Source organism: Cryptomeria japonica, chromosome 11 (assembly GCF_030272615.1).
Source record: "Cryptomeria japonica chromosome 11, Sugi_1.0, whole genome shotgun sequence".
In the NCBI taxonomy this organism is placed as follows: Eukaryota; Viridiplantae; Streptophyta; class Pinopsida; order Cupressales; family Cupressaceae; genus Cryptomeria; species Cryptomeria japonica.
In genome coordinates, this window is record NC_081415.1 from 386,177,209 (window position 1) to 386,248,212 (window position 71,004).

The following is a 71,004-nucleotide window of genomic DNA, read 5'->3' on the forward strand; positions in this document are numbered from 1 at the left end:
GATATTACATTTCAAACCTCCTGCAATCACCGATAGAGTAAGAAAATTTCTCTTTCAGAAAGATCAAATCGCAAGATGAAGTTTGGTGCTTTGAAAAAGGAAAATCGTTTTTGTCCAAGGACAAAAAATGTGATTTTCACATCGCCCCTCTATATTTGCCGAGAAAACCCTAATATTGGTGAGGCTTAGGCGTCAAAAGAGGGCTTTCTCGCACCCTATGCAGTCTTCCATCGTTGAATATGTTGGAAACCAATAACACTGAGAGGGGGGGGTGAATCAGTGTTATACCGAAATAGTAGATTTTAGCCTTATTAAAACATGCATACACCAACCAGTATACCGATACATACAAAATAGAAATAAGTAAAGCAACCAATAAACTAAACACATAAATGAGAATCATAACATAGAGATTTATACGTGGAAAACCTCAAAGAGGAAAAACCACGGTGGGATTTGTGACCCACAATATCAATCCATTGGCCATATGAAGAGATATTACAAAATACGAGGGGCCTGCACTTGTAGGAAGGCTTACAACCTAGAGCACACTGCTCAATCACAATAGGAGCCTCACTAACTACATAAAATTCTAGACAATAATCCAGAGAAGTGGGGAACTGCTAAGATAGCATCTTCTATGCTAGAATAGAATTCTAGTTTAAGCTCTGTTTGTTACGGTCTGAAACCCTAAACCCTTTTACCAGAATAACCCTTACAATAAATTCCTCAAATACATAATCTCTCTGAATATTTTTTTAGCATATTACATTCACATATCCATAATCTCCTATCCATGTCTATATCTATATAAAAAATGATTTAATCTTAATTGACCTATATACCCTATACAACTTTTAGGGCTTATGTCGGCTTACAAAGATATATACAATATCAGATTACATGTCAGCCAAATAACATAAATGTGTGAACATTAAAACAAATTGTTGATGGCGGATCTAAGATATGTCAGCTTCCAATACCAATAACCATGTTGGCCTGCATTGCCGGTGACCAAATAAATCTTCTGACTTGCCGATGTCGGTGTAGAATCTGTGAAGTACCTGTCGATATACCATAGAATCAAAACATGAAGCTAAAACACAAAATCATGTTGCCATCAATGACAACATAGTGAAACCAACCAATAGAGTGGGCTTTCCCAGTCGGTTTTGAATGTGTCGAAAATAGATACAAGTCCACTCAATAAATGTGCAAAAGATTATTTCTCATTTACCTATGTCGGTGTGGGCTTTCCCACCATATCCATGCATTCTTTCTTATGTACACAAAGTGAATCCAATCTTGGACTCACCAGGCCTCTCAGACTTCTTGCTCTTCAAATTATTTTGTCTCTTTCTTTCTCAAGAGCATAAATTTGGTTCTCCAAAATCAAAATTTGACCTTCAATTGATGTAGTCAATGAAATTAATCCATCAAAAGAGTTAGCAATACTTGCAATTTTCTCCTGAATCTCTTTTATCTTTTTATCTACATTTGTTGTAAGTATTTTAGTATTACAACATACCCTATATATATTTGTGCATTGTTTCAAAGAATTTTCTATTAAGATCAGCTTCTCCTTAATCTTTTTCTTCTCTATTTCAATTACTTGATCAAAAGTGGCTCTCTTAGCCTGAGTAAATATTTCTAGTGCTTGCTAGTTTGAGATTTGTTGTAAGGATTGAAAGTCTTTTGATATGTGCTTAGTGATTACCTTAAGCTTACCGAATGGGCTCGCTTCATTTTTAATCTTACATTCTGGGACCAATCTGTGTAGAACAGTGATTGATTGATCTATAATCCCCTTGTTTGTGGATCCCTCCTTCATCAATTTTTGAGCAGCCATCATCATCAATTAAGTAGGACTCATCTCTATGATGGTTTTCTTTTCTACCTGAGAAGTGTCAATTGACAATAATGATGGGCCAACAACTAGTTCCCTGTCGGATTCCCTTGTTTACTCCTCTAATGTTTTATCCTTTATAACCTCCTCACTTGCACCGGTGGCTTCGCCACTTGGTGCAGTCTGTGTAACTGTTGGTTCCTCTATAGGAACACTATCCTCAACCTATACATTTGTATCTGGAGGAAAATTGTCCTTAATATTAGTATCTTGTACAATGTTAGCTTGTCGATTCTCAGTATTAACTAGTATCTCAGTATTTGTCGGTGGCTCAATTTACACTATCTTAATATTTTTCAAAACTAATGGTAAATTTCTCGTAATCCCCTTTCCTTTTCCTTCAACCGGGGTATCTACAGTGTCTGTCTTGGTTTCCGGTGAAGTAAAGAATCCTTTGTTTTCTCCAAAAAAATTAATCCATGCTTTTTGAGTTTCCTTTATTATTTCATTCACTCTCCCTAGCACCAGACTAGTTATCCTATGTTTGCTATTGAAAACTTTTCTATCTGTCACCTCAAGTGTCTTTTCCATTTCATCTGAAGCTATAGTTGTAATACCCTAAAATTGGTCACCTAAACCATGGGCCCCTAATTTTGACAACATCACCAAGGTCCTAACCAAAGCCAATTAAATCAACTTTGAGCACACAATTAATTAATTCTTCAATCTTCAAATATTACATGGCAAGTGAATTATTCTATATTAATTAAATATTTATTTAATTAATTAAATCATTCCAAGAAAATTATTTTTGATCAATTATCCTATTTAATTTATCAAATATCCTAGTATATTTAATTAATTAATAAATTTGTCATTTAAACATAAAAAAAGGAATTAATTTATTACAAAAGAGGAATTAATTGCAAAGCAAGAGTTAAATTGAAAATAGAATAAAAGAATTGAATTGAGAGAGAAATCAAGCTTGAGATATTATTTCTTTCTTCTAAATTGAGAACTTGAAATCTGAAAAGCAATTAAATTGAATTATTAATCATTCTCTAAAATTGGAACTCAAAGCTTTTGAGAAAAGAAGTTCAGATGCATTGAAAAGACTCTTTTCTTGAATAAATCAAAGAATTGCCTAATTTTATCTCAAGTGCATGGAATTAATTGAATTATATCTCTAATGTAAACTCAAACTTATAATCTCAATGCATTTCAATTAAACTATAATTGGAATCTATCTCAAGGTTAATTGAATCCGATATCTCAGTTATTTCAATTATCCTAAATTGTGCTTTTTTTTTAATCTCTCTTGTGATTCTCTATAAATTCAGCCTTCATCTCTCATTCAAAACACCCTAGAGATTTATTGTTATTATACAGTTTTTGCTTTGGAGTCATTGAAGATATTGTGTTTGTTTTTTGAGATTATTGCATCTTAGTTTAATTTCTTTTTGCATATTTTTATGATTGCTTGAATTCATATATCTTACTATTCATCCATCTAGCATAATCTTGCATCCATTTATCTTAATCTCATGCTCATATAAATTAAATCCTTCATCTTGGTGCAGTCTAGTCACTGGTATTGCTTATACAAATCCGAGAGCAATTTTATACTCACATCTTTTAGAAGGCAATTAGTCGATTTGTTATGGTTTTCATATTCATGCTTATATCTGTCTAACCATACATGTAATAACTTAATTGAAGTGTTGTGTCTTGCAACTTACAGGCTTATTTCACTTTTTTACACACACAATAGTAACATAGATAGATAATAGTTCTTGAAATTTAATGTGTTTATCTTCTTGCATAGTTGATAATCTTCTAGCATCTAACATGTTATATAACTCAGCCGATATTTGATTTTTTATCTCTATTAAGGATTTCTTATAGATATCCAAGTATAATAGGACTACTTCTTCTACCTCTCTTGTTCATCATCCTCTAAGTTTTCATAATAAAATTTAACATTCTTCAACATGCCATCTTTAGTGATTTCATCTACAATTTCTGCACAAGTTTTAGGTGGTATGATAGTTACATTACCAGTTTCAATTGCTAGGTCAATGTCACTCTTCTTCTTCCTCTTGGCAGTACCGGATGCAGTTGTTGGTGTAGCTTTAGGTTCTTGCTTTTGTGTCAATAGTTTGATTGTGACTTTCCTAACCAGTTGCTTCTTTTCTTCCACCTGTGTTTCCTCCGGTTTCTTCCAAACAACCCTCTTAAATGCTAACAGTATGTCATCCTCTGATTCAGATTCTGCAGTAACATGTTCAATATGAACTTTTGGATCCTTCCTTTTTCCGCCTTTCTCCAGGACAACATCAATTAGTGCCTTGATGTCCTTTGAGACCTTCACCACAAATTTACTTGTTTTTCCTTCTTATTTCTCCCTTTTCTTCTAGTTGAACTCTGTTTCAACCTCTTGAGTCTTCTATTGTGCAATACCACAAGGCTTCTCTGCCTCATCAATTGGTGCATCAATTAGCATTTTTGCGTAGGCATCAAGAATCTGTGCATCTACCTCATAGCCCATTTCTTCAATCCAAATCTTACGGGGCTTAACTGCTTCCATGAGATTCTCATCCTTCTTTACGATGAAGCATATGTTGGTAGAATATTTTTCTACTATATGCTCAAGTACCCTTACCCTAGACCTCATAGATTTTTGAAATGCCTTAACATAACCCCGTATCTTATCATCTCTTTGGCTTCCTAATGTAGGAATTGATTGTTTCAACTGTCTTCCTATCAGAATGTCAAAATCCCATTGCCTCTTACCAGAACCAGGTGAATCATTCAGAAAATATAATATTAGGCAAACTAACAAGTTCCCTTCTTCTCACCCTTAATATTTCCTAAGTTGATTAACAACTTATCAAGCATCCAACCGCATAGATCTAACTTTACATTATCTCTCATCATTTTGTATGCAGCCAAAATGCATGAACTGGAAACAGAATTCAATCGGTTTGATTGAGTTACCTTATATCCGATAATCATGCTACCAAATTTGATTTATGTGTCGGTGATAGTACTCACTTTCATGGATCTTTTGTCAGATGTAGCATTGGTGATCTTCCTCACGAAGTCATTTGAAACTTTCTTGTCTAGATGTTTCCCTACCGATGGCAAACCATTGATTGCCCGGATGGCTTCCTTGGTGATTTTGTAAGGTTTGTCCAGCCATATGAGTTCCCCATGTACTCTACTCAGTACATATCTGTTTATCTCATCTTCAAACTCCGGAATATCTAGAATGTTTGTAAACCCTAGTTCTTCAATATGCTTATATGTTGGTTTGATCTTTCCAGATTCTCCCATTAGCTCACTCATATACATTCCCTTGATTTATGAAGTTCCCAAGTCCTTGATATGACAGTGAATATAAGCCCTAACATCCTATATATACACAACTCCCTTTGAAACTCGAGAAAACACTCCAATCGAATCTTCCAAGGTAGCCACATGTCGATACCGCTTAAAATTTGGCATGGGCAGTCCTTGACCTCTATAACAACTGGGTTTGCAACAAAAATAGGAATAGAAGATGATCCCACCTCCATGTTTAAAGAAAAATACCTTTTGATTTCTCTCGGTGAAAACCTTTAACAAATTCTTCTAGACACCGGTGAAATCACTCAAGAAGAAATATGATTGCCTTTGAATAGCCTTTGATCGCACTGAATCACTCTGAAATTGCTCTAATTGCAGGGTGATTAATAATGAAGTGTATTCGACCTTTTAACCTTCGAGAAAAACCCTAATCTTCCATTGACATTAATGATTGTCGATGAAATATACCAGATCTCATTCAGAACATATCCATGCCAAATAATCCTCTCTAATATCTGGAACATCTTCCAAAACCTCTTCCCGGGGCATATGCAGCATCTTCATGAATTTTGCCTACCCCTAAGGCATTTGCCTTAGTTACCAAATGAGCTCACTACTAGTGCAGGAGCAACCTCTTTTGTTGGATAAGTAACTGGGACATTCCCATCTGATGATTGTTCTCCAGTCTTCCTAACCCATCTCTGAGTATGATCTTGTCGGATTTCACTAACCTTCTCTTTTCCTCTTTCATTTGATCCTCCATTACTAACCGGTGGATTTATGCTTCTACAAAACTTAGCAATATGTCCAACTTCATTACATGCATAACATGTAACATTGTTCTTCTGAATTGCTTTGCTAAAACCGATGAAATTGCTTGACCTAAATTGATTAGCCATATGTCTAAATTTTTCACAAGCATAGCATTTTACATTCATTCTGCAATATTTTGTCTTATGACCAAACTTATTGCATTTAGAACATTTACCGGGAGAAGAATCAGGGTTGTGATTTGCTCTGTTTCTACATTGCCTAGCCATGTGACCAAATCTATTGCAAACAAAACATCTACCATTGAATTTATAAGCATTGAATTGTCTTAGTGATGCCTTATGGTTTTGATCTTCATTAGCAATACTGGAACTCTGTGCTTGCTCAAATCCAAGTCCATTGGAATCTCCAATCTGCCTTTGTCTCTTCAATAACTCATCAAGTTGTGTTGAGCTGATCTTGAATTTTTCTTTGTACTCACTTGCAGCAATTAAATCTTCTCTTAGTATTATCATTTGTCTCTCAAGCTCTTGTTCATTACTCTGGGATTGTACCAAATCAGTTCGCAACATATGATTTTCATGAACCAACCTACCACATTCTTCAAATTTGTTCTTCAGGGATACAACAATATTTTCTTCCTTTTTCTTTCTGTCCTCAATCTCCTTAGACATCCTCATAGTTATAACTTGTATTTCATTCTTCATAACCATGTTCTCCTGACTCAATTTCTGACTTTGCTCCTTAAGTGCATTTTTCTCTTCATCATCCTGATTTTGCAAAAGTTCCTTCCTTCTAGCTTGAACAGATGATAGCCTCTCTTATAGGACAAGAATGAATTTCTTAGCAGAATTCAATTCATCTTGTAGCTTTAAGTTCTTCAACCTTTCAGTATCATAATCTTCAAGTGTCATCTCAAGCTTCTTCCCCAAAGCCATATTCATGGATTCTAGTTTCAGGATCTTCCTCAAGTTGTTAAACTTCCTCCAAGGCACAAGGCTCTGATACCAATTGTTGGAAACCAATAACACTGAGAGGGGAGGGGGGGTGAATTAGTGTTATACTAGAATAGTAGATTTTAGCCTTATTAAAACATGCATACACCAACTGATATACTGATACATACAGAATAGAAAGAAGTAAAGTAACCAATAAGCCAAACACATAAATGAGAATCATAACACATAGATTTATATGTGGAAAACCTCAAAGAGGAAAAACCACAATGGGATTTGTGACCCACAATATCAATCCACTGGCCATATGAAGAGATATTACAAAATATGAGGGGCCTACACTTGCAGGAAGGCTTATAGCCTAGAGAACACTGCTCAATCACAATAGGATCCTCACTGACTACATAAAATTCCAAACAACAATCCAAAGAAGTGTGAACTACTAAGATAGCATCTTCTATGCCAGAATACAGTTCTGGTTTAAGCTTTGTATGTTCCAGTCTGAAACCCTAAACCCTTTTACCAGAATAACCCTTATAATAAATTCCTCACATACATAATCTCTCTGAATAATTTTGCATCATATTACATTCGCATATCCATAATCTCCTATCTCATGTCTATATCTATATCAAAAATGATATAATCTTAACTGGCCTATATACCCTATACAACTTTTATGCCTTATGTCGGCTTACAAAGATATATACAATATCAAATTACATGTCGGCTAGATAACATAAATGTATAAACATTAAAACAAATTGCCGATGCCGGATCTAAGATATGTCGGCCTACGTTGTCAGTGACCAAAGAAATCTTTTGACCTGCCGGTGCCGAAGTCGATGCCGGTGTAGAATCTGTGAAGTGCCTGTCGGTATACCATAGAATCAAAACATGAAGCCGGAACACAAAATCATGTTGCCATCAATGACAACATAGTGAAACCAACCAATAGAGTGTCAATTTCCAACAGAATAATCCCCTTCACAAATGTCAACCTCATTAAATACTTATAACTGATTTGAGAAGAATTCTAATTGGGTTCCCCTTGATCAAAATTTAATATAATTTATTCTAATTAGATAAAGAGGGAGAGAGCCTGAACCCTTACATAACATCCAAACAACAGACAAAGGGGATCTCATAATGTGTGAGAAAATCCAGCATTAAGACCAACAACCATTGAAAAATATTGAACCAGACTAAAACAAAATACAAAATAACACATGACTAAAACTAATCAGAACTGTAAAATAACCCCCAAGAGACACAAACAAATGATCTACAAATTGTTTTTTTTTTTTAATTCCTATCACTCCTGGCTAAGTTCCTTTAGTTTCTCTCAAAAATGGGGTCTTTTGATCTTATCCTTAGCAAGAGTAATATTAGGAGACTCAAAATTAGCCTTAATAGTATTACTAGATGGCTCCAAAGTAGTACCAACAACCTCCATGGACCTTTTCCTCTTGGCATGTCTTCATTGAAGCTTGTCTTGGAGGACCTACATGGAAGCCAACATTTTGTTTTCCATGACCCTTCTCTAAGCCACAATATTTTCCAAATTTATTATTAGTGCCTCTTAAATATCCTAGATAATAAAGATCGGCCTCACCATTTCCTTTCGTTCTTCCTCTGAGGCCACCTAAGCACTCAAGGCCTTAACCTTTGCATCTAGATTATCCGATCTCATGAGTTCCTCCACTAGAACATTAGTAGTAATCCAAACTCTATCATCCTTATCCTCCAAAGGCTAATCACCAATCGTCTCCTCCAGTCTATTTATTTTCCTTTTAGCAGTGTGAAGTTGGGCCAAGAGCCATCTAATAATTTTATTTTGCTTGTTGTAGGCTATAAATAATTCATACTTTGTCTTCTACCTCTACCAAACCCAAATCATCAAGGGATAAAATAGGGGAGTGGGGAGGGGAACCTAGGGTCAATGAAGAAGGATTAGGGGAAAGCATAGACGTATTAGGGAGGGAGTCATTTGGGGTCCATTCAAATCCAGTAGTCCAAGAAGAAGAGGATTCATTGGAAACAACCTCCCGGTTCGCAAGATGAATCACAATATTCTCTTTGTGGGGTTGAACATGAGACTCAACATGTGTGTGTGTGTGTGCGTAGATCAATTTTTTTGGGGTTAATCATGAAAAGAAAAGCATGAAATTGATCTAAGTTAATTACAAAAAAACTCAATCAATCGTGCTAATTTATCCTAATCTAACCAACAAAATAATTGAAACAAAACTTAATGATGCAAACCATCCTTAAATGCTTCTTCAATTAAAATTTGTTGCTTCTCCTTTCATCTCTAAATTTGATATATTGCTCTCATCATGCATGTGTAAATATTAAATGAAGGCAAAGATGTGATGTTCGAGATTTACTAGGAATGTAATTTGTTGACAAAATGATGATGCTAATTACTAGATGAATAAATGAATCTAAATGATTTCTAGATTATTGGACATAATAACAATACTTGAAAGGTAGATTGCTAATCTATTTCAATAAAATGATGACAAGAAAATTAGATTGCTAAAATGACTAGACAAAGTAACAATACATAGAGTTAGATTCTCCCCTCCATGGCATGGGCACACCAAATCTCTTTTCCCTGAAGATCCGAAGATCTTACATATGAACCAAGGAAAATTTTGTCTCTACAATGAATAGTACTTAAGGGGTGGCTTCAGAGGTCTGACCTCCTACACCAGCAAGTAAAGGGTTTTTGGGATACTAAAACATTGTTCCGTGCACATTTTGGAGATAGGAATTTTTGTATGAGGTTTCTTTTTAATCAGGCCATCTTGGTGATTGTACCTATTTGTATGAAGAGAAACTAACAATTCCAATTACCTTCTCTAAAATTGTCTGATAATTGTGTCAAGATCAAATGATTTGTTTTTTGTAGCCAAAACAAGAACATGCTCTCCATTTTTAGACATCAATCCATCTCAATGAAACATGTAAACTCATTCTTTATTTTTCTCATGGCTTCAAGCTCTCCAACTCATGTTATAGTTTCCACTGCCTTGATTGAATTATATGTAAAATGTGGTCTTATGACCTATTTGATAAAATGCCTTAAAAGATGTGGTCTTATGGCTTGCAATGATTGTGAGATATGCACAAATCAGATTTGTTGAAAAAGCTTTAGAAACTTTCAATAAAATGCAATTGGAAGGTGTAAAGCTAGATTCAACAACCTTAGCCAACATCCCCCTACCTTTAAAAAAATGGGAGCTTTGGAACATGGTATGGACATCTATCGATGAATAATGATGGTGTCTTAGAATTGTGAAGGCTGAGAAAGAGAACATGAGGAAAGATCCAACATTTCTTGGTTTATTTAAAAATGAACAAAATAAAGTAGTCAAGATCAGAGAATGTGTTGGATAATGTAGATCAAGTAATGGCTCTTGAGGAAGAGAGAACTACAATTCACAAATATCTTAGTGTGCTTGTGAGGCCTTGTGTTATGCTTAGGAGTGAAGAGTCAAAAGAAGTATTCCAAGGTGTTGAAGAAATTGATAGTCTACAAACCAAGAGGAAAAAGATCTCAAAGGAAAACAAAACGTGGGTCCTTGTATCCTCTACCTTGTTCCTTTTGGAACAAAGACTTGTTGATATTCCTTAAAGTATATATGCCATCCAAGCAGTCCTCCTATTTGAGAAGTTCAATGTTAAGTGTATAGAGACCTCTTTTTTGATAGTTATTGTTATATCCAATGGATTTAAAAATAATTTTTGCCTCTATGGGGTAGTTATCATAAATTTCTCTCAACTCTACTTGGACACAATAGTGCTAATGTCATTGTCAAAACAAAAGGAGCCCTTTTGGACATTGAATCATAGAAGGATAATTTGCAAACTAAAACGTAATGCATCCCTACATAAAAAAGTGGACCTTATGATTACCAATCAAGGGTAGACACTATTATAGGTATTGTACATACAATTCACAAGTAGAAGAGATCTACGCCACCAATCCTCTTAAAATACCAGCCACTGATAAGCTCTTGTAAATCATCATGCACAATAACTGTATGCTTTCTTTATAGCCATTAATATAAGGGTAGTTTGAATGATGTGCATAATTACACCCACAATACTAGGGCACTAGGAAGGCCTTTTTCCACATCACTATTCTAACTACTTGTTACTTATTGAATTAAATGCAAAATTTTCATTTTGCAAGCTAGGGTGTTGTACAAAAAAAAATCTAATTCATTAAATATAACATCAAATTGATATCTATCCCATGCATTCATTGCATTAGGACAACATAGGAATTTACATGGCCACTTGAAATCTCCAAGATAATTGTTTGGCTCAATAGTTTTCTTGAGAAGAAAAAGAGCAAGTTGCTACCCAAACTAAGCACAACAAACTCTTCCAACATCTCTTAATACTACTAAGCCCAGATAACAAAGGTGAGAAAATTCCTAAAGATCAAAAGTGCAAAGGTCATTTCCATAGTAAAAGATAGAAACAATATAGCAAGATCAAAATTACAAGTGCGAGGATCACTTTCATAGCTATGGGATTTAATACAGCTATTTGTAGGTCATAGATGTTATTACAATGTATACTTAACCCAAGAAGACAACAAAACAGTGAGCACAATCATGTCACTACTCATTAGTAATTGTTCTTGTGTTTATGTTCAACTGTTAGAGAGGTCTTTGGACATTCAAAATGTTATATCAATCACAAGATGGAAAATGAAAAGAGTCAAAGGTGCAAATATAGTAAGGTTGCAATCACTTAGGAATCACATAAGATAGTCATATTAATATTGCATGACCATTACCATGGAAAAGAACATAAATATATAGTAAAGGACAAAGAAAAATGATTGTCCTAATAGTCAAGGAGTTCACAAGTCAGTTGTAAGAGCATGCCATAGTCCAAAAGGGAATAAATGATTGTTCTAACAATAAAAAAGAGTCTTAGATGACCAAAAGACATGAGAGTGGACCAATGGTTGGAGCATTTCATAGAATTATCATAGTCAATTGGTGCAGGAGCACCTAATTGGCCTTCAACTATAAGGCAAAATATGAAAGTTTTATTTTTTGAAGTTTCAAATATGTAAATAAGGTCAAATATGACCATTTGTGTTGTAGGTGTAGCAAAGGATAACCTAGACTACTACATGGAAAGAGAAGCATATAGAAAAAAATGCATCCAATGAACATGCAATTGTAGAAGAGAGTGAGTAGAATGAAGAATTAAAGAAGGTAGAGGGATGCCTACGACAATTTCCTTATTCAACAAGAGTATGTGGTCCATTGTATAGTTCTTGGTCCTCAACATATTCCTCAACTTCTCATTATGATCTATCCATGCAATTGAAGTGTATCATCTCACTCAAAAAATTTGCCTCCTTAAGTATTTTTTTAGGCGCCATGATGAGAGCAGTTTTGTTGATGCCATTTAGCATCTGCACTCAACATCTTTTGCTGGGAGGGAGAGAAAGAGGGAGGGAGGAAGAGTTGGTGGGAGAGGAAAAAGAATTTATGTTGAAGATCTAATGATTGAACATCTATCTCAAAGAATTTATGACCACTAGCTACATTAAATATGTTCTCTATTAAGTTCAATGTTTTAAGATGAAAAAGAAGAGTTAAATGGTTTTGGTTCGATTTGCAATTTTTCTATGTTTAAGTATTTTAATTTGGTATATTATACTGAAACATCATTTCATAACTAACATTTCAATTTCTATATAACTAGTTCTAAGAAGACTTCTATTCTTGCGATATCCTTTTGCATAGTTTGTGAAGGTTATGCACCGAAGTTTCCATAGCCTGATTTTTTTGCTTGTGAAGAAAGACCATGTCAGATATTATCAGCAAAGAACAAAATAAGGAGACAATTGCTAGATTGTGGTCTAACTTGAAAATAAAAGGTGATGGAAAATGTTATTGTCCCTTTAAAATTTGTAAGGACTTAAAGACTAGAAGACTTCTAATCAAAATAGCTAAGAAACATTGTAGGCAACATGGTCACATTGAAAGGGGACATGATTATCATCCATTGGTAAGTTGTTCATTATATCGTTTTAACAATTTATATACATAATAAATCACTTTATTATGAGATCATGATCATGGTTTATTTATGTTGATCATTTTTATATAGGTCGAGCACCTTGGGGCACATGATATAGACCAACACAACCTGGAGAATATGGTTTTTTGAAGTGGAGGAACATGGAGGTGTGAATATCGAAGCTGAAGATAATGATCCCATGGAAGATGACAATCATGCGCCAAAAAACACAATTGAAGATGATGGTACAAATACATTGATCCATGACACATTTAGTACTGGCACAACTGATCATGATGATCAAGATGACCTTGATGTTGTTCATGATTTACCTCTACTTGAGAAGGCATATGAGGCCCTTTACGAAGGCTCCCAAATAACTCTTCTCTCTGTTGTATTGTTGTTGGTAAACTTGAAGGTTATGAATGGTTTATCCAACATAACAATCTCACGTATGTTAAGGTAGGTCATATATGTCATTATAATTAATAAATGGTGAATCATGTACCATTAATATTATTTATATTACAAATTATATTTTTTGTTGTAGATTGATAGGTGAGTTTTTGTTACCACCATCAAATATTCTACCTCGCATATACCGAGAATTATCTGCCATTATGAAAGATATTGGAATGGAGTATCAAGCAATAGATGCTTGTCCCAATGATCATATTATATATCATAAACAACATGAATTTGGAACAAAATGCCCTGAATGTCATATGAATAGATATCAAATAGATCAAATAACAAAAAAGGTGTCTCGCAAGGTTCTTCGTTATATTCCCATTATTCCGCATATGCAACGATTATTTAGGTGCACTAGCTTGGCACAATTTATGGATTACCATACATGCAATAGAAGTCGAGATGACATTATTCGAATGCCTGTGGATGGTTCAACATTTATGGACATAGAGGAAAAGTGGCCACACTTTAAAGAAGAACCTCGTAATCTCAGGCTTTCATTGGCAGCGAACTGTGTCAATCCATTTGAAGAGTTGAGATTTGTTTACTCGGTGTGGCTTGTTTTTGTTATCAACAATAACATTCCTCCATGGATGTCAATAAAGAGGGAGCACATAATGTTGGCAGTGATTGTTCTAGGTATTTTATCATTTAATAGTCATCTACATTTAATTATAAATATTGCAGTAAAATGGTCATAATAATTATGTAATGTTTTTGTTCATTCAACTAGGCAAGTACCAAGTTAAAGATATGAATGTATATATTGAGCCTCTTATTGATGAGTTGTTCGAGTTATGGAATGGTGTCACCATGTATGACGTCTCTAGACCAATAGGACAAAGACAATTTCAATTCCATGCAATGCTTTTATGGACAATACATGATGCCCCAGGGCTAAAACATTTGTGTGGTATGTTATAGTGTTCAAGTTGCGCATGATAATTATAATAATAAAAATTTACATATTTAATCAAATTATACATTATTTTGTAGGTCTTCAAACAAAGGGAAAATTTGCATGTCCAGTTTGTGGTCCAAAGATGAAATCTCGTCATTCAAAAAGTTTAGGAAAGCAGGTGTTTGATGAGTATAGGCACTTCCTCCACAAACATCATAAGTATCAGAATACTAAAAAACATCTTTTCAATGGGAAAGAAGAGACTCCATAAAAGCCACAAAGAATGACACCTCACCTATTGAAGTTGGAATATAGTAGAATTAATCGTCAAGGTAATGTCATTCCATCTAATGGTTTATGTTTAGAATTTGTATTTTTCTATCATGTTTTGTTTACTGATGATGTAATTGATGATTGTGAAGATCGTCAAGGCATGGATGACCACCTTCCAAAGGGACTTGACAATTTAGTAGGTTGCCCTACTATGAGCAGCTACAAATTGTGCATTTGTTTGATACTATGCATATTGGAAAGAATATAATAGAGACATTATGGAAAATATTGGATGGAAGGCGTGAGAAAGAAAAAAATTGTCAAAATTTGTAGTGACATTCAGGAATCCAATCATGCAATGAAAAATGTCATTCAATCAAATAGCAATAGAGACCAGATTAATATAAGTGCCCTTCCTTGGTTATTAACAGAGCAAAATAAGTCATACGAAAAATTTGATTTCCCACAAGATTTGTTGCGAACATAAACAATCTCATATCAAAGAACAATGAATTTGGGCCAGGGATGAAAACGCATGATTGACATACCTTCATTAAGTTAATTCATGTTATTGTGTATTTACTATATATTTGTATACTGCACATGTACTTTTCATTGTATTAAGTTAGAAAATAATGAAAATGTCATTTTATAATTGTTGCAGTACGTTCTACCTCTATCTCTCCCGGACCACTTCAACAATAATGTCAAGAAAGTCATATATGATCTTGGAAAATACATGAGGTAAGTAGTGATGTTTGTTCAATTTGTTGTATAGATATTATATTTGCGATTTGTTTTACTTGTTATGTAATAGATTATATATTATTTTGTAAAGTCTCGTTTATATATTTTTGCGTCTTGAATCTCTTGTAGGTGGTTGTCATCTAAACAAATCCATAAAGAAGATATTAAATATTGGAAGAGAAAAATTCCTCATCTAATGTGTGAAATGCAAAAGTGTCTACCTTCAACTTTTTTCAATGCACAAGAACACTACCTCATACACCAAGTTGAGATTGAATTGTGTGGATTTGTACACACTAGATCAATGTGGATGGTTGAGAGGCACTTGAAATTTTTTAAGGCTTTGGTTCAACAAAGAGCACATCTCGAGGGTTCTATGGTGGAGGGATATGTTGGAACCCTAAATTTTGGCAAAATTTTAAGGTCTCCTAAATGAGATAATTTAGTGAACACCCCAAAAAATGCACCCATGAATCCTAATCCCGATGGGCAATTTGACCTTGCAATTATTTTTACCACCCATAAATAAGTATGATCATCCATATTGAGGTTCCCAGAATCAAATTTGATACCTCTATCAAATAGCGAAATTTAGGTGCATACTAGTCTGAGTCACAAAACTATTCCAAGTAGCCACTTTTGAGAGTTAATAACTTGGTCCCTGTAAGTACTCAATCTAATCCAATTGTTCCACTTAATTTTCTATATGAAAATGAACTCCCGTGTCAGTTTTAGAGACCTATGACCTCATTTGCTATTTTTCCCAGGTCAATTCCATTTGTGATTTATTCATTTTATTACTTACATATTGCAAAATCTACCAAAGTGGCTTTCTATTGAAATTATTATTTCAGACTTGGATTACAATTAGACTGAACCAATTGATCCACATAATTGTTTGTATCACAACAGACCACAGTGCAAGGTTCTGGAACCCTACCAATCCATTTGATAATTTTCTTGAGCTTAAATCAAATACAATTTATGCATATTTGGAACTTGCATAAGGGAAATCGATTGTGGAGCCTACTTTGGAAATTAATATCTTTCACCTCAGAAGAAATTTATCAGAGTTGGCACTTGCATTGCAATCTCTGGTTAAATGTCTACATGATTGCCAACTTTCGTGACCTCATGGTATGATTTGGATGGTTTTCAACATTGATTCTGGATGCAAAAATCATGATTGGACACTTTTTACAAAATATTAGAGTGCACAATTTGATAATGTTTAATCATTTCATGACCACAAATTTACTCTGAATTGTTCCTATCCCCTGTTCAAATGAATTATTTGGAAAAATAAGTCAGAGCAAGGTATGGAGTGTTAATTCAAGAAGAATGGCTTATTTGATCATCAGATAAGGTTAGTACTATTGCAAGTTCATTAATGAAAGACATCTTCTTTATGAAATTTGATAATTCAATATATTTGAATTATTGAAACCAAATGTTTACTATATGTGGGGATAAATGCGGCTCCCATAAGGGTAGAGCCCAGCATATAGTTTTAAAATGGGATCGACTTTCATCTGTGCAAACCCATAATAGCTTGTTATTATAATTCCAATAATAATATTTGAAATGGCCACATTATATGTTTGAAGAGGAATAACACTCAAGAGAAATCAAAATTTAAATCAATCAAAAATGATTTAAATTAATCATTATGGAGCATTATAAGAAATGATCTTATATATAAACTATATATGTGATGATAAAACGAAAACCATTAAGTTGGTTAATATGAGCCAAAGTGGTGGACCTTGCAAAGAGAAGAGTTTGCTCAATTGTGTTATCGGCAAAACAAAGCTAATCTGCATAACAAAAAATAGCTTCTTCGAAATAGTGTTGCAGATTTTGATTAACACAATCAAAAAAATTGGTGGGCCCCCAAGTGAATTTCATGAAGAAGATATATTAGTGAAAGATGAATATACTTTCATAAAGAGATTTTGATAAGTAAAAAAAACATAGCAGCCAAGTAAAAGTGTTTCATTTAAAGAAGGTAAAAGTGTGAAGATTAAGTGGGTGTGAAGTTACAAATAAAATTATATGAGAGAACAATCAACCAAGAGTAATTAATGAAAACCATCCAGAAAACGTTTTCACATTTAAAAGGTAATTGTTTATCCATTTGCATATTGAAGAGGAATTGATATATGCTAAGTTGAAGTATTATTACACCAATGGAGTAATGAATTTTACAAAGGCAAAAATGCAGTTAGATGTATCTTTTATGAATTATTTCATTAAAAGGTAAAACAGACACGGTATGACAGGCTATAACCTCATAAGATCCCATCATATTGTGATCAAATCTGCTCATTAACGAAGATGAATTTGTCAAAATGGTTTTCTCAGTTAGTTGCTCGTTGGCACTAGCTTTCCAGAACATTTTGAAATTCTTAATTTCGTTAAGAAATGAAGAAGTTATGGACATTCTATCAAAACTAGTTTTCAGCAAAAATAAATTATCATATGATAATTTGATAAAACCTCTCAATTGAAGTTGGACAAAAATATTAAATATGGATGAGGTAATAGTTTTCAAAAAGTTGAGAAGGATAGAATTATTCTATCCAAAGTATTTACTTCAACATTTTACAAGACTTGAAGGGAAATGATAATGAATCGTATGAAAGAATGAATGAAGTGGGAATAATAACTTAACTGGTGAAAAGATGGGTGAAGTATTTTCACTTGATTATGAAAGGGAAGAATTATTTTGAGAAAAATAAAATCATTTCAAAGAGTTTTACATGGTGAATGTTACAAAGTGCATTATGATACTTTGTTAGCATCCACATAAAATGAGGTCAGAAAAGATTATTTCACTGTGAGGTGAAAAATAAGTAAAACATTTTTACTTGATTGATGAGAAGTGGGTAAAGTGTTCAATCAAGGAAATATTTTAAATATTTTTTTTCATACGAAATGCATTATGGTATTTTCTCATTTTTAATACCTGCAGTTTGTGCAAGGAAGGATTATTTTTCAAGTGAAAATTATTATGAGAAGTTGCCAGTGAAGGAGAGTTATCATAACTATCTTCAAGAAATACAAAGGGACTAAAATTAAAATATTTTTAACCTATTGAAAATGGTTAATCAAATGAAAGATTGCATCACTCAAAGTGAAGGGTCATAACCCTAAAATTGTAGTGTAAATTAACAAAGGTGGTAATTAATATATATTTAGGGCAACATGTTATTAAGCATTGTAACGGTTTGAAAAAACTCCTTGAATATTATAAAAGGAGAAATCAGAACGGAAGATAAGAATAAGTTTTTAAGAACAAGAAGTAGATTATAGCCTCAGGCTTACCACTGTACTATTTTGGCGAATATATATAATATAATCAGTTGTTTTTCCTTTGCATATGTGTTGCGGATTACTGCATTTTTTTGCAGGCAGTTGCTTATGATATTATCTAAAGGAGATAAGGTTATTTGTGTTCTTCTAGTAAAATTTTGTGTTTCATATTATAGATTTGAATCAAAAAGATTTACTTGCGAATTGTAATTGTTCCTTGTATTTCTTCCTTGGATGGTCTCTTAAGGTTAGAGTTAAATTCATTCAAGCGGTTTACAATATAGACATTGAAGTAGAGCTCATAAGAAACAGTAACTGACAAACTCATCGAGAGGGGGTGGGTTTAAAAACTGTCTCATAAGTTTACACAATAAGTCCTAAAGAGATATAAAGACTTTGTAGCCCAAACAACAAAGAAAGGCACTAGTCATCTATAAAATACAACTCATCAATTCATACTTTCACATTAAAAGTAATAGGAGTAGCTTAGTGGGAATTCTAGAATAAATTAGCAATAGTGTATATATATATATTTCAAGCACAAAGATCAAATAGCTTCTACAAGAACAATCTTGAACTCATCTACTATATCTCCATCCTAGGAGCTTATGCCATTCTGAGATAGGAGGAAGTCAAATCAAGACACTAAATCTGCTATAAAAAAATATTAGTTGAAGGAACAACTAGTGAGTAGGTATACCCACCTAGGTCCTGCAGAGCCTAAAGTGAAAGAGTTAGTAACCAAATATGTTCACTCTATAAGTTGGCCAAGTCAATTGGAGGGTTTGAGCATAGGAGTTGGCATTTCCTTAGAACCTATCCAATTTGTTGATTTGAGACCCAACAGGATATATGGTATACCAGACTATCGTGTACATTACTGAATATCTTCCTAAGTTTGCAGTAAAGATTCACATAGATTGCATTTGGGATCCCAATTCCATTAATAAATTTGAAGGGGAGTACTTGATGGGGAAAGGTAGATTGAGGAAAGTGAGACGTAATTATAATATGTTATTGTAGTTAATTAATTTTTAATCTTCAAAATAAATTGATTGTAAGTCGTCTATTTATTTTTTGTACAGTTGGTCGAGAGTGGGATGCACTACATTTGTATATTGCAAACAATCTTGATTGGATGACGGTATGGATTGAACGATGTCAACATTTTGGTCGCACATTAACATGGGAAGGTGTGGGTTCATTGGTTAAAAAAGTTCATCGTAATGGAGATTCCAATACTACACAAAGGGAAATTGATTTAGCATATGGTTTAAGAGATAAATGGGTACGTATAAATTTTTTAATCACCAATATGTTTATCAACTCACGATGCAATAATTTTTACATGTTTGACATATTGCAGGTCAAACACCACAACACTATGTGCTTCAATGGTCATAAATTTTGCATCAAAAAGTTGGATGACACGAAGAAAACTTGTGATTCTAGGATAACTGCAATCTTTGAGGTGACCAATATTTCATCTAGAAATGACATACATCCTCAAGAGTTTCAAAATCGATACTATGACATTTTGGATGATATACTTGAGTGTGACTTTAATTCCTTCAAATTAATTCTATTCGTCGTCAAATGGTACAGGCTACGACTAAATAAAAATGATCCTGATAGAACTGTTATTGAACATGATAATGGATTTGCAATGGTTAATACAAGGTCATTTGACCTAGTTGGGGATGAGCCATATGTTCTTCCAAGTCAATGTGAGCAGGTATTTTACTAAGAGGTTCCACATAAATCAGGTTGGTCATTTGTTGTTAGATATGATCCAAGAGGAAGGCCGATAAAGTATAATGTGATGGAAGAAGAAGATACCGAAGAAGTAAAAGATGATGTAGATGATGATCATGATCGACAGTTAGTCGATGATGTTCCTAATGGAAATGTTCATGAAGAAGAAGAAGTTGATGATGATGATGATGATGATGATGATGATGATGATGATGATGATGATGTTGTTGTTGTTGATGATGGTGATGGTGACGATGATGATGGCGATGGCAATGGCGATGGAGATGGCGATGGCGATGGCGATGACGATGGCGATGATGATGACGATGACGATGACGATGACGATGATGATGACGATGACGATGACGATGACGATGATGATGACGATGACAATGACGATGACGATGACGATAACGATGACGATGACGATAACGATGACGATGACGATAACGATGACGATGACGATGACGATGACGATGACGATGACGATGACGATGATCATGATCATGATGATGAGTTGGATAAAGAAGAAGATCAATGACATGAATGAAATGTATGAGGTATGCGATTAGTATATTATCTATTTAATATTGATTTCTTGATAGAAATTTATTTGACTTATATGGTTACATAATTAATTCATTATGTTTTGAATTCTAATGCCATTACATAATTAATTCATGATGCACCTCTAGCTATGTGATGGATGGTGATTTAAAATACATATGTGATGGATTACATGTTTATGATGATACATGTGACATTTTTTGAATTTTTTGTTTATTTATGGAATGTGGATTGTTTATTAGCTATGTGATGGATGGTGATTTATGATACATATGTGATGGATTACATGTTTATAATGATACATATGTGATGCTTATGATGCTCAATTACATATATGATGATACATATGTGATGCTTATGATGCTTATGATACATATGTATTTATTGTTTATCAAATTATAAATGTAATGCTTATGATGCTCAATTGTTGGTGCTGATTTCATGTATATATTTTGTGTGATGCTGCCACCCTTGGTGGAAACGGGTAATTGACTACAGACATCATCAACCCTTTAGTTGAGGATCTTGCATAGTCTACATAAAGTAAAGGTAAGGAATAAAAAATATACAATGATTATGATGATTGCATATTGTTCATGTTGTGTACTATGTAATTTTTAGTGTACGTATAATGTAATTTTTAGCTAACATAAGATAATTGAATTACATATGCCAGAACCTGAACCCCTTTGAGGAGGATCCTGCACAATCTCATGGATCGATAGGTATAAGTCAATACACCCTATTGAAACAGTTTATTTTTTAAAAATTACTAGGAAAACAAACTTCCTCAGTTTTTCAAACCTCAACATTAGCAGCAAATCTAATATAGTTATCAACACTTGAGGCCCCAGTTGGACTTATTCAAATTTTAATCTCAACATCAACTTTAGGGTCAACTTCTTCATCAACATTACCCTTATTTACAAAATATCTCTCTCATTACCAACTAACTCTCTCATTTGATGGAGTGCAGGTATCATCAAATAGGTATTTGTTAGATGTGTCTTTCTCAAGTGAGGGAAATGCAAGAATAGAAGACGAAAGTGAGACATGTAGTAGATCTAAAATAGGGAGATCAACTAGAGGTCAAAAGATTAGAAGAAAATTCAATAAACACATGGAATTTTTCCTTTCTCAAGGGGGGTCGTGCTCTTATGATGATGATACCAAAGGTGACATTGAGGTACCCTTGAGGTACAAACATCTATAGAAACAATGGGTACCCAAGGACCTTCCTCCAATAAACATTGATTTTTGTGCTAACGAGAGGATATATCTCATAACACCTTCGTCGTTACATGGTTTGGGCCTATTTTCCATGGATGACATAAAGGTTTGTTACAACAAAGTTGTTGAATTGATGGAGTATGTTGTACCTTGTTACAATTACAAAAATTGGATGCAGATTGTTCGATATAAAAAAAGTATGCGTAGGTATGCACTGTCAGCAAATTATATACAACAGAAAGATAATGATCAAAGTAAACAAGTGGCTATATACATTGATGGAAGGCTAAAAGCAACAGGGAATATTGCAGGTATTATAAATAGTACGTGACCTGGGTAAACTAATAAGCAACCCAATCGCATATTTGAGGCGCGTGAGGGAAATCGTGTATTCATATGTGCAATAAAGTCAATAAGTGCAGGGGAAGAGTTGCTAATCGATTATAATTTGAATCATATAGATACAAACAAAGTTACTATCATGGGGGTGGTACATACTACATACCATTTAAACCAACCTCCAATTAATGACTCCAATATACCATTTTATTATTAAGTTTTTTTGCTAAGTCTATTGGTTTCATTTCACTAACGTTTTTATATTTTTTTTTTGTCGCAGGGTGACATGGATCTGTCACATAGCACAAACAAGGATGTAGGTCCCGACACTTCTACCGAGCAGGTGAACCTCATTGTAATTGTCCAAATTAGATAGAAGCAAACTATTACATTATTATGTTCTTTTCTTGAGTGTTTTGGAGTAATTTTGATAATGTTAATAATATTCTTGTCATAGACGGATGTTCGAGGAAAGGGAAAGGGACCTGCAATACCTTCACACCTCTATAGGGATGTGGACTCAACATTATTATGCAATGATGACATCGCATTTACCAAAAACCCTATAGAAATGATGAAAAGTCTGTTAGAAAAATTCATAGAGAGATTCTTGCTTTGGCATCCATGAGCCCTTAGACCGATGAAATAAAAGAGAGGGTGCAACAATTGATGCGGACAACACAAAACTTGCAAGTAAGCAATAATGAAAGCTTTAATTATAACAAAAGTTCAATAATGGTTTATATTTTATTCTCTTTTACATCATTAACTAAAATATGTACGTGTTGTTTTTATAGGATTTTATGCGTCCTCGTCAACCTAGTGGCCATGATCAAGGTATTGCAGGTAGTTCAGGTGATGACCGTATTCTATACATTAAAACTACTCCTTCTTTGGACTTGTGAACTTACTTTTTAATGCTAGTGTTATTGATCATATATTTATTATGTAGTTGATGTAAAGGGATCTAGTTGATGCTCTTCATGACTAGTCATTCATACCTTAGGGAAACAAACCCACTTACACATCCCTTCACTTGTTCTCAACAAACCCCAAACACATCCTTTTTCTAGATCCTTGACTTGGATCAACCTCTCACTTCATCAATTATGATTTTTGAGAGCTTCATACTGTGATTTGTTTTTCACTGTCAACTCACCTCTCACTATATGATATTCTTTCCTTTTAAAGCTCATCACATTCTACTTGAGCTCAACTTCCAATAAGACAAGTTACATGTTCAAGCAACTCCATGTTAGCCTTAACATTGTGAAAATACCAAGTATTTCAACCATCATACCTTAACATATACTTACCCCTGTCCTCCAACAGTGTTCTTTCACTGTCCTCATCTCATTAATGTCTGCTCCAACTGCCCCAAGTACTCATATAATCCTTACAAATTCCAAAACTGCAAAATAAGGAACCCAAACTACCATTCATTGTGACTATCATGATCAAACAAGTAGATTGAAACTTTCTTGGCTTATCACTTTGAGCACCCAAAACACATCATACTTGATATTGTCTCAGACATATTAGATCTTCAAACATAGTTTGCAACCCATAAACACTGTACTCATGCCATTTTTAGTGCCTCAACACCTTAGGATAAATGTCCATCATACTAGGGAAGGTTATTTAGAGTTGTTCCAACCTTATTTAATCAACACGGTCCTATTTCAACCCATTGGACATCACTCAACAAAACAATATGGTTTGTTGTCCCAAAACAGGGAAAACTATGTCTCAGTATGCTAGGGCACTAGTTTTCTTGACATTTGTAAAACCATTCAACATAAGACCAATTCAATATGAAAGATACTTGAGTTGACAATAGGAATCCAAAATTTGAGAAGTTTTCAATGACTACATCAATGGATATTAACAAACCCTTGTGACTGACCCAGAACTGAGGGTTTTGGACAGTTTAGAGAAAAATAATTCAAACTCTCCTCATTCTTCACAGTCATTGCTCTAACTTGGCACAAAAAAAAATTAATTCATTACACTTCACCCTCCAATCCTTTATTAGACATTTTTAATCTATTTGCTTGATAAGAAGAAACTTGAAACAGTGCATGAAACATGACTGTCATGGAAATTTGCAATTAACAAGTTCCAAAACACAAAATTTTATTGATTTTATCAAACCATAATACATTACAGTGTTCTTCAAGGTGTCTCATTCCTTCTTCCTTTACACTGTCCTCTTGTCACAAATTTCCCTACCTTTTTCCTCCTTCATATTGTTGTATCATTAAGATTAGCATCGAACACTTAATAAAGGTTCATCTTTCTTTACAATTCTTAGTAAAGGTTCATCATTATTTACAATTCTTGCAGTTTTCATATATTTAATGTATTATTCTTCAGGTGTTGTCAATGTTCCTGTGCAAACGCCTCCTCATCTGAGGTTAGCCCCACCTGTATTGTCAACTGCAATTTCCGCAACACGCAACATGCAGACATCGTCTACTGCACGTCATGTTGACCAACCCACTGTTGGTAGATCCCTCTTTTGCTCTCTCTTTCGTTATGTGTTTATTTCTCTTGAAGTGTTATTTATTGGGAGCATTTCATAGTGGATTCATTTTTGCAGCAGGAGATGCACATGAGGATGCACCAGAGGCGACTACTGGTGATAACATACCATCATTTCCTAGATCTTTCTGTATTGCTAGTATGAGAACGTTGCAGGCCACATTGGTGGTGAGCAACGAATAATTGATTCCCTTAAAGATACAGAAGGTTCTAGGTACTTTAAAATTATTATTATATATAGTCTAATTGTAATTTACTTACTGATCACTCGTTTTGGACTAATGATCCCATGATATTTTTTTTGATGATTTTTTATAAAAAATCTTAATGGCATTGCATTGCAGATATTTGGGCCCACCATACGTAAAAGGTGGAACATCATATGTGAACTAACCCTAAGCCACTATTTTGATTTCATATCATTGCTAAAATAGTTTTCCTTTGATCCATTTCTTGAATTATATCAAAGGTAGCTTCAGTTAATTTTTGAATCTAATAGGTTTGTTTTTGCTTTAAAGGTGGAATGACCAAGAAAAAAAGTAAAAAGATGAACTCACAAACCGTATGGTTGGGTTGTTTGGAAATGACACATTCAACAAAACCAAGCTCCTTGAAAAAGCTGACACATATCTAAAGTATGTGAGGGACCAATACATGACACATTTAGAGAAGAACGTAAAGTATGAGTATCCCCCATGATTCTAGAGAGGGAGTGGAAGGACTTGATTTTGGATGCGAAGGAGATAATTGAAAGGAAAAAAGGAAATACACCACCAGACGCCAGAAGAAGGTATGTGATACTATTAAGAATGTAATTATGTACTAATTACTCTTTATATTTATATAATCTAACATATTTCAAACTTTTCATAGACTAAGTGACACGTCACAGGCAACCAAAATACAAGCAAAATTCATAAATTGCAAACAATTTATTTTTTATCAAAAAATACAAGCAAAATTCATGATACTAAGGAAAAATACCAGTAAGGCTATACAGTCGTGGTTGAATAGCTACGATTATTGAGTGGGCAAACACGAGATTCTGATGCATCTGTCACAAAGGTAAATAAGCTAAATGAAAATTATTTCAAATTGAATACTTTACCAATAATCTATTTGATGTTAAGTTCCAACATAAAGTGACTATATTTTTTTTAAATAAGCAAGCAGTGATAACAATGCACATGACATTGGAATGCAACCTGTTAATCATAGAACACAACCTGTACATGAAGGTCCGGATGTGCATCCCTGTAGTGGAGGTATTCATTTTCTATTCAATTTTTTTTATGTAATTATTAAAATAATTAAACATCTTAATTAAATTGTAATTAGTGTAGTAATTAATGTAACCTTTTTTGTTAATATTTTAGAGCATGTAGTCGGTGGTGACCAAGTGGAGCATGATCCGGGTAGACAACATCAGGAACGTGATGTTCCCCAGTCAGGTAAAGAGGACCATTGTTATTCCTTTAAACAAATATAATTGCAATTGGTGTAATGATTAATGTAACCTTTCGTATTTCAACTCTAGAGGATCTAGAGGGTGTTCAACATGTTGAGGTTAAGGCTAGACAAAATGATGTGGCCCCATCAGGTAAAGAATGCCATGGTTATGTTCTTTAAATTAATGAAATACTTGTAACAATAATAAAAAAATGTTTTGAATAATGATCTTACGCCTTGAAATTCACACTCCATGTTTGATATTTACTATTTAGTAATTGCTCATTATTCAGCTTTAAGAGTGCGAGTCCTGTTTTGGAATGCTAAGTTTCTTCCTGCTAAGCAACAATGGATACGACGCTCAGACTTTTGGGGTTGAAACGTCAGATGGCCTTCGTCAGTGAGATTAAGGATGAAAGGCTGAGAGGTATTCTTGTCCAATAGAACCCTTTGATTTATGGAATGGTAATGAAATTTCTTGGGAGGGATTTCATTATGAACGAGGATCGAACTAGAGCCAACTCAGATATTGCTGCAATGTTTCTAGCCCTGGCAATGCATTTTGAGAGGGATAGGGATTCGGTGGCAATTATGTAAAAAGGTCTTCATTAAAGACATTCTTGGTGAATTGGAACGGGTTATGGTTAATATAGATGAAGAACTCACGGCTCCCGAGCCATGGGACTATGATGTCCTAATCAGGAAAAATAACCCGGTTCCTTGCTTCCCTATTTTGGTTATTGAAGACCCAGTGGCTTTCAAAGCTCTGTGCTCTGTCAGAAGTAGGAATTTCCTATTTCTCTCTTGGATTCTCCAAGTCAAGAAACCCCCATGGGAGAAGTGGTTGCAGAATTATCTGGAGGCGGAAAATATCACGGTCGTCCCTGATCACATGCCTCTCCCTCGTTCCCCTGTTGCCCTCTCAGCAGATGCACCAGAGGGCTCTGAGCCTCATCCTCCCCACAAGCCGAGCAAGAAAGGATGAAGGCCCCTGGAATGGCATTCTTCAAGGATGAGGTCACATTATCAGATATAATCTTTTTTGTTTTAAGAAGTTAAAGAATACTTAGAGACATTACGCGTAACAGCCTTTTTATCCTTTTTTGAAAAGGAATGCTGCATAGATGATCTTTCAAACTTTTCCATTTAGACTTGAGATGGTTTTTTTACTTTGGTTGTTTTTTGATTTACGAAGACATGAAGCTACATAAGAAATATAAACTAGGTGTTTATATAAAGGCAAAATATGGATCTTTCAATCTCTGTTTTTTCTGAAAGAAATCTACTTTCCGAAGTCTTTCTTATGTTTCTAGGCTAAAAGGGGGCAAGTGTCAATTTTGCTTTGAGGCTGCATTTATAAGGGTTTTTGTGCTTTGATACAGGTACTGGTAGTCTCAGTTTCCAGTAGTCATCCTAAGGCCCTCATTAGCACAATCTCATTCTACAAATATTTATATATATACACATAGGTATACATATAAACATATGTATACGTATTTATATATATATATAAATATATATATTCTTATATATTTATACTCATATACTAATATAGATATACATATAGTCATACACACACACACACACACACATATATATATATATATACTCTCGGTTATCTTTCAAGATTATTCTTAAGCATCAACCTATATAGCTATATTTACATTAAGTGAGGAAAATTTGTTGTTCTTGCCTTCTCTTAGTATGAAGCCTTCGCATTCTTGCATTCTTATCTTCAGTCTTAATAGGGTATCACTCTGGATAATAGATCAGGGTCACTTTGGCAGGAGATAATTTCTCCACTAAAATGTTTGATTATACTGGTTTTTTAAAGTTGTTTACCAAATCTAGTAAAATAGGATTTTACCTATAGTTAACATTGAATGAGGCAATATAGTAGTGTGCATTGATTCTTTAAGACAAATGTATATATAGTCATATTGTAGCATTTTGCTCTGCATACCCAGTAAATTGTATATTTACTTCAGACATTAGCAAAGCACTTGATCGTATGCATTTACTGGTATTTACTAACTCTGATGATATATATTTTAGAAGGCGTATCTATGTGAGTATTTCTAGCACCACTAGCTTGTCATATCTTAAGATTATGGTTTAAGGGAAGCTAACATGCAGAACTCGGGGTCTGGACAGAGATTTATATCCTACAGGGTATAATCATACTCCGTCATCCTCTAAGCTAGAAATAATGGGGATAGGGAAGGGAGACTGACTGAATCCCACTTGCCTACTGTTGTTATTGTAGCCTAGATCTCATCCTTCTCAAGGAGCACATCCAGGAGCATTAACAAGAGTTGGTAAGCTGGAGATCCCTTATCTGATGAAGTCTTGGCTAATCACTCAGTTTCAAGTTTTACATCTCTTATGCATATTCTGTGAGGATAGGTTTCATAGAATAATTTACTAAAGAATCTCTCTAGATGGACAGTTAAAATTTCATTTATGATAAAGGATTGATCGATACTAACATATTTGCCTAGTGTTTTAATTACTAACCATGCAGGCCAAATAGGTATTTTTTGAGCTATTAAAGGATAGTATTTACAATCGAAGAATATCTTCAGAGCCATGCAGGAGGAGACGAAGGGACAAATGATTTCTGAAATTCAAAACCTGAAATCTGAAAACTAGGGCTTGTAAGGGAGGGGTAAAATAGAAACTCCCCTCCTAATCACCCTGGCCCGGGGTGGTGTTGTATCAAAATTTGGAATTTTTTGTATTAAGTTAGGACTAGCTGGACTATGGTCCCGGGCAAGGCCGGAGGTTTTCTTGCCTCCACTCTTTCCTACCGGTGCCTGCACGAGTGGAGCAATGTAAATTTCAAAATAATTAATAAAATTTTTGGCCTCGATCTCTTATCGATCAAAAAAAATAAAATGTTTTGAATCTAACCCATTTCTTTGTTATTGCAAAGGACCCCCATTTGGTTTAGTGTCCTCATCCTCTGTATAGGACTAGGCATACATCTAGATCATGTGAAGAGGGCAAAACAACTGAAGATGGGGGAAATGATGAAGAAAATGATGCTCCGCTTAGTATTTACATAGCTTCAATAAAAATAAAATAAAATAAATTATTATAATCTACCTTATTTGATAATGACTGATTTTTAGTGTTAATGAATGTAATTATGTGCTAATGAATGTTCATGATGATATGTGTTAATGAATATTGATGAATGTTGTGTGTTAATGAATGTTAATGAATGTTATGTTTTAATTAATGTTATGTGATAATGAATGAATGCTATATTTTAATAATGGATGAAAGAATGAATGAATGTTAGATGGTAACGGGGAATTTAGAGTGATGTTATGGGGGGGGAGGGGCTAAATGAGCTTCCACCTTCACGTGGTTGGCCCTGTTAAGTAGAGAATATTAAACTATTCTTGAAACAGAGCGAAGCTCAATAAGATAACACACTTTTCAATATTTCATTATGTTGCACAGTTAATCTTATTGAATAATGTATATTGAGTCTTAATTGCAGGGTCCAACAGAGCCAACACGAACAACAACACCACAAGTTGCTGGGTATAATGAACTCACATATTGTCTTGTATGTACACTAATACTATGAGTTGCTTCTAGTGATGATATCCATGGCACAACTGCAAAATTTGTGAATATGCCTCATCCTTATAAAAAAAATTATTAGTTGACATTTTCTTTAGCATTTTTTAATTTTCCTTATCATTTTAAGTCTAACCACTTTTATATAGAATTTATTGTTCTATTTTTTTACTATATGCCAGACATTATTGATACAAGGACTTGCATTGCATCCATTTTTTCAATTAGGTATTATAAAGGGTAGGTTGTATTTGTAAATGTCTCTTTGATTTCATCCAAATTTTACTTTGTAACAATCACAAGATAGCCATTAATGGTATACCCTATCTTTTGTTGTAGACTTATGACTTTGTATTTCTTCTTCTAACAGTCAAAATAACTTTCCTTGAGCTATTATTTTGTGCCCATGTGCCTTCACAAGACAATGGAGATTTTTGTAAGCTCTATATTGTATCATCTTTGATCTAATTCTAGGACTACAAACTTGTTGATGACTCTTTATCCATTGTCTGGCTTGTTATGAGATAACATCTTTTCAACATACTCTATCCACTCTATATTGCCTTCTTTTGAAACTTCACATTCATTAAAATTGAAAAGTTCTTTCATGAAGGCTACTTTCTTTGATTTTGAATGAAACTCTCCATCATATCCCTTGACTTGATTCATTCCAAGGATTGATTGCTAACTGAGATTAGGCCTAGCTTGCATCTCCATTTCATACTATAATTGATTGGATCTACATCTTTGTATTGTCCTTGTCAACATCATAAATGTTACTAGGGCTCTTGCTTTTCATGCAAATCATTCCTAATTTGGGTTGTCTTAAGGTTATAATTACCCTCTATGGCTAAGATTTTTTCATTGGACTATTTTTATACCATTGACGACTGCAATCTTTTGTTCTAAAATGCTTTCTCCACTACCTTCTATTGTCTTGAGGAAGTGTCTTGGAACAAACCTTTTAATTAAAGCATGGCCCCTATCATGATTAAAATAGGCTTTTTATTTTTTGCAGGTTTGAGAATCTTTTGTATTACTGCTCATGGTCATTTGATTGTTGCAACTCTCATGAAGACTGTATCTTTTTACTTCTTTCACCTACTAGCCTTTATGTTTCCCACAAAAAATAAGTAAACACTGTCATTGAGACTCATGGTTGGTATTTCATTGGCCTACCATATTTAACACTAGCATACAATCTTTTTCTATGAGTGATCTACAACCTATATGAGATTGGTGTGCATGCATAGTGTTGCTTTGTCTTTATTGTGATTTGATAGTGATTTTGTTCTTATCCTCTAACCAATCCTTCAATCTCAACCCTTCAATCTAGATCTGTTATCTCTCTTGTTGCACTTTTTCCATCCGGATCATATACATGTAGCTTCTTTATTATTCAACAAATCATTTTGTAAAATCAAATCTTGTTGAAAGAGGATAATATTTTATATTTATATTGAAGAGTTTTCCAAATACAGTCATTATAATTTATAATCGTCGATCTTCTTGGCATTGGTAGTCAGAAATATGAAATGAAACTTTAATTGTTTTGCATGTAATTATGACCTGGACGTGCTTGTTTCTTCTATTGCTTGTCAATTATGAAATATATTCATTTTCAGCTAAATTAGTTACAGTTTATTTCCTTTTACTTATTTGTTGTCCTGTTTGTTTAAACTTAAAATATATATTTAGAATTTGTGCCATGTATGAACAACTTTGCATCTCAACAAGTAATGACATGTACCATATATTTAATTGGATCATGAAAGTTTAATTGTTTTATGCATAATTATGACCTGGACCTGCTCGTTTCCCCTCTTGCTTGGCAATTACAAATTTTCAGCTCAATTAGTTACATCATTTTCCTTATTACTCACTATTTATTGAAAGTAAATACTTAGAATATGCTTCTTGTATCAATCAACGGGTAGTGACATATATGAAATACTATTATTCCATGCAGGATCTGTTTAAATTTAAGCTCAATCATTGGTTGATTGTTGTTAATCAAAAGTGTAATTAGAGGCTTGGGTTTACTTGTTTCCCTTTCCATTGGTTGAACAAGGAATCTACTTAAGCGTCTTTCTTCAAAGCCAAAATAAGTGAAACAAAGAAGCTCATGTCACAGGATTCAACCATGACTACCCCCAGTACCAATGTTATAGACAACAGAACTAAGGATTCACACCCTCCTCATCCACCTTTGAATGAAATAATTCTTTCATCCATGTCTCAGAGGTCTGTTGTTGCACATCCTTAGCATGATCTTGAGATTGGTAAGGTCCATCTGCTTTTGCTCATTTATGTTTATATGAACATCTAATTAATACTCTAGCTGAGATATTTTCACATTAATATGTTTGTATATGCAGTCTTATTTTAGTAGCATTCAATTATAGGGTGATGTTGGATGGTGTGGATAATGTCATAGTTGTGTATGCTAATGATAACTCAATGTTTCCCTGCTATAATTCATATGTATGAATAAGTTGAAGGCTGGGAGTATTTACACTGCATGTGTACCATTATCTTCTAATGGTAAACACTTTGGTTGCCAATAAACAAATTTTTCGTGTAAATTTGTATGAGATTCCTAGAATCTAACTCCCTTCTGTCATCCCCTGATTTCCAATAATTGTCTGGTTTAAAAAAAATATGGGTGTTCTTTGTCTTGTGGTATCTTCACGTATTCTTTTCAGACCAAGAAGGAAGTGCATTTTAATGTTGTTTCTCATGTACCTGTAAGACAAGAATTATTGCTAATTCACAGTTTTGCTTTGTTTTTATATTTGGATACATTATTTTAACCCCTTTATGTTGAACATCTAGATCCAGGACCTGGAGCTCGTGTAGTTTTTAATTGTGTAAGTACATATTGCATTGTGTAACTTCATTCTTTCTTTCTTTACTCTTTGGGGTTATATGCATTGATCCTGTTAAAATCCTTTGACAGATGTTATTCTTGAATAAATGATTGTCTAAATAAATCTACTTGAAAATATGCTCCACAAAACATGTTTTTGGCCAAAGAACCTTCCCATCATTCAATGTTTAAGTTGTTACTTGATCTTGGCGGTAGCCACAGTTATTTGCATACTTCTTGACCTATGAAATGAATCTTGGGATTGAATTAAACAAATGAACTTTAGCACCATACTTTCATTGCAAATATTCATTAAGAAATTAATATTGATATTGATATTCAAAGGTTGATGTTTGGTCACTGGCTAAATGTTTTATGTTCTTTTAATATTTAGGAGACTAAAATGTTTTCTTTGATACTCTAGGTTGTGTAAATTAGTAAGGGAAGTAAAGTGAAGTATGAACTGGACAAAAAGACTGGTCTGATCAAGGTAAGCTTGTTTGCTTTGTGAGTTGAAAAGTTAGGTTCTTCTAGTTGCTCCTTTCTTTACATTATTGCTCTTCTAGTTGATCAAATTGCTTGTGGCAAGAGCATTTTCGAATTGGTTTGAATCGACTGAAGATAAAAATGGGAAAGATATTTACATCGAAAAAATTCCAGAATTTAATTCTTTGGCAGATTTTACCAAGCTTCGTAAAAATGAAATCGGTGGAGAGGATTGGCAGACTGCGATTGTTAGTTATCTCAAGAAATTACCATGGTCAATTCTTCAGCCCAGATTCCAAGTTAAAGAATTATCATTCTTGTGTTTAAAAGAAAATTAGTTTGATTTTCATATTTGAAAATATAATTCGTCTTTTCAACTCATAGTGAAAATATAATTTCTTTTTTATTTTTATATATCTAAAATTTTAATAATTAAAATTTTCTAGCAGCCCTAATATGGTTTTCATTTATCTGCAGGTTGATTTGGTAGCCACTATTCACATTGCTGATAAACAGTAATTCTTGAACTTGATTTTATATCTGGTCTTTTTTTTATGCAATAGAATAGTTATTTTATTTTCGTGTTTATTCCCAATTTTAATTTAATTGTTTGGGAGGCTTTTAAGTCCATGTGGGGTAAGCACGAATGAATGAAAGATTTTTAACGATGTCTACCAGAGATTCAAGGGAGCAAGAGACACAAAATTAATACATTTTTAAATTCTTTTTGGATGTCAGCTTTTTCATTATGAATTTTGATCAAGAAACACATTGTTTTGTGAAGTATTGTCTTATCAAATAGCTAGTTCAAATTGTCCACCTTCAAATTGTTTTTGAACCAAATAAGAATATCCTCTTAAGCAACACACTCAATGATGAAGTGCCATTTGATTTCAACCAACCCTTTGTTACAAAAGGTGTAAGTTCCTTTTCCCAATCTTCCATGGGGACTGTCCATCTACCTATTTCACATCTAATATGATGAGAACTGGTACTCAACTGCATGATTAAAATTTTAACCTTTTCTTTAGTTGCAACCATCAAATAGGCTTTTTTTGTATGCTTCCACCTAGGGTTGAATTCTTGACATAGTGTACCTTTTTGTCCAATCTTCTTTGTCTGCATGACATCACTGAATTTTTCTAACACCAACTTTTTTTTATCTCCTCAATAGTATTAAGATGTTCTTGCAAATTAATGTTGCATTTGTCCATCCATTTGTTGTTTTACTTCTTCCAAGTCTTCTTCCTACAGTTCAATTCCTCCTCCACAACCATTTCGGGCTAGCGATGCTTAGCCATATTTTTTAGCTTTCTTAAGTAGCTTAACAAATGAATTATCACTAATGTTGCCATCAGAAACATACCGGCCTGCGAAAAGGATCTCATAGGGGACTGTTGATATGACTTCGAGATTACTAGTGATTAGATGTGTTTGATTTATTTCTAATTGTCTTCACTTGTGGTTTGACATGCTACTCCCTGAAACCTCAGAACCATGGAGGACAAATGACACAACCAACAAACCAAAAAAGATTTTCTCAGTCTTCCAATCTCATAACTCCACTTTCCTATACTAATCCCAGAGAAAGTAAGAAGCTCTCAATCCTTGAATCCTTTTGGACCATATTATTTTATGTTCTCTTGGGTAAATTTGAGATAACAAAGCTCCTCAAATACTATTTGGGGGTAAGCATGGACTGTATTATATTTCGTTCCCTTGGTTTTTTGCATGGATCACATTCTTATTCCACAATCATAACTACACAAACCTGTTTTCTCTATTCTATTTAAGGTAGTATGATCTGATGGTGATGTTCTATATGCTCTATTGAAACCATGTTGCTTGTTACATAAGTATTCATCCTATTAGATTTGGTGGTAGCTTGTGGATTCAATTTGGCTTTTGACTACTTCAAACCCACGGGGAGGGATGTTGTCACTAGGTCTGATGGGTGGACTTCAGGGTAATAGTAGTATGTGTGATTCTCTTTATGCTATATGAAAACCATGTTGCCCATTCCATCTGTATCCTGGGATCCACCCTGTTAGATTATGTTACATCACCAACCTTGTGGATATTATTTTGTCTCATGGAATACTTTATACCCACAAGGAGGGATGTTGTTGCCAAGTCTGATGGGGTGGACTTTAGGATGATAGTAATATGTGCGAATTAAATGGGACATCATTGACATGTTGTAGTGATGTTATGGGCTGCCTTTACCACTGTGTAGGGTAAGCATTGATCACACTCTTACACCAAAACCATAACTGCACAATCTTACCATATGTTTTCTACTATTATGACCTGCTTTAATCATTGCCATTAAATTATAACCAAAACCCCACAACCTCACCACATGTTAACTTCTTTGGGGTTATATGAAACCCTACTATAGTTAGGAGGATATGAAACTAGATCACACTCTTATATCACCTTTATATCAGAGACCTTTAGACATATACATAAGTTTTTGTTATGTTTACTTTATGGTTCATATTAAACTAGTACAAAACCTTAGCAAGAAATTGTCCCCAATGGATATTGAGAATGGAAAAAATATTCAAATTCAAGGAAATCCCATTTTTTCCCCTTGTTTGGAATCTTGGATGTATATGGGAAAATCTTTTTTTTTTTGGAGATAATGCTAAAAGTTGGCACATTTTTTGTTTAACATTCATTATATGATGAAAGTGTTCTTTGGGATATTGCCCGAATAGAATTCTAAGTCATGTTTCCCCTAAATATTTTGCTTAGGTGTATTTTGCATTTTTGAATTTCGTATAATTATAATTTCTGTTATTTGTGAGTGTAAGCGAAAAAATCGAACCCTAGTCGTTCTCCCCTCCCCAACTCCAAGGAGAGAGAAGGGAGAGTCACTAGGGTTGATGGTTTTCACTTAGGAGGGACTTTACATTCAAAAGAGGGGTTGAAACCCACAAGATCCAATCCCACGCAATGCAAGATTGGATTCTATATGAGTTTCAAGGGTTAGGACATCAAGGATACCCTCTTTTGTAAAGAAATGTAGATAGAATGATTGAACTAGGAAAGATTCGCTTATAAATAGAGATAGGAATATAGGATGAAGCTGCGGACCTGGAATTAGCAATAAAATGTCGAGACGGTGCTGTTCTGCAAATTTGAGCGAAAGTTGACGGGACGATGGCGCTCAGCGTGCACACGGTCCTCCAAAAAATCCGCGAAACGAAGGGGGATCTGTTCGTCTCTGCACAAGGATTCCAGATCTTCAATTACAACCGCGTACCTGCAACCTACACACAGAAAAGAGAGGACGATTGGGGGGTTAGGGATGAGGGGTTTGCCTTTAGGTCAAACCCCGGTTTTGGAATTAACCAAGAAATGCGAATGTTGTAAATGTAAATGTTTGTAATGTAAACAAGTACTGATACCTTGTTGTAAGAATGTTTGTATTCTTACATGCGAAGGTGTAATGTATGTTGTATGTAATGTGTTGTAAGTGATCTCCTCTTCAATGGTTGAATCCTTGTCTTGAATGCAACACTTGGCCTTGAATGGAGACTTAGAATGCTCAATTGCTTGAAAGAATGTTTGAATGCTTGAATGCTTGAATGCTTGAATGTTTGAATATCGTTTCCGCCCTTTTCCATCTTACCAAAATGGGAGAGGAAATGTAGTTTATATACTTGTCAATTAGGGCTGATAGACTGATTTTCCCGACCTTAGGCCAACCAGGAAACATTATTTTCCAATTTGCAAACATAAAGACCCGAGACCCAAAAGAGACCGGGCCCAAAAAATAGGGCCAGGGACCAGGGCGCTGGGCGCCATGGTCCTGGGGGACCAGGGCACTGGGCGCCCTAGTCCAGAAGGACCAGGGCACTGGGCGCCATGGTCCCACCTCCAGGGACAGCAGGGTGCAAGGAGGATCAGGCCAGGGTGCTGAGAAATGCAGTTTTTGATGTCATGAACAAGTTTCGGGGTCTCCATTCAGGTTTCGTGTTGCATCGCCATTGTGAAGACCCAAATGCGGTTGAAATTGCAAGTGTCGCAATTTTAGGATGCTACATTTAGCCCCCACTTTAGCGGGAGTATAAGCGTACGCTCATACTTCCGATAAAGTACAAGGAAACGACATTGAAAGACTCTCACCATGTCAAGGAGGCAAGATACACCAAGCCCCCAGTGGACTAAGGATCTTACGAATTCAATTGACAAAGTAAAAGGGAAGATCATGAGGAAGAACCATGACTGTCATTAGTAAGGTTCCCTCACTATGCGTCATGCAAGAAAGATATCAAAAATTTTCAAGGCAAAGCTAAATTTGTCAAGAAATTTTCAATTATCTTGAAAAGATATGAACGGGATGTATGCCCCCCTACGTTAAAGCGATCGCACACGCCTCACCGGGGGTGATTGCTTTAAGGTAGTGATACATATAAGAAATGAGAAGGGAAAGGAGCACATTATCACAAGGATTTAGCCCCCAAGTGTGAGATAAGCCCAAGGATAATAGACACAAAACACAAAGCACAAGGTGACTTCGCTTTCCTCGGGGTCAGTATGTTGTATGATAATTCATGTATATCATATGTATGTATGCATAATTGTTCTTCATTCCCCAATCAAGGAAGGTCACCTAGAAGAAGGGAACACATGTGTCTTTTGAGTCAACATGAGAGAGACCAAAAGAAATCTCCATGCTTTACATCATCCTCAAGTAGACAACATTAAGGACAACAAATAGAAGAATGGGAGTAACACATAGAAGAAGTAACAAAAAATCAAGAGAGGAGGAGAGAATCTGCTATGCTAATGAACTAGTCTAGCACGTCATCTACCCCCCGATCTTGCTGATCAATATTTCGGGAAGGTAGGAAACACGCTAGAGGAGGAACATCCAACACAGCAGATGGAGCTATCACAAGATCCAAACAAGGGCTATGTTCATACCCCAAGCCACGGTGTTCTTGTCTAGGAGCTAGGATAAGTGCTTTAGAAAATTCGTTGGATAAATGGTTATCAACATCAACATATTCATATTCACTATCAGAATGAACAGGAGTAACATTTTCATCTATATCATCATCAAGATTTATAAAAATAGGATATTTAACTCGCACAGGATCAAGGCCATCATGCATCTTATGTTTAGGAGATTTCGGCTCAATCATCGGCTGAGGAGAAAATGGAATAATATTAGTTGAAGGTGTTTTTGGGGATTGCAAAGTTTGAAAAGCAGCTGCCTGAGCTCTAAGACGACACTTTCATCGATGTTTACGTGCAGAACGATTTCGTCTAGTCTTAGTAGGAAGTTGCGAAGATTGAGGAGGAGGAATGTTCTCATCCTTATCACTTGGGTGTTTAGGTTGTGGTCTCTTAGGTTGAATAATAGGAGAAGAGGAAGGTCTCTTCTCTCCATAAGAGGAAGGAGGAGGAACTGGTCCATATAAGGGAGGAATATTTGGTTTAGGAAGGAGACCAAGTCCATCATGACGAGGAGGTATAGGTCTACCTTTGGGAAGTTTATTAGGCATAGTCACATCCATAGGGATGGGTTGGGAATCTTCTTGAGGAAAGACATTAGTTTTATCTTTCAAAGGAAGAACTTCCTTCTCAAGAACGATAGGAATGTCAAGTTTGGGTGTTCTAGGTTCACTTAGAGATAGGATCATATCTTTTTTCCACTTTTGATAAGATTTGAAAAGATGATCACTTCGCGGAGGAAGAGATTGGAATTGTTTAGGCCAAAAGTAATCAATAGGAACGCTAGAAGTTATTTCAGCTGGTTTAAAGAGACTATGATTGACAGTAACAACTTCACCATTATGGGGAAATTTCAAGCACTTGTGGATAGGAGAAGCAATAGCTTTCATGGAAGATAGCCAAGGATAGCCTAGCTTCACACGAAATTGTTCCGACGATGGAATAATAGCAAAGCTCATATCAAGGGATTTGTTATGGACCTCAATAGGTAATGTAATAGAACCAATTGCAGGAGAAGAAAATGCATCAAATAATTTCACAACCACATTTGTTTCGTCATAGATCACTTGATTCAATTGCAAAGTAAAAAGAAATTCTTCAGTAATGACATTAATCATACAAGAAGGATCAATAAGCACTCCACGGCAAGGTGTATTCTTGATTTTTGCAACTATATATAAAGGACCATCAAGTGCCCTGATAGTTTCACTGGAAAATGTGATGGAAGGTTCTTTAGGGATTTTCTGTTGCTCCACAAAGTTAATCACATTAGGAGTCATAGACACAAGATCATCAGGTGAGACAGAGGAATCAGTAGTATCAATCGCATTAGAGGTATGAGAAGGCAATGGATCAGTGAAAATCTTAAGATTTTGGTTAGGAGGAGCTACAGATGTGTTGCCTTTATCATTCACACCGGAAACAGAGATAGTATTATTATCAATCAAATCTTGAATTTTACCCTTCAAAGCAAAACATTTTTCAGTATCATGCCCAGGTTGACGATGAAATTGACAAAAAGATTTGTTATCAAAATAGGGTGAATTAATCTTTGCAGGATCTATTTACCTTATAGGAGGAAGAGTAAGCACATTTTGTTCCAATAACTTATTCATAATACTATGCAATGATTCATTCAAAGGAGTAAACTTTCTTTCTTTCTTGAAAAACTTAGAAATAGGAGGCACACCTGATGCTGCATTCACATTGTTGTTGATGATGTTTTCATTGAATTTAATTGACTCTCTGTTCGGTTTAAACTTCCCAAATGGTTGTTGACTACTATCACCCTTATCACCCGGAGCCATAGGATTTGCTTGTTCCATTTGACTCACAGTCAGTTGATAATGGTGAAGAAGAGTTGCGCACAACTGTTGGAAAGAAGTAAACTCAGAAAACAAGAGTTTTTCTCTAATATCTTTTTGTAAATTAGAAATAAAGATTCTTTGAATATCATTGTCAGGCACTGGAAAAGAAATTTGAGCATACAAATGCTTATATCTACCAATGAAATCAATCACTTTTTCTTTAACACCTTGTTTGCAATGCATTAAATCAATCAAAGTAACTTTAGAACTTATATTGTTTTGAAATTGTTGAATGAAAGCATTTGCAAGTTGTTCGAAAGAAGAAATAGAATAGGAAGGCAACGAGCAATACCATTGTAGGGCTTTGTCTCTTAATGTTCTAGTGAACAGTTTTGCAAGCAACCTTTGGTCATAAGCAAAATCAGTACATATTGTTTGAAATGTCTTAACATGTGTTAGAGGATCACCCTTACCATTATAAAGCTCCAAATGCGGGATTTCAACATGTTTAGGGGGAATAGCTCGAACAATGTCAAGAGAAAGTGGGCTCGCAACATCAAATGTGGGCACACTAAACTTAGATTGATTCATAGAGGCAATTTGTTGTTGTAAAGAAGAGACAGTTTGTGCAAGATTGTTAATGGTCACTTCAGTCGAAGAGTTCATATTAGATGTGTTAGATTGTGACGGAGGTGTTATGTTATTGAAAGAAGGTAGAGAGTAAGGTGGTGGGACACTATGATAGTTAGTCATAGGAGATGATTGGACAGGAGGAACACTACAAGGAGGAATGGAAAACGAATTGCCCCCTTGCGTCATGTTCATTTGTGGTGATATAATAGGAACACTTATTGAAGGAATGAATGAAGAAGTTGGATTGAATGAAGGAAGGGGGTTAATTGAAAAAGAAGGAGTACCCCCATGACTGGTGATCATAGGAGGAATGTCTTGTATTGAAGTAGTCATTATGTTTGATGTAAAGGTAGGTATACTAGCAATAGAAGTCATCAAAGGAATAGAATGATTGATTTGAGTAGGAGGTTGTGTATAACCTAAGGTTTCGGCACAACTCTTCATAGGCATCACATTCGAATCCACAATGTGTGCAATACCACACAAAATATCAATTCCATTCTTATCACTTTGAACCATACGTTTTAGACCCTCAATTAATGAAAGAGCTTGACTATCGGGGTATTCTTGAGACATCCATTATCGAAAATCATCAAATCGGTTATCCAATTTTGAAAGTTGTTCTACAGAAACCTCATGGAGAGCTTCTTCGTCATTAAGAGGATTGGAGGAATTACCCATGTCCTCATTAAAAAGGCCATTCAAATTAGGTTCCATCTCCTCAGTAATTAAACCTTGGAAAGACTTAATTCTAAGGCTTCGTCTAACGGGAATAGTGTAAGTAGGGCTTATTGTTGTAAAACTCATGCACTAAAGAAAGAGAGAAGATTTTGAATTTTAGAGGTAGCAAATTTCAATAAAGTTGGCCAATCTCCTAGATTTAAGCTGTTAAATACAATCAGGACAATCTCCCGAAATTTCGGAAAAAATGTTCGGGACCGTGGCGAACGGAGTGCACACGGTCCTCGCAACTTTTTTCGAAATTTGCAGGGATGAAAGTTATGATGATTTTAAAGCTAATCTGAAAAAATTGAGTGATTTTACGATCTGTAGATAGGCCAAATTAAAGTTGCAATCTCAAAATTGAACCCTACCAAGATTGTTGAAAAACGTAAAATTTGAATTTTTAAAAAGAGGGGGAAACTGAAATTTTGAATTTTATGATTTTAGAGGGAATACTAAAAGCAATGCAGGCTTTGAAATTTAAAAGTTGACTCGATTTCATGCAAAATTCGAATTTAAAAGTGGAAATCAAAGATGTTGCAATTAAACACTTAATTTCAAAAGTCACAAATTGCAAAAATTTGAACAAAGCATTGAAATTTCGAATGAATGCTAACACACTTCTCAGGTTTAGAACTGTAAGAAACACAATTTTGATAAAAATTTCAATTTCAACAATTTTTGAATGATTAGAAGCCTCAATCCAAGCAATCGCTAGACCAACTTTGACTTTAATTTTGAAAGTGTTAGAATTGATAAAATCAGCCAAAATTCTGGATTTTAGCAGAAAAATACAGTAAGATCTAGCTCCCGAAATTTCGGAAAAAATGTCGGGGACGATGGCGCTCGGGGTGCACACGGTCCTCGCAACTTTTTTCCAAATTTTCAGAGATGAAAGATATTGTGATTTTGTTGCGGAATCCAAAGTTACAGCCGATTTGGAGGTGTTTTGATTAGTGAAATTATCAGTCAAAGGTTGAATCAAGAAGGTCTTAAAAATTAGGGTTTTGACACTTAACCACTTAATTTTCAGAATTAAGGCACAAATATGAATTGATAATTTGCAATAGAAGGGTAGATCTGAAACAAGCATTAACAATTAAACATTTCACAAGTTTAATTACTAAAAGAAAATTTTAGGGTTTTTTATGCAATCAACCTCTAAAATTTGCAAAAGATCAAACATGGAAATTTAGGAAGGCAAAATTTTCAGATCTAACCATGAATAATCAGACTGAGGATGTTCATGTCGGGTTCACCAAAATGTAAAGCGAAAAAATCGAACCCTAGTCGTTCTCCCCTCCCCTACTCCAAGGAGAGAGAAGGGAGAGTCACTAGGGTTGATGGTTTTCACTTAGGAGGGACTTTACATTCAAAAGAGGGGTTGAAACCCACAAGATCCAATCCCACGCAATGCAAGATTGGATTCTATATGAGTTTCAAGGGTTAGGACATCAAGGATACCCTCTTTTGTAAAGAAATGTAGATAGAATGATTGAACTAGGAATGCATGTAAAGTAGGAAAGATTCACTTATAAACAGAGATAGGAATATAGGATGAAGCTGCGGACCTGGAATTAGTAGTAAAATGTCAAGACGGTGCTATTCTGCAAATTTGAGTGAAAGTTGACAGGACGATGGTGCTCGGCGTGCACACGGTCCTCCGAAAAATCCACGAAACGAAGGGGGATCTGTTCGTCTCTGCACAAGGATTCCAGATCTTCAATTACAACCGTGTACCTGCAACCTACACACAGAAGAGAGAGGACGATTGGGGGGTTAGGGATGAGGGGTTTGCCTTTAGGTCAAACCCCAGTTTTGGAATTAACCAAGAAATGAGAATGTTGTAAATGTAAATGTTTGTAATGTAAACAAGTACTGATACCTTGTTGTAAGAATGTTTGTATTCTTACATGCGAAGGTGTAATGTATGTTGTATGTAATGTGTTGTAAGTGATCTCCTCTTCAATGGTTGAATCCTTGTCTTGAATGCAACACTTGGCCTTGAATGGAGACTTAGAATGCTCAATTGCTTGAAAGAATGTTTGAATGCTTGAATGCTTGAATGCTTGAATGTTTGAATATCATTTCCGCCCTTTTCCATCTTACCAAAATGGGAGAGGAAATGTAGTTTATATACTTGTCAATTAGGGCTGATAGACTAATTTTCCCGACCTTAGGCCAACCAGGAAACATTATTTTCCAATTTGCAAACATAAAGACCCGAGACCCAAAAGAGACCGGACCCAAAAAATAGGGCCAGGGACCAGGGCACTGGGCGCCATGGTCCTAGGGGACCAGGGCACTGGGCGCCCTAGTCCAGAAGGACCAGGGCGCTGGGCGCCATGGTCCCACCTCCAGGGACAGCAGGGTGCAAGGAGGATCAGGCCAGGGTGCTGAGAAATGCAGTTTTTGATGTCATGAACAAGTTTCGGGGTCTTCATTCAGGTTCCGTGTTGCATCACCATCGTGAAGACCCAAATGCGGTCGAAATTGCAAGTGTCGCAATTTTAGGATGCTACAGTGAGCATGGCTACTCTGGTTTATTCAAATGACTCTTGTGTCTATAGGGGAAATTTTTAAAATAGATGTCGCCTTTGGGCATTACAACAAAGGAGTTTGTTTTGTACACTACAACAAGCATTGCAATACTTGAATAGCCATGATAAGTTGAACCAAAGACACATTAAATGGATTGATTTTATGAAAAAATGTACTTTTGTGTTGAAACATAGGAGTGGAAAGTAAACAAAGTTGTTGATGTATTAAGTAGAAGACAAAATTTGCTGATAGAAAATGAGAATTGAAGTAGCCAGATTTGAAGAGCTAAAACATTTGTATGAAGCCAATCCTAATTTTGTAGAGGCACAGAAGGCATGTAAGGAATCAATAAGCATTGATAGAAATAAGTAGTTAGATTACTTGATTCAAGATAAGATGTTTAAGTCAAATGTGCATACCAAGAAGTTCAATGAGATAAAGTCTAATTAAGGAAAAACATGGCAGTTTAGCAAGGCACTTTGGAGTAGAAGGCAATTGAATTGGTGAGCAACAATTGTTTTTTGCTGCAAGTATACGAGGATGTCAAGAAATTTGATCAAAGTTGTAGAAATTGATAGTTTAAGTATTTGAAATGTTGGTTTGTAATATGTATTAGCCATTACCAATACTGAAGAAACTTCGTGAAGAGTTAATATGGACTTTGAATTAGAACAATTAAGAATATAGTGAGGGTAGAATTTAATATTTGTAGTAGGTTTTCTTAGATGGCACATTTCATTTTATGTAGAAGAACAATGATATAATACATATAACTGACTAGTTTTTCAAGAAAATTGTGAGGTTGCATGGTTTGTTGAACAATATTGTTTTTGATTGGGACACAAAATTGGCTAAATGTTTTTATGAAGAAATTGTGGAAGAAGATGAAGACATTTGAATCAATCGCTATATCACTCATAGATAGATGGACAAACAGAGGTTGTAAACAATACTTTAGGTGATTTGTTAAGATGTCTAGTAGTGGATAATATGGGAATTGAGATATGATTCAACCGTAGGCAGAGTTTGTATACAATAATTTAGTAACTGATTTATAGGTAAAAAACCATTTGAGTTTGTATATGGCAAGGAATGTGTTTTCAATAAGAAAAACCAGTAATGAAGACCAGAAATGTAGAAGCAATAGAGTTTGTAGAACATATGAAGCAAGTTCATGTGGAATTAAAGAAATTCACTTGGAAAAGATGAACGGTAGATATAAGGAAAAGGTTGATGAGAAAAGGAGACATAGGAAGGTTGCAATTGGAGACAAAGTGATGGTATATTTGAGCAAGAAAAGATTTTCGCTTGGAACATACAATAAGTTTAATATGAAGAAATTTAGTCTTTGTAGAATTGTTGAGAGATTTCATATAGAAATTGGAAATGAAGATGAGTTACCGAAAGGAATGGGCATGTCTCTAATATTTAATGTTCCAAGTCTTAATCAGTATCAAGAAAGGAAGTCAAAAAATAATGATTGGTGGTACAATGACAAACTCAAATACCTCTACAACTAAAGGAGGAGATATAGGAGATTTTGGATGGTAGGGTGGAGGTACCAAGAACAAGTTGCTGGAGGAGGAGATTGTAAAGTTGAAAGACAAGCCAAAAGAAGATTGAAGTTGGATTTCTAAGGTTGAGGTAGACCATCTTGGTTTTCTCTAGCCATTGGAAAGTGAGCGACTCACTTTTCAAACCCTCGATGTTTGATAGGACATCCTAGGGTATAAGAGTGAACTTGCATCAACCAAAAATATTATGCTTTCTGTTTGTTTGTTTGTTTGTTTGTTTGCAGGTTTCTAGTCATTGTTTAATGCAAACAGATCCTACTGCATTGAACTATAGTTGCATATCTCACCTCATGGTTTGGAATATATGTTCTGCAATGCTCCTTTACTTTTTAGGAGATTCTAATAACCAAAAAGCCATAACTTGGTTTGAACCTCATCGAGCTTAACAAACTAACACTCAGTTTCACTGTTCATAAGTTTTAGTATCTTTTCGAAGTTGGCAGCAACAAAGGAACACATCACATGATACATTAGACCCAAGGGTGTTTTTTTAAGCATTCACCACATGGAATTTAACATCTACACATTCAATCTGGGAGATTCTACCTACAAATTTGGCCAACTACATGTTTCATCAAGACATCGGGCTTTGTGCCACCTTGAGGTTGGCTGACATCATTCACAAGGGTTGAGGCTAATATATAAACACTCTTCACAATCATTTGGAAGCAACATGAATGCAATAGAGAAAGTGAGAGACAATTAGAGTGAGGATATGAAATTGTGCTATAATATCATTCAAATTCTTGTAATTACATGTTTGTAATCAAATGGTTGGGGCCTAGCATTAAGAAATTGATATTGATATTGATATTCAAAGGTTGATATTTGGTCACTAGCTAAATATTTTATGTTCTTTGATATTTAGGAGACTAAATGTTTTCTACGATACTCTAGGTTATGGAAATTAGTAAGGGAAGTAAAGTGAAGTATGAACTGGACAAAAAGTCTGGTCTGATCAAGGTAAGCTTGTTTTCTTTGTGAGTTGAAAAGTTAGGTTCTTCTAGTCGCTCCTTTCTTTACATTATATCTCTTCTAGTTGCTCCTTTATTTACATTATTTCTATGTGTATACTCTATTCCGTCTTAGGGTTACTAATTTTTATCCCATGATTTATATGTAGGTTCATCGGATTTTATACTCATCAGTTGTTTATCCTCATAATTATGGGTTCATTCCACGATGTGTGGATAATGATCCATTGGATGTACTAGTACTCATGCAGGTAACACAACTTCCATAAGTAATAAGTATCATTCATTTGTGCCTCTCTCTCATGCATTGCTTGATACCTTCAGTATGTAGATCATTTGATGTTTCTCAATTGCTTTTAGGTTGATTGAATCCATACTAGAAAATATTCATATGAATCATGTTATTGAAATACAAGTGTCGACTTTTAGATATCTGTGATTAAGAACTTTACATTTTGTGAAAATCAACAGGAACCTGTTTTGCTGGGATATTTTCTCCATGCTAAAGCAATTGGTCTGATGCCTATGATTGATCAGGTGTGTATTTCTAATTTGGTGTAGTGGAAACAATCCTTGGGTACTTTTAGTACGTCAAGTTTCTCACAGGCTGGCCTAACTAAAATTCTTTATATATTATAACTTGAATACCTTGAACAAGGAGAAAAACATGACAAGATAATTGTTGTTTGTGCTGATGATCCCGAGTTTCATCATTACAGGGACATCTCAGAGCTTGCCCCTCATCGTTTACAAGAGATTCGATGCTTCTTTGAAGATTGTATCCTTTGCATAACAGGAATGCTACTATACTGAATGCATTCTATTTCTAATATAATACCATTAATAGTTAAAGTTTTATAAGCTATAAGCCTTGATCAAAGCTATCTAATTTTCTACACCTTCTATCTTGAGTTCTTCTTGACAATGTATAGACAAGAAAAATGAAAACAAAGAAGTTGTTGTGGATGCATTCCTTCCTGCATCAACTGTTGTTGAAGTTATAAGACACTCAATGTAAATGAGCTCAATGCTTTAAGTTTTAGTGGTTATGAATATGGTATATATATAATTGATACTTTTTAGCTTGATAAGACTAAGTTCCTGAGGTTTGACTTGTGATTTTACAGGGACCTGTATACAACATACATTGTGGCGAGTCTGTGACAATGAGGTGTACCTGAACTTCCATTCTGAAGCAATTCAAGTAAAGTTAATATCGAATACAAGTTAAGTGCTAATCCAATAAAAAACATAATATTAAATACAAATTAGATATTTTTTTAGCCTAAGTATGGTAATACAGAGTATTACCTATACATTGTAATGTTTTTGACATGTCTGATAGGTTCCTTGTATCTTTTGAGAAGGACTTAGCTTATGGGGGCATGTAGTGTATTTATTTGATTTTGTACTGGCCGAGTATAGTAATTTTTATGTTGCAAAGGTGAAATTAATGCAATATAGTGTACTTGCTTCGTTGAATGGTACCTTGATAGTAAAGGCTAAAAGCATGTTATATATATTTGGATATTTGGTTTAAACTTTTTGCTTTTTGTGAGAACTTTTGTGCATCCTATAAATGATGTTGGGCCTCATGCATGTCACAATAATCTAGTAGATATTTTGGTCAAATGTATGGATATTAGTAGATAAATTGGTCAAATTGTCCATAACATAAAAGATGGCACAAAATGTATGGAAATTAGTAGATAAAATTATGATAGCTACAAATTTAGTCAATTTAATTTGAAAAGTGATTGATAATAATCCAATACCATAAGAGTTATATGGTACTTGCTAAGTTTTCTCAGCCATTATCATTAGCTTATGCTTACCATCTACTAAGTGATTTAATACCGTTACGATGGAACAAATTGGAAGTAACATCTTTCTTGTAGATGATATTTGTTTGTGGTGAAAATGGATAAGAACAATGTTGAAAGACTAAATGAATTCAACCACAAAACCCTAGCCTAACAACAACAAAGATCCACCATAACATATGGAGATTACCTAAGACAATGCAAATTAAATGAAATCACAAAGATTATACCATCACATGTCCAATAGGGTTTGGATCTCCATTCTTCCTATCTCCATTGATCTTGTTTGATATATTTGCTCTCAGATTTTATATGTGCACAAGAGCTCAACAAAGAACGGAAATGTGGTTGCAAGTAGGATCACATATGAAAGTGCAAAAGGCGTAGTGTCATCAATTGATCAAATAGTTAGGGTTTGATAATGAAGGAAGCATCTCCTTATATAGAAGACACTATATGAAATGGAGGGATAAGATTGAGAGGTGTAAAAGAGGTCGGCTATGATTAGAGGGTAGGTAGAGGAAATAATAAAATAATGAGAGGGTAGGTAGTGTAGAAATTAAGAGATAAATGGCATGTGTCATGGGTAGAAAAGGTTAATGAATTAATTAAATGAATAAAGATTTATTTAATTAATAGAAGAAGTGGGATCAATTAAATAAATAAAATATTTATTTAATTTAGGAAAAGGATAATTTAAATAAATAAATGTATTTATTTAAATGAGAAATAAGGCTAGAAGAGGATACATGAATTAATTAAATAAATAAAGATTTATTCAATTAATAGAAGAATTAGGCTAAAATAATTAAATAAATAAATATTTATTTAATTAGACTGGACAATTTTAGGTGTCTACATTTTGCCCCTCTTTGAGACAATGCAGCTTGTCGCATTGTTTCAAAGAAGATAAGATGAACTAATACAAAGTTGCCCCAAGATGGGAATCATATGCCCCCTCGAGAGATTGGATGAAAATGTCTGAAAAGATCGCAGACAATCTCTCGATAAGAAAGAAAGGCTAGAATGGACTGACAAGATAGAATAGAGTGACAGAGTCAAAAGATAAAGAAGATTGACTCAGGAAATGAGGGCTAGGGCTAGGGCAGTCTATAAGATAGACCACAAGGGGAAAACATCCTCATTGTCATCCACACATCCAAGAGATCAGAGTGCAGAGAGAGAATAGAGCAGCAGCAGTCAGCAGCAATGGCATTGGTTCATAGATTCGATCGCGTTCGTCGATTTTAGAGGGCCAGCAAAGGTAGGAGAGCCGATAAGTACCACAAAACCTCCTTGTACTTTGTTGTAATAAATGTTGTCATTAATGCATCTAGGTAGTGCAATAAATACACTTTTAGGTAATGTCAAAAAATGTCAAAAACGTGTAGGCGCGTCTGCGTTGGTGTCAGGCGCGTCTATGTTGGCTAGGTGCGTCTGTGTTTGTGCCAGGCGCGTCTATGTTGGGAAAAGCGTCTGTGCTAGATGCGAGTGCGTCAGCATTGTGCAGGCACGTTTGTGAAATGTGGGCACGTCTGTGCAGAACAGAGGCACGTCTGTGTATTTCAGGCGCGTCTGCGCAGAGCAGGTGCGTTTGTGCAATATGTAAGCGCGTTTATGTCAAAAATGTGCATTTATGTCTTCAAGGTCAAATCGATAGTTCTGTGATGAACATACGCTGTCGATTGGATAAGCTATTGAGAGGATACACTCAAGCAGGTCCTCTAGGGAAGACTAGGATAGATCGAGGCACTTTGTGATGAACAGTGAGTGCAAATATGAGCAGCACTTTGTGATGAACAGGGAGTGCAAAACATCATGTGCTTTGTGATGAATAGGGAGTACCACTAGGATAGAAGCAACACTTTGTGATGAACAGTGAGTGTCACTAGGATAGATAGCAACACTTTGTGATAAACAGTGAGTGTCAGTAGGATAGAAGCAACACTTTGTGATGAACAGTGAGTGTCACTTTGATTGACATGATTGCTTTGCTTGACTGCAGGAGTATTTGCCTATGCTGGAGTCATGGGAGAGATTCCCATCGACTCACAGGTTACGACCAGAGCTGACATTCGAGGACAGGGCTGCTATTGAGGTTATGGGGCTAAGATATATTCTGTATGTGCCTGAGTTTCGAGCGAACATGGGTTTGCTGACTGCTTTAGCCGAGAGATGGCATTCTGAGACATGCACATTTCATTTGCCGATGGGTGAGATGACAGTCACCTTGGAGGATGTGTACAGGATACTGTGGATGCCAATCGACGGGGAGCTGATACCCTATGATCGAGATGGAGATAGGGAGGCATTGAGACGAGTGTTCCAGGATCTGAGACTGGAGATGAGGGCTAGACACGTGGCATGGGATACGATGACAGTGACAGGACTGGCACTACCAGTAGTGTTAGGAGGAGTGATCAGTGGGTTCCTGTGTCCAGACAGAGCGACACAGAGGTTGGCTATGGGCTGGGGGAGCACCTTGGAGACACTGGTTACACAGCATACTAGATATGCCTGGGGACTGTGCGTGTTGGCGCACTTATACTACAAGCTGCATTAGTTTGTTTATCATGGATCCGTAGGATTGGGCTGCGGAGTTAAATTGCTACAGGTGTGGGCATATGAGCATCTACCAGTGACACGACCAATACATTTCAGAGGTCGGGGTCATGGACGTAGTTTTGTTCATCTATATGATATGATTACCACACAGCCACAGATTGGCAGGTTGGAGCACTGACGTCGAGTGATCGATGAGATTGACACTATGATATGGAGGTCGTACCGCGAGTGCGAGCAGTGGGAGGATGACGCAGTGGATCTACCCTATACCTTCAGGAGCAGATATCTGATTGGGCGGACGCCCTATGTACTGGAGAGGCAGTTAGTGGACAGGGTATGCAGGCAGTTTGGTAGGATCCAGCATATGCCACGGGGTTTCGGTATGTATGCGCAGATAGTACGAGACCAGGCACACTTTGGGCCATTGTTATCATATGATCAGGTCATGATACAGCTAGTAGAGATGGTGCCCATGCCATGGGATATGTGGCCTGAGATTGAGGATGCAGGGATGGATGCAGAGTACACTGCATATTGGGTAGAGCATCCATTTCCATGCCTAACAGATCCAGGAGAGCTGATAGATGGAGATGGCGGAGGGGATGGGGATGATGATGGAGATGGTGGTGGGAGAGGCCGACGGAGGAGACAGGGTGTAGTTGGAGAGAGGAGGGTGGCTCCGCGGAGAGAGGGTGGGGAGGAATGACAGGCTTGGGTGGTGAGGGGTCGCGATGGATTGCCATTACAGGTGCCAGCAGCACAGGGTCCTAGACAAGTGCAGGGACAGGGACAGAGGTAGGTACAAGTACAGGCACAGGCACAGCCACAGCCACCAGTACAGGGGGAGCCACGGGCAGAGCCACAGGCACAGGCACAGGGGCCCGAGGAGGAGGAGGATGAGCTATTTGAGCTGAGGGAGATCTGTCAGGGACAAGCAGATGAGAACCAGGATCTGGAGAGGGAGACATCTAGGCTCAGGAGACAGGTGAGGGATACTAAGCAAGAGCAGGATCCAGTGCTATACTAAGGCTGAGACAGCACTGAGGGCTGGGAGGCAGGTGGCAGAGGACACAGGGGCTGGATACGCCTATGTTCTGCGGGTAGGGGAGGAGATAGGTTATTGGTGAGACCTATACTATAGGTTAGTGCCACCAGAGCAGCGGGCGAGGAGCTTCCGCAGACCATCGTGGACAGCTACGACTATGGGAGGGAGTCAGAGGAGATAGGTGTCCAGCGGTGGGGTTATGGGTCCTCCACCACCACTAGATAGAGGGGGCAGGAGAGATGATCCTGGGGCAGGTCCTTCTAGGGCTCAGACTCCGTCGAGGCCAGGCGGCTCCGAGGGAGCGAGTTCATCATAGCCATAGAGGGCTCCCTATGTATCAGTTTTGTACCATTTTGTATGATGATATAGACACCTTTGGGTGATTGTAGCCATATGATTTTGACATCATTGTATCATGACACTTATGATTATATATATATGAAATGATTAATCTTTGTGGCAGCTATATGCATGTGTACCTATGTGCTGAGATGTTTTATGATGTATGTTTCTATGTGAGGCTTATGATATGGATGCAAATATATACATGATGAAATGCAATATTTTTGTTCTTTTATGTTTTATATGTTATGCCAATGCGAATGTGAATGTATGAAATGCAAATGAATATGATAATGCAAATGATGAGATGCCTGATGAAAATGTAAGATGTGCTAACATGTGTTATGTGTAGGATGCGATGTAATTATGATATCTATATGTATGTATGAAATGTTTATATGTGGTAATGCAGGTGCAACTACATGAGATGCAAATGTTTTTGGTGTGTCATTATACTCAGTCATGTGATAACAGGCTACACGGACTCAAGAAGGATGATGGAAGTCAATCAAGAAAGGGGGATGGAAGGTAGAAGATATGAAAGTGAAAAGAGCTTCTTGTGCATTATCATCATTGAGCTTTATTATGGCAAGTAGGTTATGACAATCGAGGCATATGTTCGACCAAGAAAGTCATTGTACCCACTTGCATGAAGATAAGATAGTTGCAAACAAGGAATGCCCCAGTTCATACTAGACTCTCAGTGTCCTCATATCCTTGGACAAGTCATAGCATTACTAAGAGATAATCCGTAGATAGCAAAAGAAAATAGGTGATGATACCCCATCCTCGCCTTTCTAGTCAAAGACATCCTAGATAGAATCTCTAGTCAGAGACATCCTGGAAAAGCTAAAAGACATGTCACCAGAAAATAAAATCAAAGAAAACCAAGACTCGACACCAACATCCACTGTAGTCCTCAAGTTTAGTGTCTCTTGTCACTTGTATAAGTCTTATTTGATTGTGGTCACAATATTTACTTTCACAAAAAGGATAGATAGCACTAAACCATATGTTGTCTGAGTCTGTTGAAAGATTTGATTTGTTGAAGTCCATTGTTGCTGTTGTCTCATCTGAAACTAATTGAATCCATGAAACTGATACTTTATTGCGAAGAAGATGGAACTTTATTGTGGATTGGCGATGCAAGTGTTTCTTTATTGTGGATTGTGCGCGAATAGACTGAAGGAAACTGGAAGAAACTGTACTCCTCGAAACATGTGATGCTCTCAGTTCCACACCCATCACTAGACTTAGGATTTGCCTTAGCCACAGATAGGAGCTGATTTATTATGGATGGAAAGGGGGGGGAAAAGGGGGTTATTATGAATGGTTTACCAATCTTGGGTAGATCAATAACAAGCCATGATGGGAATGGGTAAGTTTATTATGGATGGATAGGTTGTGAGTGTGTGCAAAGTGAAAGGATGAAATGGAATCCTGAAGGAGGGAGGAGCAATATCTCTATGCATGGCGCCAGTGATCCAGTTTTCACCATGGTACTTGCCCAGAGCGCCACCAAAGTGGTTTTCACCGTTGGACGAAATGTTTTTTGTTTACTTTTTTTATTTTTTTATTTTTTTGATTTTTTTGTATTTTTATTTTTTTAAATTTTTTTGTATTTTTTATTTTTTTGTATTTTTGAATTAGGATATGCTGAAGAGCTATGTGTAAAACCTGTGAAGGTGCATGTTGTTGATAGGATCCTCCAAGGGTTCACCCTCTATGGTTGAGAGTTGATATGCACCAGAGCCATATGTTGTTGTGATGATGTAAGGACCAAGCCAGTTTGCTTCAAACTTGCCCTTCTTCTCTCTATCTTGTTGATTTTTAGGATTTTCTCTGAGGACCAAGTCACCTACCTCAAATGTGCAAGGCTTGACTTTATGATTGTAGCTACGACTCATTCATTGTTGATAAGCCTTGAGATGATTAAAAGCAGTTTGTCTTCGTTCATCCAATAGTTCTAGTTCATGCAGGCGAGAGACCCTGTAGTCTTCATCACATAATGTTTTGCAAAGAGAATCGTAAAGAGGGTAACTCGACCTCAATAGGCAAGATAGCTTCAGTGGTGTAGACAAGTGAATAGGGTGTAGCTCCTGTAGGTGTGCGAACACTTGTGCGGTAAGCCCAAAGTGCGGGATTAAGTTGGATATGCCAATTACGGTTAGCATCATCGACTGTCTTTTTCAAGATTTTAAGGATTGTTTTATTAGACGCCTCAGCTTGACCGTTACCTTAGGGATAATAAGGTGTGGAAAAATGATGGGTAATATGGAAGTGGTCACAGAGTTCATGAACATCTTGATTTTTGAAGGGACGCCCGTTATCAGTGATGATGGAAATAGGAATACCGTATCGACAAATGATATAGTTGAGAATGAATGTAGCAATTTGTTTTCCAGTGACTTGTATGAGAGGCACGGCTTCGATACATTTCGTGAAATACTCTGTGGCAGTGATGATGAATTTATGACTGTTGGAAGATGGGGGGTGAATCTTGCCTATGAGATCGAGTCCCCACTGACAAAAGGGCAAAGGAGTTGCAATTGGTTGAAGTTCTTGTGCTGGTGCATGGATGAGGTCTCCATGAAGTTGACACTGCTTACATTTCTTGACAAACTGATATGAGTCTTTTTCCATGTTGGGCCAGTAATATCCAGTCCTGATGAGTTTCTTGGCTAAGGTAGGACCACTAGAATGTGGACCACATATCCCTTCATGTACTTCACGTAACGCAATCTGAGCTTCGTCACTTTCTAAACATCTAAGAAGAGTGTCATCTGGACCTCAACGGTATAGGATATCGGCTAAAATGATATATCGAGAAGATTGGCGAATGAAAGTGCGACGTTGGTTATTAGATAGGTCAGGAGGTAGGATATTGTCATGAAGGTACGCGAAAATGGAACCGTATAACTGGGACTCAAGACCAACAACGCATATCATCTCAGTAGGAGTGATTTCATATGAGGGAACCAAAAGGTTATCCACCAAGAACTCATAGCGGGTCTCATTTGGTGGTAGATCAATTAGTGAAGCAATTTTAGCCATGGCATCCACAGCTCGATTATGTTATTTGGGTATCTGCTCAAAGTCTATCTTCATGAACTGTTGTTTCAAGTCATCCACCATTTTTTTATAGGGCATTAATTTCTCATCCTTTGTTTGGTAGGCATTAGTTGCTTGATGAATTACAAGTTGAGAATCCCCAAAAACACAAAGTTCTTGGATCTTCCACTGAACTGTAATCCGTAATCCAATTGTTAATGCCTCATATTCCGCTATGTTATTAGTGCAGGGAAATGATAATCGATATGATTTTGGTATAGAATCCCCTTGAGGAGTTATGAAGAGGATGCCAGCTCCTGCCCCATGCTGTGTGTATGAGCCATCAAAGTATAGTTGCCAAGGCTTTGCATGTGACACTGTTAAAATGGATTCATCTGGAAATTCTGAAATTAGAGGAACATCATCTAACATGGGAGCATCTGCTAACTGATCTGCAATAGCTTGTCCTTTTATTGCTTTTTTGTCCACATACTTGATGTCGAATTCACTTAGGAGCATCACCCATTTAGCTAGTCGCCCAGTAAGTGTTGCTTTATTGAGAAGGTATTTCAATGGATAGATCCTTGCAACCAACTTAGTCTTATGAGTTAGCATGTAATGTCCTAATTTCTACGAAGCAAAGACCACAGCGAGACATGCACGCTCAATTGGTGTGTAGTTTAGCTCATATCCCACCAATGTGCGATTGATATAGTATACTGCCTTTTCTTCTCCCTAGGCAACTTGTTGTGCTAAGAGTGCCCCCAATGCTGTTGAAGTAGCTGATATGTATAGTAATAGAGGTTGGTCCAGAACTGGTGGCATCAAAACTGGTGGATTCAGAAGATAATCTTTGAGTGTCTAGAAAGCTTGTTGACAATTAGCATCCCATTTGAATTTGATGTTTTTATGTAGCAAGTGCTGAAAAGGATTACATTTATCTACAAGTTGTGCTATGAATCTTCGTATGGACTGGAGTCTCCCTCGCAAAGATCAAAGTTGACTGATATTTCTTGGTGGTTGCATCTCTAGGATGGCCTTGACTTTGGCTAGATCGGCTTCAATTCCTCTTTTTGATACAATGAATCCTAGGAGCTTCCCGGAGGTTACTCCAAAGACACATTTCTTGGGGTTTAATATGACTTTATACTTTTCCAACTGATCAAAGATGACTGAAAGTATGTCCAAATGTATATCTCTGTCTACTGATTTACCCAAGAGGTCATCAACATAATCTTCCACAGTAACGTGCATGAGATCATGAAAGATAGTAGTCATGGCTCTTTGATATGTAACATCTGCATTTTTTAGCCCAAAGGGCATAACATTCCAGCAGAAAGTTCCCCATGGACAAGTGAATGTTGTTTTGTGCTAGTCCTCGGATGCGATTTTTATTTGATTGTAACCAGAGAATCCATCCATCAAAGATAACATCGCATGACCTGTTGTGAGATCGACAATCAAGTCAATATTTGGTAATGGAAAATCATCCTTAGGACAAGCTTTGTTGATGTCTCTGAAATCTGTACATATTCTGATACTACGATCTGGTTTACTGATAGGCACTAAGTTGGAGATCCATTCGGGATAATCAATTAGGTGTATGAATCCGACATCCAATAATTTCTCAAGCTCTGCTTTGACTAATAATGCGACTTGTGGATGCATCTTTCTTAATTTTTGTTTCATTGGTTTTTGCCCCCGGTTTAACTGTCAAATGATGCATTACCAAATCTGGATCCAATCTAGGCATATCAGCGTATGACCATGCAAAGTTGATTTGTCATTCTGTGAAGAAACTTATGAATTTTGACCTTTCTGACTCTATCAAAGATTGAGCCAGGAATATGTTGTGTGGAACTTCTTCTGTGTCAATGTTTGTTTTGATAGTCTCCTCTACCAACATGGATGACTTTTCCTCATATGATGTTGGGAGAATGTCGAGCCTTTCATCTTCGGGTGCCTCGAAGAGATTTTTGCCCTCAGATACGTCCTTTCTTTTTACTTTTTTGGGGTCAAACAGCGCCACAATGTGGTTTTCGCCATAAGACCCTTGGTTTGTTTTTGTTTTACATTTTTGCGACTAGAAGGCCCGACACCCTTACCAAAATATGCCACGCTATTGAGTTTTATAGTGTATCCTGCCTTATGGTCCCCAAGGGGAAGATCATCCCGTATGCCAAGATAGTCAATGAAGGCTTCATCATTTTGGAATGTATCGAACTGTGCAGGTCCTTCATGGTCCCAGTCAATGAGTTGGTGGTGAACAAGGGGAAGGCCTTTGATGTCTTCAAAGTTAGCAGGGCTAAGAGTGAAGATGCAGTTATATTCAGGTATGTCAAGGTAGTTATCAAGGTCATCGTTGGCACTCTCCTCATCAGTCTCGATCGTGAATGAATCTAAATTATCATCACTAGTAGCGCATTCTGGGACAGGTGTTCTCATTCTATGTGATTTCAACCTAGGACCTAGAGGCAAGGACTGTATGGGATCCTCCGGGGTTGTTTCTTGACCAACTTTGAATTTTTCATAAAATTCCTCTTCTTGTGTGGGTTCATCTGGCTCTCTGAATGTCTCGGTGAGCTCGTAGTCACTAGCGGATTTGTCTGAACCCCATTCCCATTCGTTGGAGTCTGTGGAATAGTGATTCTCTTGTTGAATTTTGGAAGCTTTGATTTGTAATGCTTCTTCTGTCCTTTGAGTGTGGATCTTGGAAGTCACGAAACCAAGTCCCTTCGAGCGTTCCTTTTTTAATGTCAATTCAGGTTGTAAAGGTTCAATGATGCCTTCCTTTCTTAATCCAAGAGGGCTTTTGCCATCATACCCAAATTTTTATAGAATCTTGAACCCTTTGCCTTACTTTTCACATGGTATGTTGATGTGATCTTGTGTATCATTTTCAAGGTCTTTGTAAAGAATTTTATATAAGTCTTCCTCTTCCAGTTCACCCCATCTTTGAAAGATAGTAGGGTCCCATTTGAGTATAATGATAGATACCTGCTTATTAGGATATGGTCTTCCATATTCTTTTGGTGAACTCATGACTTGTTGTAAGTACATGGTTTGATTCAAAGTGTATTCACCCATGCCCTTGTCCTGGAATTTGCCTTTAAGCTCACCTTGTTTTGATGTCGAAGGTTTTAATGACTTAGGATCAATGTATGCGGAAGAAGGAACAGCTTCGCGATTACTGGGAATGATCGTCTCAGTTTTCAGTCTTAGGTTATTGCAGTATATGAATGGATTAGGATCTCCATTAACTGTTATTTCAACTCCATTGTGGGGAAACTTAATGCATTGGTGGTATGTAGATGGGACTGCCCTCATTTCATGAATCCAAGGACGTCCTAGTAATATATTGTATGTGAGATCTAGGTCTAGGACTTGACAAACCACATCCTTCGTAACTAGCCCAACTCTGAGAGGCAAGGTGACTGTGCCTTTGGATGAACACTCTTCATCATCATATGCCTTGATGGTAATTTTGTTTGTAGAATTCACAACTTTATCAGAATATCCCAATTGTTTAATAGTGTTTAATGTACAAATGTTTAGACCTGCTCCTCCATCTATCAGGGCTCGTTTTATTCGATGTTTGTGTATGAAGGCTTCAATGTGTAATGGTGCGTTATGTGGCTGACTTACGGAGGCATCATCGACTTCTGTGAATGTAAGGGAGTGTGGAATGGAAAGGTATCCCACCATGGCTTGAAACTGGTCCACGTTCAAATCAGTAGGAACAACAGTGTCTCTCAAGATTTTATCAAGAATGGCTTTATGTGTGGGGGATATGCGTAAGAGCTCAAGGATTGAGATGAGCGCGGGTGTCTTCCCTAACTGTTCTACAAGGTCATACTCAAGCTTGGTTGATGAGGAAGCGATATTTTTAGCTGGAGCACCTTGCAAAGTGAATTTACCTCGACAAGTTGTAACATTACATTCAGAGGTTGATTCGGAAGAAGATCCAATTCCTTTCAGGACTATCTTGGGTCTTTGGGTAGAATTCTCAGGCGTTTTGTCCTTGATGATAATGGTAGAGACATAATTGTCCATCGAAATGTGATTGATAGTTGAATTGTAGATATAAGATGCTCTGGTATAGTTGGTTTGGTCATCTATGGCTTTAGCTTTTCCCTTGTCATGCTTTGGGAATGGTTCCTTAAACATCTCATGTTCTTGATTGGATGAGTGTCCTTCAATCTCAATGTCACCTCTATCAATGAGATCTTGTATGATGTTCTTCAGTTGATGACAATTTCCCATCTTATGACCCTTGCTCTTGTGAAATTCGCAATACTCATCATCATTCCACCAATTTGGTTTGACCTTTGGCTCATATGGAGGAAAATTTGGAACTGTGATTACTTTGTTTGCCACTAGCTTTTTGAAAACTGACTCAAGTGGTTCTCCCAATGGGGTGTACTTCCTTCGTGACTTTGAAGTTGTTTGAGTATTCACTTGATTATTTGTAGAGCTTGATCGCAAAAAAATGATTTTGGGTCGCACTGTATTGGCATCAACAACACCATCATTGATTGTGTTCTTGTTTTTGTTCCAAAATCTTGGCTTATCTTTTCCTTTAAAGTCATCTTTGTTTTCCTTGAATATCTTAATGACTCCTTTCTCAATTAGGACCTTCTCTGTTGCTAAGCCTTTTTCAATGGCATCCTTAAAGGTGGACAAACAAGATTTTCTTAGATCATAGCCAATGTCTTTGTTAACATTCTGGGTGAACATTTCTACCATTTGTTTTTGTGGAATTTCACAAGAGCATCTGCTGGCTAAATTCCTCCATCTTTGTAAATATGATGAAAAAGACTCTCCCTCCCTTTGCTTGGTGTTGCACAAAGTGGTGACTAATATGTCTGTCTCTATGTTGTATGAGAAATGTTGAATAAATGCCTCAGCTAAGTCACCCCATGACTTAATTCCAGGTGTTTGTTGGGAGAACCATTTCATAGCTTGATCACCTAAGCTCTACGGGAATAATCTCATCAAATATGTCTCTTCTACTACTATCTCAATGCAAGCTGTGAAAAATTATCCTATGTGTGCCTTAGGATCTCCTTTGCCTCTATACTTATCAAACTTAGGCGTCACAAAGTGTGTAGGAAATGGAGGCATTGGAATGCTTTTGTCAAATGGATAAGGACATATGTCTCTCATTGTGTAAGTTGGCTTCGGTGTATTTATGTCCTCCATTTTCTTTTGTAAATCCTTGATTTGTTGTTCCAAATTGCTCTTAGGTGGAGATCAACTTCTTGGACCATACCCCATGCTTGAGGCACCAATTGGAGGAGAAGCATGTTGCATATATGGATGATATTGATCATACACATGTTCATATGGAGGAGGTCTATAATGATGTTGCGTATAAGGACCACTTGGTATAGAGTCATGATGAGGAATGGAATATCTGCTTTGTCCATGTATACCATACTCTATAGGCATGTCATGAGTTTGTTCTAGTGTATTGCCCCCAAATTTGACACGGGGTTTCCTTGTGTCCAAATTTTGAGCATGCCTTTGAATATCCAATTGCTTTGGTGGTTGATCCTTAGCATTGGTATGTGATTGAGCATATTTTTCTGCATAAGACTTCCATAATGGTCTGCGAAGGTGAGTATCATATGCTTGACCATGTGTGTATGGGACCTCTGGTTTTTGAAACAAAGATGATGGTGACTCAGGCACCATATGTGGTCCTCTATTGCCTCCACTATTAGGCCTCCTTTGATCCATGTTGGAGTGAGATTGTTGCAAAGGTCGATTTTCCATTATTTGAGACATGTCATAATCATGAGGGATCTTGGTTCCACTTTGTTCCATCACTTGTAGAAAGTATTGTCTATCTCTCCTCATTATTTCCTCAACCAATCGATTGAAATGAGGATTCATAATGGTGTCTTCCACTTCTGTTGAATGTACATAAAAGTTGTCCATATTGTCATTGTGTGTATTGTGTGGGGGAAAAATTGACACTAAGCAAACATGCCCTAATCTCACTTTCAATCACACATTTGTGGAATACGAAAGAGCCTAGAGGTATCACACAATTGGCTACTTCTTTTTGTGGAAGAGAGAGCCACGGGCTACCTATTAGGATTTCTATTCCTTTGTTGTAATAGAAAGATGAAATGATGCAAGTTCAATTCCTAACCCCAAAGTGCAAGTATGAACTAATAACAAGATTGCAGAATTGAACTTAAACAATGGAAAGCTGTAAACACAAGGACAAGGCAAGAATACAAATGCATACCCGAAGTCAAAATCTGACTGAAAATATTCAGGACGGGGGCGCGGGCGCCACTGTCCTGATTCTGCCCCTGAAACTGCTCCGAAAACTGCTGTTTTTGCACTTTGGAAAAGCTGTCAAAAATGCTGAAAATGCTGTCAGAAGGACCAGGGCGCCCAGCGCCCTTGTCCCAGGGACCAGGGTGCCCAGCGCCCCTGTCCTGGCAGGACCAGGGCACCCCACACCCTTGTCCTGGTCTTTTGTTCTGAGATTTGGTGTGAAGTTCGGTCTCCGTCTGCTTCTTCCGGATCTATAACTTGCGGCGTCGTCCGGATTCCGAAACCTGCACTTATATCTGAAAAGGTGTGGTGGGCGACTATATAAGGTTTTGCCTTAGTCAAACCCCCACTTCGGTGATTTCCACCTCCACGAATAGCCGAGTTGTATTGTAAAATGTATTGTGTGTGCAGACCTAGTGTGTGTGCAAGGTCCTTAAATGCAAGAAAGCAAACTAGAGCAACCTAGAAAGTAAACCCTAATTGCTTGTAAATGATAATGTAAATGCTCTAAATCAAGATGCAAAGTGATCTAAAGCATGAATAAAGGATATATTGAAGCTTGTGCAAAGACATGAAAACAACATGAAATCATACCCAACCCTCAAGGGAGGAGTACAAGCCAATCTTCAGTCGGTAATCTCCTATTGTTCTTCAATGTCTCCCAAGCCCTAAATGAATGAAATTGATGAATGCTTGATGGATGGATGTTGAATGTTATTGAAGTCTTCAAAGATCTGCTCTTTCGCTGCATAGAAGGTCCTCGAAAGCCAAAATTCCGATCCTTTCAAATGAAGAAAGAGAGCTCTTATGTATGAAACCCTAGGTCTTAATTTCAACTTTAGGCCGACTTAGAGATTGAATCTCCCGCCAATTTCTTGGGGTTAAGCTTTATTTTATGATTGGATCGCGCTCCTAAAATTTCGGGAAAAATGTCCGGGACCATGTTGCACTCCGGGCGCCATGGTCCCGACAACTTTTCACCAAATTTTCAGGGCCGTCGGATATGATGATTTTAGAGAGAATCCCGAAGTTACAGCTGATTTCGAGATGTTTTGACCCCCAAAATCAAGCCCCCAAGTTCAAAATAGGACCTAATTAGGGTTTTTGATTAAATGATGTATTGGAGGAATAAAATGAAAAGGGCACACTTTAACGAAAGGGCCCAACTTTATGATGTGAAAGATGATGAAATAGAACCTTAGACCTAATTAATTTGATTAATTAAGTGCTAAAGGGGAAATGCAATGCAAAATACAAAATGCGCCAAGGCGGGTGTTAAACTAGGTGTGAAATTGTACCACCCTAGCAAGTGCATACAATTTACGATGCTACATTTAGCCCCCACTTTAGCGGTCATATGAACACTACGTGCATATGCAAGCTAAAGTACAGAAAAGTAAACATTATTTGAAAAATGATATATCCATAAGTCGTCGGACGAAGCCCCCAGCGGTATCTGCAGTACACAGTTAGGAACCGCACCCTACAAAACACACGTTAGATCACAAAATCACCTAATGCTTACTAAGGAAGGTGATGAAAATTCGAGGGTAGCTATATGCCCCCCTTGTTTCGGCTTGCTAATTTTAGTGAGTTGAAACAGGGTATCATGTTTACCACTTCGAATTGTTAAAGAATATTGATGACAAATGCTCACAATAAGATTTGATATGAGATCAAAAACTAATGGAAAATCATTTGGTAAGAAAGAGGACTAAATCTCAATTCCAACACAACAAAGAGTGTGACGATTTGAGAGTTCTCTAACACAAGATGAAGGATGTAAATGGAAATAAAATGCAAAGAGAAGAAAAGAAAGGAAAAAAAAGCATGAATACACACATTGGTGATCCATGAGAAGAATAGTGAGAGAGAAAACATGGACTTCTCGCCCCTAGATCTTGTCTAGGTGATCCATGAGAAAAAGGACATGGAAAACTAGCCCCTAGAGTCTGTCTAGGTGATCCATGTAAGGGAGGAGAGTGAGAAAGTCTAGCCTTATGCCGCTAGTTCCACTCCACCTCGTGCATGTGTGTGTAAGGGAGGTTAGAAGCATCTCATAGGAGTCTATGCCCGAGTATGCTACAACCTGTATATGTATAGTACAAAAGCGTGACATCTCGCTCTAAGAGTCTGTGCCCTGGTTCCGAGAATAATCACCTTGCATAAAAGAAAAATGGAGACATCTCGCTCTAAGAGTCTGTGCTCTGGTTCCGAGAATGACCCATTGCTCAAAAAGTGTAATGTTTATGTCATAAGCAAAGTACAAGAAGGATACCTACCTTCATCACAAAAGAAGATACCCCCAAAATGCAACAATGTTATAGATCCAAGCAAGAGAGTTTTGCACTCTTTAAGCCAGGATAAGATAGTTGAAAAGGGATATCTTGTAGTATGTCTAAAGGAGATCCTTAGAGGAGAAGAGATCTTTGTACAAAAGACACCTATCCCTGAGAGGAATTGTCTTAGACAAATATATCATTTTCTAGAATAAGACAAAGAAGAGAATAAGAATGCAATACTTCCTTCTTTTGCGAGGTGAAAGTGATTCTTAATGAAGGATGACGCTCTTTTTAACCCAATTGGGAGAGTGAATTCTCTATGGATGTATTTTACCAAGTGCAAAAGAGGTTGTAGTCAATGACTTACACCTCTTGTAAGAGAGAACCCTTGAACAAACAACAACAAATGTGTACAAGGCATAACATCAAGTAATAAAGTCCACACCATCCACAAAATAGGAAAAAGTGGATCCTTAGATAAAAATAAGGAAAGATCATTGCCTCCCAAGGATAAGGACAATGAGAAGGACTTACACAATCTTCTAGGGAGAGATTTGGACATAAGCAAAAGAAGAGATGTATGAAACCATTCTTGTCCCCATAGGAACAAGAAAATTAGGCTATTATGTTGCTTCAAAAAATATGATTGCACTTGAAATTGTACCATCATGAATGACAATGAGCCCCCAGTAAATGAGCTACCAATGTCACATAATGATGAGCAACATAATAGCCATTAATGTTATTTAAGGACATGATAGACTAAATTAGGTATTTGAATATGACATGTTAAATGCTCAACTATAAGTGAGATCAAAAACATGTATAAAATGATGAAAATTGAAGAAGAAAAGTCACATGAAATCTTAGAAGAGGGATGAGTGTAATTTATTAGAGCCTTATCCCTAGAGGAAAGGACTTTATGATGAATAGGAGATAAAGATTCATAAGTGGATTTAGAAATTTGAGGGAATTCATAAAGAGATTTGTTTATTGCCAAGATTTCCTTACGAGGGGAATGAGAGTTGATAGAAGTAGAAGATGATTTAGTTGAAGTGAGATCATCATCACTACTAAATATAGCATTCACATTGAGAGATGGTCTTTTAGATGCTTTGGTACGTTTGCAGGGATTATAGCCGAGTCCAAAGGCATAATTGTGAAAATTAGTCTCTAGAGGAACTTTTATCCCTTGTTCATGAGTGCCACAACCATTTCCATGATACCCATGCTTAGCAAAAATGCGAAAACCACGACCATAATGATCAGCCATTTGAGGAAGAGAAGGTGGTTTTTCATAAGACAAAGAATCAAACTCTTCAGAATTAGAAGTGTGAGGAGAAGAAGTTTGAGAAGCGGCCACAAAATTATTGCTCATAGGTTCAAGTAAGACTGATTGATTTTTAGTTTCTTCCTTTTCTTTAACTTTAAGCGCTCTAGGAGGAACCCTATACTCACCTACAAAGGTGGGATTAAAATCAAGAGATCCCCAATCGTCTTCTGCGAGAACCTTCTCAGGATCAAAAGCCTTTTCATGTGTAGACTCAAGTCGAGAAGGATCTTCTTCAGGAGCTTTAGACTCATCCAAAGAATTTTGATTATCAGAGGGTGATGATTCATCCATAGGTATTTTGTTTAAAGAGTCGTCATTAGAAGAGGAAGATTTAGAAGAACTCCCTTTGGAAGTAGATGTTTGCAAACAAGCCTGAAGATTAGTATCACCTATCAAGGTATATGTCTTATTGTTATAAATAAATTTAACTTGTCTATGCAATGTAGAGGGGACAGCTTGCATACTGTGAATCCAAGGTCTCCCTAATAACAAGTTGTATGTTAGATTTCCCGACATAACATGGATAGGAGTAGGCAAAGTAACAAGTCCCACTGTGATGGGTAAGGTGATAATACCTAATGAAGACTTAGCCACATTATCAAAGCCTCGAATGGGATGAGAGTCAAGCTCAATAAGGGATGTATCCACATTCATCTTATGCAATAGATTAATGCTACACACATTAAGGCCAGAACCATTATCTACCAGTGTTCGTCTTATAGCAGTGTCATTTATGATAACCACAATCATCAAGGGATCATATTGATGTTGAATTTCACTAGTAGGCAACTCATCTTGAGTAAACACAATTTGAGTTTTAGGATTCATCACAGAGTTCACCAAAGACACTATATTACTAGATGTATTAGGTGGAGGAACATTCAAATCTTTCAAGGCATCTTGTAACATTCCATGATGAGCGGAAGAAGTTTGGATCAAATCCCAAAGGGATATCTTAGCAGGGGTAGCTTTAAGTTGTTCTATGAGATCATATTCCTTACCAAGAACTTGTGAAATCCATGGAGCTTGGGGAAGAATAGGTTGGGAAGGAGGAAGTGAAGTTGGGATAACTGGAGGAGGATTAGGTTGCCTATTGTTTCTAGTATTATAAGTATGGGCAACTGCATGATAACTCTCTCTAGTCAATTGCTTAGCATACTCATAAGGGCTCTTAGAGGAATAACCTCCTTGCACAGTAATAACCGATTTCTTAGGAGTGCAAAAAGAATCATTAGCATAACCACCTTGAACCACTAAGATAGGCTTATTTAAAGGTTGAGAATTTTGAGAAGGACAAGCACCTTGGATAGTGAAGAGAGGTTTGTTAGGTGTTTCATTCACATGTATCAAATTGATTGAGGATGGTTTAGGGGAAAGCACAAAAGTGTTGGAAGAATTATTGATAGTCTTCTCTTGCACTAAAATCTTATCATGGATCAAATCAATTTTAGGAGAGAGACAAGGGATAGGCATTGATGTTCTAGTAGGAAGAGTAATACTAGGAAAGGTCATATCATCCTTTATCATCACAGGATCTACATGGGGAATAAACTCTCTAGGAGAAGGATCAACATTACTCTCTAAAGTCTCACTTTTGAGAGGGAGATCTTTGAAAGAGATGTTAACCATCTTGCTTTGAACTAGGGTTTCCTTATGAGTAGAACCAAGTTGAGGAGAGGGAGATGCTTTATTTTTAGAGGGAGAATAATTGAGATTCAAGGAAGGGGAGAAACTATCAAGGGAGTTTCCAATCTTGATATCATCCCCTTTGGCTAGGGGTAGAGAATAATCTATACCTTCTAATGGTTCATCCCAAATAGTGAGGTTGTTGAAAGGAATGTTTGAAGTATTGTCAATTTCGGGAGAGGAGATAACATTGTTTATTAATTCCTCATCCTTAGGAGGGAGAGCATCAATAGATGTGTTAAACTCATCCTCTTTCCTCAAAATATGTTCAATAGGGGAGAGAGAATTAAGGAAATTGCTTATTATTTCATCTTCTTTCTCTAAGGGATGCTTATGGGTAAGACCAACTTTAGGAGAAGGGTAAGCATTTATCATTAATTCATCATCTCTAGTGGGAATTTTGTTGGAAAAGGAAAGGCCATCACTAGGAAATGTAGGGATAATGTCATCTTCTTGCACAAAAGGATCCTCATGAAGGGAGTGTTTTTTAGGAGACACAAAGACATCAAGGGCATCATTCAACAAAGCATGATCATATCTATTAAAAGGTTTATCTTTTGATTCAAAAGGAGATATCTCTTCATAGAGGGGATCATTGAAAACAACCATGTTACTAGATTTAGTGGAAGAGCTGATAGGAATGTACCCTTGAGAGGAATCATTCGACTTATCTTTCTCATCACAACGAAATGGCATAGTAACAATGTTTATGAGTTTTTGGTAAAATGAAGGTTTGGTATATTTAGGTTTCAAAAACTCAACTAAAGCTTCATCTAACTCATAATCATCACAAATATGAACATCTTGCAAATAAAAATCTGACATTTTGAAATTGCATAAAATTTAAACACACAATGCAAAGAAAAACACCTTTTTTTTTTTTTTTCTTTTTTCTTTTTAATGAAAATGAAATGAAAACACACTAAATCTAGATCTAGATCTAACAAATGCAATGCAAGAGGAAGCAATGATAGATTCACGTCGGGTTCAACAAAATGTGTGGGGGAAAAAGTGACACTAAGCAAACATGCCCCAATCTCACTTTCAATCACACATTTGTGGAATACGAAAGAGCCTAGAGGTATCACACAATTGGCTACTTCTTTTTGTGGAAGAGAGAGCCACGGGCTACCTATTAGGATTTCTATTCCTTTGTTGTAATAGAAAGATGAAATGATGCAAGTTCAATTCCTAACCCCAAAGTGCAAGTATGAACTAATAACAAGATTGCAGAATTGAACTTAAACAATGGAAAGCTGTAAACACAAGGACAAGGAAAGAATGCAAATGCGTACCCGGAGTCAAAATCTGACTGAAAATATTCGGGATGGGGGCGCGGGCGCCACTGTCCTGATTCTGCCCCTGAAACTACTCCGAAAACTGTTGTTTTTGCACTTTAGAAAAGCTGTCAAAAATGTTGAAAATGCTGTCAGAAGGACCAGGGCGCCCAACGCCCTTGTCCCAGGGACCAGGGCGCCCAGCGCCTCTATCCTGGTAGGACCAGGGCGCCCCACGCCCCTGTCCTGGTCTTTTGTTCTGAGATTTGGTGTGAAGTTCGGTCTCCGTCTGCTTCTTTCGGATCTATAACTTGCGGCGTCGTCCAGATTCCGAAACCTGCACTTATATCTGAAAAGGTGTGGTGGGCGGCTATATAGGGTTTTGCCTTAGTCAAACCCCCGCTTCGGTGATTTCCACCTCCACGAATAGCCAAGTTGTATTTGTATGTGGGAAAAGTGGGCAAGTAAAACTAAATATGTGAAAATTATGTTATAAACTAATCCACACACACACACAGGACTTCTTGATGCAAGCTATGGAGTAACGCAGTGTTACTCAGCTTCCCAAGGAGGGTCCCATGGTTCTCTATCTCACAATGTCCCTCAAACCAATGTTTTGCTCTCAGAACACTGAGCAAAATGGTTTAGGGATGGCAAATATGAGAACGAGAGAGATTTTTAACTGATCTTAATATGAGATGAATGTTAAGCTATATGTGATACTAAAATGCAATAAACTAAATGATAAGATGACAGGGTTAGTATGAATACTATCCTAGCATACTATATTTAATCTATGATTGAACTAAAATGATAAAGAACTTATTCTAAACATGCATATTCATGATTAATTCTGATCTAAAGAGAGGCTAAATGATGAGCATAAAATGATATGAAAGCTTGAAATAATTTGAGCATAAGTGTGATGCTTCAAATTTGAAAGATGATTGTTTAGAATGGAGGAATGAGAGCTCTATTTATAGCACAAACAGGGCAATGGATGGTCAGGATTGAAAGGTTTAATCAAGGGCCAAGTTTGAAAGTTGGGGATCCATGTGCACAATTTGCACCAATGAAATGGTGACAAATGTCCACACCAGATTGGGTTGAAAGAAGAGGTTGGAGGCATTAAAGGCCTGAGGAGACCTCATGGTTATCTAAAGGCTAAGGGTCAAGTCTAAGTTAGGTTTACCCAATGAATTAGGATCTAATCCAAAGATAAACCTTTTTGCAAATGATTAAGAGATAATCATGGTCAAAGCATTAATGACCCGATGAGACCCTTGGGTTGGATAGAGGTTGAGTCAAAACAAATGTTTTAACCATGTGGGAGGGTTTGAAATAACCATTAATGGTTATTGGAGACTTTGGGGATTAAGTGGTTGAAGGTTGGAAGCCTTCAATGGTTTTCAAAGACTTTGGGGTTTTTGGTGGTTGAAGGTCGAAAACCTTCAATGGTTATCCAAGACTTTGGGTCATTTGAGAAGTGACCTCCCTTTGCTTAGGGATGTGACAAAGTTTAGAGGGGGTTTAGGTTAATTAGAATTGGTTAGAAGATTCTAGAAGGGGTTAGGAAGGGGTTTGGGATTTTGCAAGTGGATGGGGAATTATAGGATTAAATTGAATTATTTGATTTTCATTCAATTTGGTTGCAATTAAATAAATTTGATTTATTCAATTTAGGATAACTATTTAATTAAATTTGAATTTAATTAAAAGTGGCTAGGGGGATTTAATTGAATAAAATGATTTATTCATTAAATGGTATAGTGAATTTAATCAAGTGATTTACTTAATTAAATAGAAGAATGTGAATAATTTAATTAAACTGGATTTAATTAAATAGAAAAATGAACATAAAATATTCATTTAGGAATGTGGTCATTTTTATACGTCTACATTTTGCCCCTCTTTGAAGTGACGTGTGTGCACATGTTATTTCAAAGAAAAATGATTGTTTTTGTGTTTTTATGATCAAATGCAATTTTTGTGTCGTTCTCTTAGTTTGCCAGTGATGCCCCAGATTTGATGTGATGCCCCAGGTTCAATATTTGACGTGATGCCCCAGATTTGATTTGATGTGTGATGCCCCAGATTCGATATTTGTGTCGTGTTGTCATGATTTTATGTAGTTGTCCAATATGAGTGTTGGTATAACTTGTTTTGATTTGTGATTTTCCAAGTTATGTATAAATATCAATCTGTTGTATTGATCAGAATATGATTTATTTGCGTGGTCTATTTTCAAGTTCAATGGGTGTGAAAGCCTGAGTTGTGTTACAAGCCGATATGGGTTGGAAACTTGAGTTGTTTTACAAGCTGATATGGGTGGGAAACTTGAGTTGTTTTACAAGTTTATGTGATTTTGGTACTTGAGTTGTTTTACAAGTTTTGATATGGTTTTTGAGAACTTGAGTTGTGTTACAAGTTGATATGAAATGATAGGATTTTGAACTTGCTGTAGATGAGCAAATTGTTTCATGTTGTTGATGTAAGTTTGATTTTGATATCTTTGTTGTGATGTGGAAACTGATATTGGATTTGTTTTGAGATTTGAT

At 36.3% G+C, this 71,004-nt stretch overlaps 1 pseudogene; it reads left to right on the forward strand.

Moving 5' to 3' along the window:
• Positions 1-32,312: 32,312 nt before the first annotated feature.
• LOC131071566 (soluble inorganic pyrophosphatase-like) lies at positions 32,313-47,912 on the forward strand (annotated as a pseudogene).
• The last annotated feature ends 23,092 nt before the right edge of the window (positions 47,913-71,004 follow it).